The sequence below is a fragment of the Equus quagga genome, chromosome 8, assembly GCF_021613505.1.
Source record: "Equus quagga isolate Etosha38 chromosome 8, UCLA_HA_Equagga_1.0, whole genome shotgun sequence".
NCBI classification, from domain to species: domain Eukaryota; kingdom Metazoa; phylum Chordata; class Mammalia; order Perissodactyla; family Equidae; genus Equus; species Equus quagga.
In genome coordinates this window covers 8,087,786-8,157,588 of record NC_060274.1, presented here as the reverse complement: position 1 = coordinate 8,157,588, position 69,803 = coordinate 8,087,786, and the positions used below count along the sequence as shown (strand labels likewise).

The 69,803-nt window shown below is 49.9% G+C and overlaps 2 protein-coding genes across 2 annotated transcripts in view; both read left to right on the top strand.

The window, feature by feature from the left end:
- IGF2R (insulin like growth factor 2 receptor) overlaps positions 1 to 25,597 on the top strand; it is a 115,552-nt gene extending 89,955 nt beyond the window's left edge. The window contains exons 33-48 of the mRNA XM_046669771.1: positions 375 to 494; positions 823 to 1,079; positions 1,367 to 1,585; positions 3,097 to 3,246; positions 5,642 to 5,803; positions 7,001 to 7,208; positions 7,562 to 7,708; positions 8,766 to 9,000; positions 9,815 to 9,951; positions 12,230 to 12,344; positions 13,303 to 13,449; positions 14,111 to 14,298; positions 19,107 to 19,293; positions 21,711 to 21,863; positions 22,993 to 23,062; positions 23,810 to 25,597. Of these exons, the coding sequence (XP_046525727.1) occupies positions 375 to 494; positions 823 to 1,079; positions 1,367 to 1,585; positions 3,097 to 3,246; positions 5,642 to 5,803; positions 7,001 to 7,208; positions 7,562 to 7,708; positions 8,766 to 9,000; positions 9,815 to 9,951; positions 12,230 to 12,344; positions 13,303 to 13,449; positions 14,111 to 14,298; positions 19,107 to 19,293; positions 21,711 to 21,863; positions 22,993 to 23,062; positions 23,810 to 24,226 (2,912 nt within the window). The 3' untranslated portion in view covers positions 24,227 to 25,597. The remainder of the gene's footprint in view (positions 1 to 374; positions 495 to 822; positions 1,080 to 1,366; positions 1,586 to 3,096; positions 3,247 to 5,641; positions 5,804 to 7,000; positions 7,209 to 7,561; positions 7,709 to 8,765; positions 9,001 to 9,814; positions 9,952 to 12,229; positions 12,345 to 13,302; positions 13,450 to 14,110; positions 14,299 to 19,106; positions 19,294 to 21,710; positions 21,864 to 22,992; positions 23,063 to 23,809) is intronic.
- A 10,301-nt stretch (positions 25,598 to 35,898) lies between these two features.
- Positions 35,899 to 67,732, top strand: LOC124244227 (solute carrier family 22 member 1-like). The gene is made up of 12 exons (XM_046670685.1): positions 35,899 to 36,190; positions 36,271 to 36,760; positions 41,915 to 42,018; positions 43,861 to 44,015; positions 46,750 to 46,918; positions 48,214 to 48,328; positions 48,537 to 48,643; positions 52,139 to 52,353; positions 55,914 to 56,022; positions 62,710 to 62,822; positions 64,407 to 64,506; positions 67,354 to 67,732. The coding sequence occupies exons 2-12, from the start codon at positions 36,350 to 36,352 to the stop codon at positions 67,418 to 67,420; spliced, it is 1,665 nt and encodes a 554-aa protein (XP_046526641.1). The 5' UTR covers positions 35,899 to 36,190; positions 36,271 to 36,349; the 3' UTR covers positions 67,421 to 67,732.
- Positions 67,733 to 69,803: the final 2,071 nt, after the last annotated feature.

Genomic DNA, 69,803 nt, shown 5'->3' with positions numbered 1-69,803 from the left:
TCAGTGTGCTTGTTACCTTCCGGGTTCACGTGGGGGCCGCTGGGAGACTTGAATCTCTGCACTGGGGAATGGGTCCTCCCGCTTCCCTCTGGAGTCCTGGTGGCCGCTGTGGCCCAGCCCCTGGAGGAGGAGGACGCTACGAGCCACTGTCTTCTGGGGAGAGGGGGGCCATCTCATAAATTTGGGGACTGATGGGCTCATGATACGGACAAGCTGGGTCTGGTCAGGAGCGTTTTTAGGGCCGCGTCAGTGACTCGTGGTGAGACGTCAGAAGTCCCGGCAGCAGCGGGCTCTGTGTGCGAGTGCGTTGGCGATGGGCCTCCTGAGTCTGCGTTCCTGGAGTCACCGTGTCCCCTTGCCCTCTCCCCTTTCAGGACACCTGTTTGACCTGACCTCTTTAAGTGGCAGAGCTGGGTTCACGGCGGCCTACAGCGAGAAGGGTCTCGTCTACATCAGCGTCTGCGGGGAGAATGAAAACTGCTCGCCTGGTGTGGGTAAGGGCTGCCCCTCCTCCCTGCCGTCTGCCTGTCTGTCCCTGGGGTCGCCCCTCAGCCTCCGCCTTCCTGTGGCGGGAGAGATGAGCAGAAGGGAAGACCAGACAGCTTTATCTCCTGCAACAGCCAGCTAACGGCGTAGGGGGGCGATACTTGGCCGCGTGCTGAGATATTAGATGTGTGACCTTTGCTCAAACCACGTGGGATGCTCAAAATTATGTGTTAGCTGTGAATCTGAAAGTCTGGATTTATAGAAAGTTCTCATCGGAAAATTGGTCATTTGAATCCATAATCGTGTTTTTTCCTCCCTGCTTCCCGTTTGGTGCAGGGGCCTGCTTCGGGCAGACCAGGATCAGTGTGGGCAAGGCAAACAAGAGGCTGACCTACGTGGATCAGGTCCTGCAGCTGATGTATGAGGACGGATCCCCCTGTCCTTCCAAATCCAGTCTGACCTACAAGAGTGTGATCAGCTTTGTGTGTAGGCCCGAGGCCAGGCCCACCAACAGGCCCATGCTCATCTCCCTCGATAAGCAGACATGCACGCTCTTCTTTTCCTGGCACACGCCTCTGGCCTGCGAGCAGGTGGTGAGTCTGGGGCTGGGCGCGTGTGGCATTTGAAAAACCCAAAGCCCAGGTGCACCCAGGTTCCATCACCCGTTTTATTGACATTCACCTGGCCCCCAGCGAATACCCAGCATATCTCACCCCCTCCTGATGGTGCCAGCAATCAAAGTGCCCAATGTTATGTGACCGAACATTTGGGGACATTAATCCACCCTTAGTGCTTTTTTATTTGCTCAGCTTTTAAATTCTTGTGCGTGACTGAATGGTGATTAATGGTAGACTCCAATGACGTCTTTCCTATTGAATAGACGGAGTGTTCCGTGAGGAATGGAAGCTCCATTATTGACTTGTCTCCCCTCATCCACCGCACTGGGGGTTACGAAGCCTATGACGAGAGTGAGGATGACGACTCCGACACCAACCCGGACTTCTACATCAATATCTGCCAGCCGCTAAATCCTATGCATGGGGTGGCTTGTCCTGCCGGAGCCGCTGTGTGCAAAGTTCCCGTCGACGGTTCCCCCATCGTAAGTGTGGGAAATCCAAGGGCAGTTTTTGCAAGATTTTTAATAACTTTCCTATTGTTGCTTTCAACAGAGAGTCACTCAAGCCGAGAGAATGGAGAAATGAGCAGGCTACGTGTTCTGGGTTCAGTAGGGGGAGAGCCATGTAAGGATCTGTGCATTGAGCCATTGGCTGATAATAGTGGCCAGACGGCCTTTGAGCTGTGGGAGAAAATGTGAACACGTGTGCAGATATGCTGTTGTATCGTTTTGGAAGTCTCGAGGTCAAAATATTTTTCTGTAAAGTGGCAAGAAAGAACACTGGCAGAGCTTGGTGCCTTCGTTTGAAACGCATGTCTTGTGGAATTAAAATGCTCATGAGGTGTAAGCACTTTCTTTGGTGAATGAGTTATAATTCAGGGTAGTAGCTCAATATTCTGCCTTGAAAGTTTGGTTTTATACAAGTATTTTTTTACCCTAGATTTGGATCTTTAAAAAATTGTTTTCCCGGGGCTGGCCTGGTGGTGTAGCCGTTAAGTTCACATGTTCCGCTTCAATGACCTGGGGTGGGCAGGTTTGGATCCTGGGCGTGGACCTGCACACCACTCATCAAGCCATGCTGTGGCAGCATCCACATAGAAAATAGAGGAAGACTGGCACAGGTGTTAGCTCAGGGCCAGTCTTCCTGAAAAAAAAAAAAAAATTGTTTTCATGAGTTATCTTCATGTTTTGTCAAATCATTGATATGTTTTATTATTTGAAATGCATCTCAAAAGTGGTCTGTTTTTATATTTCTATCTGTATGTTTTAAATAGTGGTATCTAAGTATCTAGATGTCCTTTTAAAAGATGGACAGTATATGTGGCATTGAGAAACGGTGGGAGTGGGTGGGTAAATTGGCCATGGTATGAATTTGACAAAGGCATGGCCACGTGAGAAATGAGGGGCCCCGCATAAACCAAGTCCTTGTTGGAAGCACTTCGTATCATCCTTTCCAACAGTGCAGGTTGGGATCCTGGATGTGAGTCACTGGCTGGGAGGTCTGAGCTGCTGTATTTTCCTGCCTGGCTACCCATCTTCAGATTTTAGAAATTGTAGTAAGTTCTCTCATTGGACAGGGTATTGTGTCATCGCAGCCTGAAGATGCCCCACTGTGGTGAACGAAGAGCATTGCAGCTTCATTCCCCACACACATTCATCACATGTATATGTGCCATCCCTGACCGTTCGTCTGTCAGTCATGTGTTGATTTACTCAAAAGGTTTTGATTGAGTCGCCAGAGCTTGTGAGGGGCTGTGCTAAGCAATAAAGGTGATGGTGAGAGACGGAGCCCTGTGCCCATCCTGAGGACGTACTGCGGGGCACTGCTGTGTAAACGGGCCGTGTCAGGACTTCTCTTAACCCAGTTTCTAACTTAGAGGCTCCTCATTTTCAACATGGACGAGATCATTTGTGCACTTCTGCGTTAGCTCTTACTCCACTAACCCGGGAGCAGTTAACTTCCTGACCTACTGTTTGCTTTTTTCTTTGTCTAGGATATTGGCCGAGTCACAGGACCTCCAATCCTCAATCCCATAGCTAATGAAGTTTACTTGAACTTTGAAAGTAGTACTCCTTGCTTAGCGGACAAGCATTTCAACTACACCTCGCTCATCGCGTTTCACTGTAAGAGAGGTGTGAGCATGGTAAGTGTGCCGTCTGTTTACAGTCTAGGGACTGCATTATGGATTAGGGAGCCGGCGGCTGGAACACCGTAAAGCGTGTTTCAGGTCTAAGGATGCCGCGTGCAAAATGTCCACGTTGGCTCATACGGTCTGTCAGTGGTGCATCTGAATAGCTTAAAACCAGTGACTTCTCAATGAATAAGCCCATCGTGAGCTAACGGCATATTTGCACATAGAGGCTTGCTGTGATTTAAAAACATGAAAAACTTGAGTTCAGCTTTGTCTACCAACGTATAAAAGTGTCATAACTTTCTTTCTTTTTAACTGTAACATTGCTGATTTTAATCTTATTGGGAAGTCAGACTTTTGCAGCTATAATCATTCAAGACATAAGCAAACTTCAGAAGTTAGCAAACACAGAAAGACCTCTGAAATCAAAATAGCCACAACAAATCATCCGTTTTATGTCTGAGGAGGTTCTTGACTTCTGTTTTACGAGCATTTTAAAAATAATACTGGCTTCCATTGTAATGAGTACTGTTTTGTCCTAAAGAGTTTTTGCATGCTTTTTCTCTTGACCCCTCTCTGTGAACTGGAGATAAATTGGTAGATTATGGCCCCCATTTCGCAGTGACTCAGAACGGCTGGATGACATGCCTGACGTCACACAGCTCTGCCCCTGCCTGCTGCTCAGAGGGAGGGTTCTTTGCTCCAGGCAGCCTGGCTCCACAACCCCTTATTTATGCTTCTGAAATCCATAAAGCTCTGAAAATTTACAGACCTTTGACGTGAATGCACTGACGTTATTTATGGTCTGTGTTTGTCCCGCCTAATGGGAATATTCATACATCTTGCTGCAGAAATATTAATGTGCTTGATTACAGGACTGTGTGTGCGTGTGTGTGTGTGTGTGTGTGTGTGTGTTTTAGTAGAAGTATATACCCCAAATTGCCTCTTAAAATCCTGACGATGATGAATTCTAAGACTCATCTGGCCCTGTGAGTTCAGATAATGGATTATGGTTCTGTAATGTGTCTTGTAATTTCAGTAAGATGACTTTCTCATGTCTTGTCCTGTAGCAGGTTTGTGAGGGAAAGGAAGCCGTGGCTGCCAGGTGTGGGTGTGTTGACAGTGGCAGGATGTGGCCTGGGAGCAGCCTGACAAGGAGGGGCAGTACAGATTGAGAGCGGGGGAGAATACCAAACCATTGCCTTCTCGGGTCCCCTCCATAAAGAGGCCCACAGCACATCGATGTCCTTGGGCTTGTCCCTGTTCACGAATTGTTGGGCTAGAGATAATTCTGAGTTATCAAGGCAAGGCGGAGCTGTGGTCAGTCAGCTCCTGTATCTCTTTTTCTGCGTGTCTGCACGTTGGTGTGGGTGTGTCGATACCTGCATCTACAGGCACCCACGCTATACAGCAGCATGGCTTAATCTGTACACAGCCTTCCATTTTCACTAGTGTTCCATTCTTGAAAGGGGATTGATCTTTTAAAGGTCCAACTCCTAAGAGCAACACTTGGTTATTTCACACCACCAGGTAAAGAGCGTGTGGCTGCTTATCTATAAAACTGCTAGGGGTTTTCAGCTGGGGTGTCCGCTGGACTCGCCAGTTCTCAGAGAGTTGCCCCTCGAGAGTGATTGGCATTTATTTGTTTTCAGAAACGAGGGCTCTCACGCTGCATGTGGATTCCAGTTTTGGAAAAATCTTAAAGAGATTTTCTTTCCCTGTGGTTTTTATCTTTAGTGGAAATAGTTTTTCCACTTGAGTTCTAGAAAAAAAAGATTCTCAGTAGCCACTAAAAATGAAATTCCCAACCAGCTGCCTCATCTGTTTATGTGGCCATTCTTGGGTGAGGGAAGGAATAAATGCATTGATGCCGGATACTTGGCCTGTGGAATGTCTGGCTGTGTGGTGTCTCGCTCTTCTCGTAAATACCCTCAGTTTCTAGAGATGGTGGAGTGGAGACGCTACCTGTGAGCGTACTGGAGCACTTGCCTCCCTCCTTTGCAATGAGGGGGTCTGATTTTCACACACTTCTCTGTCCTGACATTTACAAACTCTCCCTTTCTTCCTTTGAGCTGGTAGCACGGAGCATTGAGACTGTCTCTCTCTTTCAGTACGGGTGACGGCCTGGAGTCAGCGCAGGGTCCAGGGGTGTGGGCAGTGCTGTGAGGGCAATATTGGCCCCTTGCAGCTGGTGATGACCCTCTTTTGGAGAGAGGCCACTGTGGGTCCCCCAGAGCACTTGGCAGTCCACGCGGCTGTGGCCGCAGACCCCCTTCCCGGGTGCAGCGACGGTGCTCGCAACCCCAGTGGCAGATGTCTCTGGTGCTTGCCGGGGTTGAGGAGCAGGGCGAGGATGCCGTACCCAACCCACGTGGGTTTTCAAGACTTGTGCTCTTCTTCCAAACAGGGGACACCTAAGCTGCTGAGGACCAGTGACTGCGACTTTGTGTTTGAGTGGGAGACCCCGCTTGTCTGTCCTGACGAGGTGAAAACAGAGGGCTGCTCCCTGACGGACGAGCAGTTGTACTACAGCTTCAACTTGTCCAGCCTTTCCAAAAGCACCTTCAAGGTAATGCCGCTCGCCGGGAGCCTGGCTGCGGTGGCCTGGATTCTCATAGCCACTTGTGTTTTAGCTAACATGACATCTGTGACCACTGGAGGATGTGTGGTCACTGACAGTGCATGAAGGGGTGGCGTTCTTAGTGCCTGTCCTGGGTACACAGGGTCAGCGTCTTGGAGGCAGGTTCTGGACACAGTTGATACTCGAGTTGTCCCTCATGGTTCAGAGTGTTTCGTCCCTTAGGGCTTTGTGAGGATTAAATGACCCGATGAGGTCAGCAGGGGGACCCTTCGTATTGCCAATGGAGAATAGGCGGTGGCTTGGGGACGTGTATGTGACCATGTACCCATAAAGGACAAGGCCACATCTAATGTGGCTGGCAGAGACCACGTGGAATTCCCCTTTGTCTCTAGCCTGGCTTTAGGATAAAGAGGCAGCTATTTTGCTGACCACAGAGGCAGTGGGTGGAGGGAGCTAGGCATTCCCCCTGACTTGAGACGCATTTGGTCCTATCTTGCTCTCCCGGCCTGCATCTCATGGACTGTTCGCTGTGTCAGTGAGGCTGTGGCCAGCTTGAGTCACTGGTGGTTGGGGAACCCTAGACCTCTAAGCCTGTGATCTAGATGTTACTGAGTCATGTGGCTATGGACCATGCCCACACAATCCCAGCCCCTCCCTGGGGACAGCAGCCGGTGAGTGGTGAGCTCTGAATCATGTGCCCGGATGCCAGCGCCCTGGATCCTGTAACAGAGACCTTGCCCGGGCACAGGCCCTCCTGACGGGTCACAGCAGGTGTGAGCCTGCAGAGGGTGGGGCAGGCAAGGAGGGACGGTGCACGTTCGATTATGGAGCATCCACTCTGTGCTCATTAACTTGGTCCTGACCTCTCCTCAGAAGGGGACAAGCCCTCTGAGGTCTCCCAGCTGGCTCCCTACCCCAGGCCCGGCTGCAGGGGATGGCCAGCACTGCATGCTGCCGCTGAGAGGGGGCAGGAGGGGGAAGGAGGCTGGGCCTGGGGGTGGAGGGAGGACAGGGCAGTGCCCTCCTGAGGAGCACCAGGCCTGGAGGGAAGGGAGGTGAGCGCCCAGGCTCCACACACAGCATGCAGGCACAGCCCCCCTTTCCTGCTGGAGCCCCCTTCCCTACCCCCATGGCTCTCTCCACCTGGAGCCCCAGTCACAGCCATTCGCGGTGCTGTCTGTCCAGGTGACTCGAGACTCGCGCACCTACAGCGTGGGGGTGTGCACCGCGGCGGCGGGCCTGGATGAAGGAGGCTGCAAGGATGGAGGCGTCTGTCTGCTCTCCGGGAGCAAGGGAGCATCTTTTGGACGGCTGGCGTCCATGAGGCTGGATTACAGGCACCAGGATGAAGCTGTCATTTTAAGTTACGCCAATGGAGATAATTGCCCTCCAGGTAAGTGTTTGCGCGGGGTGAGTTTTGCATTCCTAGTAAATATGAAATTAGATGTGACAGTGGGAGGAAACTGAGGAATGAAGCTCCAAATCCTGTGAGTGCTGAGACCCTGGATCAGACCACGGGACATTACATCCTGACAGCCCCAACCGTGCGTGTTCAGGCCTTGGAACACACACTGGCCTGTAAACTGCTTGTCACATTGTGGCTGGGAGGCCTGGTGGTCCCAAAGGTGGTTTAGGGTGACCACTTCCATAGGGGATCCTCGTTGGGCGATCCTAAGTGATCACGCCCAGCAAGCGCAGCCAAGGTGGTGTTGGCAATCTGGGTTACGCAGATCGTCTTCTTTCCAGAAACTGATGAAGGTGACCCCTGTGTGTTCCCCTTCATATTCAACGGGAAGAGCTATGAGGAATGTGTCGTGGAGAGCAGGGCGAAGCTTTGGTGCTCTACAACTGCCAACTACGACAGGGATCACGAATGGGGATTTTGCAGACACTGTAAGTAGGAGAGCACTGTATCTGGGCACAGACCGGTGCAGCAGACCAGCATACTCTCGAGGCTTGTTTCACATCAAGCTCAGATCTTAGTGGTGCTCCACATTAATGGCAATAATTCTGTTGCATGTAGTTTTTTATTTTCAGGGCTATTTTCCACTAAGAAATTATGTTTTTTAATTGCTCGGGGGGCTGTATCACGTAATTACATATACAGACCGCAGCGGAGCTGGGTTGAGATGCAGATGCTGGGTAGTCCCCTGGGTCCACTCACTAGCTCGAGGGGCTTGTGTCCGCGTACCAGTTTTTGGCACCGGTGATCAGATTCATGCCTCAGCAAAATTGCTCCCTGTCCTGGGTCTGCAGGGTGGCAAGTGAGTCATCAGGAGTAGCAGTGGGCTCACTCGTTGACTTCCTGCTCTGGGGCCGGCACGGGGCAGGGGCTGGGGATCTCATGGTGAGCCAGACTTAGCACCCTTGCTCCTGCGGTGCTTAGAGACCAGTGCTGTGAGCAGATCCTACTAAAGTGTGTTGCACGGACTGTTGTGAGCTCCCAAGGAGGGAGAGATGAGATAAATGCATGAAACGTTATTTAGTTCTTGCAAGCGATCAGGGAACAAAATGATGTATATTAAGGAACTACAGATGCTGAATTTACAAGGGACTACTGTAGTTTTGTTTTGAGGCTTATTGTGAGTGGACCTTTCTCCTGGTCTGTTGGATGACACATGTGTTTTTAGGTAATTGTAGGTATCTTATTGCTACTCTCTTTATTTTTTGTTATCATTGGTACATTAATCAGATAGTGAACATCTGTCTATGAGGATTGAGCTGGTGCCACGGGGTTAAGAAGTGCAGTGAGAGACACTGCGCACTGAGGGAACTTGGTCTATTTAGGGTTAACATTTGTGTGAATGAAACCAAACGCACGCTCCAGCAGGGGAGTGGCCAGTGATGGGCAGAGTCAGGAAGAGCTAAGCGTAGGGAGTGGAGAGAGGAGTTGAAGAAAACTGTGAGATGCAGGCTGTGGTCTGACAAATTTTCTATGTGTCGCGCCCAGCAAACAGCCACCGGACGTCCACGATCATCTTTAAGTGCGATGAAGATGCTGGTATCGGCAGGCCGCAGGTCTTCACTGAAGTTCGTGGCTGCGAGGTGACATTTGAGTGGAAAACAAAAGTTGTCTGCCCTCCGAAGAAGATGGAGTGCAAGTTCATCCAGAAGCACAAAACCTACGACCTCCGGCTGCTGTCCTCCCTCACCGGGTCCTGGCTCTTCGTCCACGAGGGAGCCTCGTGAGTACCCTTCGCCACTCGCTTACGCTGTCTTACTCTGAGTGCGTGGGAACTTGACATTCTGGATGGTAGTGGCCCATCGCAGTCCACCTCTGATTCTAAGGGCAGGACTGCCATGTGAATCTGATGCTCACGCTGGCTTGAATGCCTCTGTGCTCTTGGGGGCAGCCCGGAGGAGTCACCCTGGGGCACGGTAGGCAGTTTGGAGGCAGATGTGAGCAGAAGTGGAGCTTCAGAACCAAAAGAAGCTGGTAATCAGCTGTTGGCCTATCGAATGAGTCTTGTTTTGATTTATATTGGTGAGGGGCAGCCGTCCATTGCTGGGTTTACGGGAGGGATGTTAATTTTCTCAGCTCTTCGGTATGAGCTCCTTAGGCGGTGCTGTCCCGAGGTTCGTTAATTGTACCGACTGCTCTGGGGGTAGAGTGCGCGCTTCCTGCCAGGTGCGTGTCATCCTTCAGTCCTCACTGCAGAGGGAGCGTGGACTTGGGGCATGTAAGTAACCTTGAGTAAGATGAATGGCTCGCCAGGATTTGAGCCATTGCCTGGCCCAATCAGAAGCCCTCTTCTAAACTACATGGCATCTCAGGATTTACCCCGAGTGCCCAGTTGACGCTCTTCTTCCACAATCATCCACTCTTTGGCCTTTCTTTCTGTGCAAATCTGTCCCTTGCTGCATCCAGAGGTGCTGTGGATTCCTCGGTCCTCAGAACGATTACTTCTTCTGAGAGTAACGAAAAGAGCTGCCCCCGAGTGTGTGAGGCTGGAGACTGACCTGGCCGCCCCCTCCCCCATCCCTTTGTGTCTTTCACAGGTACTATATCAATCTGTGTCAGAAAATATACAAGGGGCCCCTCGAGTGCTCCGACAGAGCCAGCGTTTGCAAAAAGAGCGCATCTGGTGAGGTCCAGGTGTTGGGGCTCGTCCACACGCAGAGGCTGGACGTCATAGGTAAGGTTTGGGTCCCTGTCATGGGGTTGCAGGTGCCACGTCTGGGTTGGGACGGTGAGGGTGTCCTTGTGTGACCGGGAGGGGTCAGCACAGGCTGGTTGAACTTCCAGATACTGTTCCCGTGACTGTTTCTCAGGCGTTTGGGCAACTCCTGGAACGTTAGAATGGCACTACTTCGTGTTCTCTGGGATGATAGGTCCTGGCGTGTGTGCAGAGGGTTCCGCTCTCGGGAATGTGCTTCCACCCAGGAGGCAGGCAGAGTGTCGAGGCTTCCTCTGAGTCCTTGCTCGAGCTGTGGGTTGAGTTCCTGAGTCTGCATGTGCATATGCAAGCTTTTATTCAGGAAAGCCGAACCCTCACAGGAGGACTTGGTGGAGATAATTCGGAAGTCCCTTTATGTAATGTCTTAACAATTTGGAAAATAATAATGAAACTTTTTTAATACTCTTAATAGGAAATTCATCTTGCAGTTGCTCGTTGAGTGAAAGAGTCTACCTTTCATTATTTAAAGGAGGAAGACAGGGCTTTCTTATTTGGGGAACAATTGGGGAAAAATGTCCACCTTTGCCTGTTAGACTAGAGTGTGGTCCCCGAGTGGTCCTGATTAAACCACAAGGCAACTTAACCTGTTGAAATGGAGAAGGGGGATCCTGAGGGAACCACAGTCCCCCTTGACAAAAATCAAACCAGATTCTGCACGTGGGTCATGGGGGAGAGTCGCCCCACGGGCAGGAGTGGCCGGACCTCCCAGCCCACGGTTCGCTCTCCTTTGGAGATTGAGTTGCTGCCTTCTCCACGTGGCGCACAAAGGGCTGGAGGGTTGGGTAGCTTTCTCCCCTGCAGTCTCGTGGGTGTATGTGGATATTTGATCAGTCTTTCCCTCAGTTTCTCACAGCCAACCGAGAAGGACTAGGATGTCTGAGCCATCACTGGAAGTTTAGCAGTAATCTCCCGGTCCCCAGCACCCCAGGTGGGATCTTACTCTTGCGCCCCAACAGGACAGCCATCTAAGGCCAGCCTCAGTGGCCCCACGTTCATCTGGGGGATGCAGCTGTATAGGAGTGGAGAGATGGGCTTTTCCCCCCAGGAACGACCATTTACTAGCAGCTGTGCTCTATAGATGTGTAATCCTCAGCAGCTTCGTGGGTGGGTGTTAGAGTCCATTTCACAGATGGAGCAACTGAGGTATGGAGGGTTGTGTATTACTCGGCGAGTCTGGGGTGTCCATGTTCTTGAGACCTACACTTGTTTGGTTGCATACCCCAGCAGTTTAAGAATTTCTCTTGAAAGCTGTGGAACTCTTCCAGAATTTTACACAGAAGGACAATGTTTAAAACAGATTCCCCCGGCGCAGCTTTGCATTGGGGGGAGGGGTCCTGGGCCTCACCGCTCACCTGTGCTGAGCCGTCCCCCTCCGTTGGCTGCGTCCCGTGGAGAACATTTGGGAAGCACCTGCCACAGGCACACGTGTGTGAGAGTCGGGCTAGACCTGCCCTGTGTCCCTAGTGCCGTCACCTGTCCGCCGAGCCAGGCTGGTCTCAGGCCACCCCTAGGACAGCTCCGGGCAGCCCCTCTCAGTAGCTTGGCCCTGGCACAAGAGTTGACCTGGTTGCCACGCTGGCCCCCGTGAGACTTGCCACTGAAAGCGTGTGCTCGCTTTTCTCCTAGGTCGTGCAGGTTGGGGGTCTCAGCTGTTCCTTTTACCACATCATTTTCGGAAGCAGGAAGAGCTTGACGTGGAGCCAGAAGACCCCAGAAAACCAGAGTTGTTCTGGCTCCCGGCTTTCGCTTTGCAGGGTGGAGGTCTAGCACCTGTTACTACTGGGAGGCTCTGATTGGGGGACGTGACAGGGAAGCACCTAAAGTGACACAGAAATTGTATGAAAGCGGAGTAGGGGTGGTGGCTGCCGGGAACCAAGGTCCTGCTGTGGGCACACGTTGTGCGGGCACCCTCCGTACACCGTACCCCTCTGGCGCCTGCACACTTCGGGTGGGATGCCTGTGGCCCACGTGAGGAGGCCAAGCCTCCGAGGTCAGCAGCGCAGAGTCATGAGCGCAGGGCTGGCGTTGGAACTCAGGTCTTGCTCTTGCACTGTAGGTAGCCGTGCGGGCCGGGAGGCGGCTGCTGAGCTCGGTGGTGCTGATCACCCTGGCGGGACGTCTTCACAGAGCCAAACATTTTTTCTGGCCTGGTCTTTAAAGAGATTTTGACTTCCAACCTTGAAGCTTTTTATCATGCACCAGGAATAACATCAGTTCACTCATTTGTGTGTTTCAGATGACAGAGTTATCGTAACTTACTCAAAAGGCCATCGGTGTGGTGAGAATAAGACTGCATCCGCCGTCATAGAGTTGACCTGCGCGAAGACGGTGGGCAGACCTTCGTTCAAGGGGTGAGAGCACTGGGGTCTCGGGGGCACTGTGAAGAGAGTGCTGGGGACTCTTCAGAATTTCCCCCCGTGGTTTGCACTTGTGGGTTGGGGACTGTGTGTGCAGGGAGAGGATGTTTGGGTTGTCGGAATAGGCAGGGGACTGGCTGCTGAGATAGGGCCTGGGATGGGGTCGGGGCTGCCACTTGTCCTAAAGTGTACAGGGCTGTTCTGCACAAGGAGGGGTTCCCTGGATAAAGGGCTGGGGCACGAAACTCTGTCGAGCTGTCTGTCACTGGCCTCTCTCTTCGAATGACACGTAGAACCACAGGGACATTGATGGTGCCAGTCAAGGCCAGCTGTGGAAGCGGCCTGTCTGGGAGCCACCAGCACGATGCTCTTGGATTATGCTAGAACTCTCTGGACACCGCCACATCCAGGGGTGCTCAGGGCAGTTGGGCTAACAGAGGGAGGGTGCGAGCTGTTGTGAACAGACCAAGTCCTTCCAGAAGCCGGGCTTGGAAAAGGGGAGACCCAGGAATTGTCTCCAAAGGATTTTAATCAATTTGTGAGTCTAAAAATTCAATTGTAAAGTAAAAGTTCATAGATCTAGGAGCAAATTTTTCCAGCTCTTAGGTGTTGCACAGTTTCTAAATTTTAAGAAAACCTGTATTAGACGCGTGCCTACTTTGTCACATTGCGGATGTGCTAGATGGCCACCTTCTCTGTTAGGCTGCTGAGAAAAGTAAAATAGCCACCCTAGCCCAGAGCTGCCTGCCCATCATGAGGGGTGGGGAGGGCTCGGCGGTGGGGACTCCTGTGGGGACGGAGGGCTCTCGGGGAGGCCTCGGAACCGGAACCGGCTGGACCCCTGAACCGGTGAGCATCTTCAGGGCGCCTAAGGCTCCCTGTTGCAGTCCCGAGTCTGGTGGGCGTGACCACCGTCCCAGCGTGACTGCCACCCCGTCTGGCCTCCTTATAGGTTCGACATCGAGAGCTGCACCTACTCCTTCCGCTGGGACTCGCGGGCTGCGTGCGCCGTGAAGCCCCAGGAGGTACAGGTGGTGAACGGGACCATCACCAACCCTGTAAACGGCAAGAGCTTTAGCCTCGGAGATATTTATTTTAAGTAAGTGCAAAATTTTCCTTTGAGAACTGAAACATATTCAGAATTAAGCCGGCACTTCAGACCTTTCCCTGGCAGGGAGCGATGCAAGATAAATAGGCCCGTGTGTCTTAGTTACTGTTTCTAGGGAGCTGGCGTATTTTCCTTAAACGGAGGGAAAGCATGACTCAACTGTTAAGTTTTAACACCAAAGATGGTGAATTCTCTTGAGTGTAAAAATAAAGTTGCCCCCCCCCCCCCCCCCCCCCCTTCATGATAAGCCCAGGGATCGAAGCTGAAACCTTCTGAAACACTTTTTGATCAGGAATCTTCTGGGCTTACCAGTTTGTGGGGGAAAAAGTCAGTTTCTCAGCAGTGTCACCGGGGCAGTTCTTGGGGTCCAGTAGCTGTGCCGGGCAGGCTGAGGTGGGCCCGGTGCTGGACACCGAGGTTGAGAAAGGCGCCCTGCAGCTCAACATATAGAGTGGCGGGGGTAGGAGGATGATGGGGGCAGAAGTCGGTGCTCCTAGAATCTCTGTGGGGTTGTGGAAGTGCCACGTGGGCTGGGAAGGCAGGAGGGAGGCGGCGTCCGGTGGCCCTGCAGGTGTCCCCAGGACTCTGGGTCCGGAATAAATGGCTCTCTTGAAGACCTGCCAGAGTCCCTCAGTCTTTTCTGTCTCTTCAGGCTCTTCAGTGCCTCTGGGGACATGAGAACGAATGGGGACAAGTACCTTTATGAAATCCAGCTTTCCTCCATCACAAGCTCCGCGAATCCGGCGTGCTCTGGCGCCAACATATGCCAGGTTAAACCGAACGACCAGCACTTCAGTAGGAAAGTCGGCACTTCTGATAAAACCAAATACTACGTTCAAGGTAATTGCTCTCCGTTAATGTTCCATGTTTCACTTCCTCAGAGAAAGAGCTTTAAAATTTTTGTGGGCAGCCCCCTTCTGTTGAAATCTCAGATAAATTTTAGAACAAAAGCCCTCATCGGGCTCTGTGTCCTGAATGGACTGGACCGTGTGTGTAAGACCTGAGCATTTCACTGCAGGTGAATTTTACCTCAGTTAACAAATGAGACGCCAATCCTGGTCTAAACCAGAGGTGGTGAGGTGGGGCAGATCCTTTGATCTGCTTTCAGTCGTATTTGAAACTTCAGGTATCACTATAGAAGGGTGAGCGATCTCATATTTGTCAGAATGATGAAAAGAAGAGAGAGAGAGTGACCTGGCCTCAGTGTTAGACATGGCTGTGGGCGAAGCACCATACTGCACTGATGGAGGCCGTGTCCTTTACTCCGCCGTGTTGACCTTGAAAGATATTTCCAGGAGGCAGCTCATGTGTTTTGGTTTCAACAACTAGCCTTTCATTGTATACCTTTTCATGATTTGATTTTTGTATTTTTATGGAGGTTATGCTAGTTTACAGCATTGTGAAATTTCACTTGTACAGCATTATTTGTCAGTCACCTTACAGGTGCGCCACTTCACCCTTTGTGCCCACCCTCCACCCCCCCGTCCCCCTGGTAACCACTAAATAGTTCTCTTTGTGCATGTGTTTGTTTCTCTTCCACATATGAGTGGAATCACACAGAGTTTGTCTTTCTCTCTCTGGCTTATTTCACTTAACATAATTCCCTTGAGGTCCATCCATGTTCTTGTGAAAGGGACGATTTTGTCATGTTTTTTTTATGGCTGAGCAGTATTCCATTGTATAAATATACCACATCTTCTCTATCCAGTCATCAGTCGATGGGCACTCAGGTTGCTTCCACATCTTGGCTATTGCGAATAATGCTGCAGTGAACACAGGGGTGCATAAGTCTCTTTGAATTGCTGATTTCAAGTTCTTTGGACAGATACCCAGTAGTGGGATAGCTGGATCATATGGTATTTCTATTTTTAATTTTTTGAGAAATCTCCATACTGTTTTCCATAGTGGCTGCACCAGTTTGCATTCCCACCAGCAGTGTATGAGGGTTCCTTTTTCTCCACAACCTCTCCAACATTTGTTATTTTTTGTTTTGGTTATTTTAGTCATTCTGACGGGTACAAGGTGATATCTTATTGTAGTTTTCATTTGCATTTCCCTGATGATCAGTGATGATGAGCATCTTTTCATGTGCCTATTGGCCAGCCACATAGCTTCTTTGGAGAAATGTCTGTTCATATCCCCTGCCCATTTTTTGATGGGATTGTTTGATTTTTTTGTTGAGTTGTGTGAGTTCTTTATATATTATGGAGAGTAACGTTTTGTCAGATATACGATTTGCAAATATTTTTTCCCAGTTGGTGGGTTGTCTTTTTGTTTCAATCCTGTTTTCCCTTGCCTTGTAGAAGCTCTTTAATCTGATGAAGTCCCACTTGTTTATTCTTTCTATTGTTCCCCTTGTCTGAGAAGAAAAAGATGCTTTTAAAAAAGACCAATGTCAAAGAGTGTACTGACTATATTTTCTTCTGGAAGTCTTATGGTTTCAGGTCTTACTTTCAAGTCTTTGATTCATTTTGAGTTTATTTTTGTGAATGGTGTAAGAGAATGGTCTGCTTTCATTCTTTTGCATGTGTCTGTCCAGTTTTCCCAACACCATTTGTTGAAGAGACTTTCCTTTCTCCTTTGTATGTTCTCAGCTCCTTTGTCGAAGATTAGCTGTCCATAGATGTGTGGTTTTATTTCTGGGCTTTCAATTCTATTCCATTGATCTGTATGTCTTTTTTTTGTGCCAGTACCATGCTGTTTTGATTACTGTAGCTCTGTAGTATATTTTGAAGTCAGGGATTGTGATGCCTCCAGCTTTGTTCTTTTTTCTCAGGATTGCTTTAGCAATTCAGAGTCTTTTGTTGCCCCATATAAATTTTAGGATTCTTTGTGCTATTTCTGTGAAGAATGTCATTGAGATTCTGATTAGGATTGCATTGAATCTGTAGATTGCTTTAGGTAGTATGGACATTTTAACTATGTTTATTCTTCCAGTTCATGTGCATGGAATGTCTTTATGTTGTCATCAGTTTCTTTCAGGAAAGTCTTGTAGTTTTAACTGGATAGATCTTTTACCTCCTTGGTTAAATTTATTCCTAGATGTTTTATTCTTTGTGTTGCAATTGTGAATGGGATTGTGTTCTTGAGTTCTCTGTTAGTATGATATTAGAGTATAGAAATGCAACTGATTTATGTAAGTTGGTTTTCTACCCTGCAACTTTGCTGTAATTGTTGATTATTTCGAGTAGCTTTCTGATGGGTTTTTTTAGGGTTTTCTATATATATGATCATGTTGCCTGCAAACCGGGAGTTTCACGTCTTCATTGCTTGTTGGAATTCCTTTTCTTTCTTTTACTTGCCTAATTACTCTGGCTGAAACCTCCAGTACTATGTTGAATAAGAGTGGCGAGAGTGGGCACCCTTGTTTTGTCCCTGTTCTCAGAGGGATGGCTTTCAGTTTTTCCCCATTGAGTATGATGTTGGCTGTGAGTTTGTTATATATGGCCTTTATTATGTTAAGGTACTTTCCTTCTACACCCATTTTCTTGGGTACAGCATCTTTATCATAAATGGATGTTGGATCTTGCCTGATTTGATTTTTGAATCAGGTGAACAGATTAACTTTTTAAAAAGTTAAATGCATTTTAAAAACCAGCTAACTCTGATGTGAAGGGCTGCTGAGAGATTCTAGGAGGAGGAGAAACCGCTGCTGCCCACGTCGTGGTGGCTGGAGAAGTGTGTTTCCGTGCTCACGTGCTGACCGGTCACTGCAGTTAGCAGTGCCTAACGGCCGGCAGGGAGACCCGCCAGGCCAGCCTGACTCACTGTCGTGATTCCACGTCGTGGACTAGGGTCCCCGTGGTTCTTCATTCTTTGCCAGTAATTCTCAGTTGGCTGCTGGAATCTTGTATTGGCTGGCTTGGGCCCTCTCTTGCTGTGCTGTCTTCGGAGGCTGGCCCTGTAGTAAGTGGTTGGTAAATGCTTGTCGACTGATTGTAAGACGGCTCTAAAAGCCTTCAAGCCTCCCTGTTATGCAGAGAAGGAAAGTCTGAGCTCTTTTGAACTCAGCCTGGAAGATTTCAACAGATCCATGTACCAATACAGTCTCAGGAGCGACTGGCCCTACAAACGCACCAGGATCCGGCCATCACGTTATCACACCTGCTTTCCCTGTGCGTTCCTTGTGCTGGAATGCCGTGGCCAGCCCTGCCTTCCCCATCCCTCAAACCCGAGCCCCAGTGTCCCCTTCTTGGCAAAGCCCACCTCTCCTCATCCCCAGGGTCACTGCCCTCTCATGTGGCTGCTGCGGTGATCAGGTCATCTAGTTGCTAAAGGAAGACCCCTCACATTCATAAGGTCCTTGCCTAGCAGGCCTCCTGCAGCCCCCGAGTGTCAGAGTGTGCACCTTCGTGTGCATTTATTTATTCACAGTTAATAAAATCCCTTTCAGACGTTTTCACTTTCTTCATTCACCAGTGCTAGAAAGTGGGTTTAATTTTCACATTTCATGAGGAAATGCAGTTTAAATTTCTTCCTGTCTTTTCCCTCATTTGAGAAGATAGGAAGAGGAAACCGCAGAGCCCTGTCTCTAGCTGAGACAGGGAGCAGCCGTCTCGGCTCCCTCACCAGCACGTCGCTTTGCAGCCACACACCAGCCTTGTGGGACAGTCCGTTCAGGTCATGCCTCTGCCAGTTCCACGTGAGGACACTGAGGCCTTCCCGAGCCCAGCCTGCATCTCAGGGCTCCCCTCTTTGTGGATGCGTCCACCTCACTCACTGAACTCCCTGGCGCTCCAGCAGTGGCTGACTGTGAGGAGCTTGAGCCATCTACCAAGTTTGGAGGAGGCAGCGTCCACACCAGGCTCCCTCACTTCTGAAACCAGCTGCAGGTTTGGGGGGCTCCCATCACCACCCTCAGGTTCAGTAATTCACTAGAAGAAGCTATTACAGTCATGTTACAGTTTATCACAGTGAAAGGATGTAGACTACAATCAGCCAAGGGAGGAAGCACATAGGACGGAGTCCAGGAGGGTCCCAGATGCTTCTGTTGTTCTCTCCCCATGGAATCAGGATGCGTTAGGTTCCCAGCATCGATGTGTGACAACATGAATGGAGTATCACCAGCCAGGGCAGCTCACCTGCACCTCAGCGTCCAGGGGTTTTGTTAGGGTTCCATTGTGTAGGCATGGTTGGTTGGTTTGTTGATCAGTTGGCTGGTTGGTTGGTCAATCAATTGGCTCGTTGATTGGGTGGTTGATTGGCTGGTTGATCAGTTTGCTGGTTGATTGGTTGATCAATTGGCTGGTTGATTGGCTGGTTGGTTGGTTGGTTGATCACTTGGCTGGTTGGTTGAGTGGTTGATTGGCTGGTTGGTTGGTTGATCAGTTGGTTGGTTAGTTGCCCACAAGGTTGATCTCAATTTCCAGGTGGGTTGATACCGTGTGGCCAGCCCCCACTCCAAATCATATTGTTGGCTTTGGGCAGGGTTCAAGTCTTTCTCACATGCTGAATTAGGGCAGGGGCTCCACAACGTGTGTCCAGCGGGCTGTGAAGAAGAGCACACATGGATGTTTGATGAAGCACTGTTACACCTGATTTTAAGTCTGTGTGGACTTTTCACAGACTATGAAAAGTTTAGCTCCGCCTGTTACTGAAACATTAATGGTAATGGTGCTCTGGTTGTGTGCACGCCTTCCATTTGACAGATGGCGATCTAGATGTGGTGTTTGCCTCATCCTCTAAGTGTGGGAAAGATAAGACAAAGTCTGTCTCTTCCACCATCTTCTTCCACTGCGACCCTCTGGTGAAGGACGGGATCCCTGAATTCAGTCACGAGACTGCCGACTGCCAGTACCTCTTCTCCTGGTACACCTCTGCCGTGTGTCCTCTGAGGTAAGTGCGGTAGCCTGGCTTTGGCACAAGCTTGCTGTCGGTCACTTTCCTCTTTGGATGAGCACTTACCAACTGTACCCCCACCTCCTTTCTCAAAGCTTAAGTCAAGTATAAGTTTGTGTATGTGCTTTTCCCCCAGTGTTTTATTGTGGTGTATTCACATGTGCACAAAAAATAGAGAAAGAGATGGAGGTAAACCCCACACAGCCAGCACCTGACTTCAGTGATTGTTGACATCCTGCCTTTCTTGGTCCACACCAGCATCAGCAACACCAACACCCGCCACTCCCAATAGCATCGGCCGTCTGCCCTCGTATGCACCGTGGGCCCTGAATGCCTCTCACACTTTGCTTCCACGTCTGTCCCCAGCCAGTGTTCCCCCTCGTTGGCTCCTGCAGGCAGGGGCTGTGTCTCATCTTTGTATTCCCAGCACATCTTTTCTTTGTTTTCTAGTACAAATTATTACATGGTAAACTTCACTTTAACTTGAGTAAAGTATTTTCTGCGTTGGGATAAATGAAAACCTTGTTCTTCAGATCTTGGAAATCACTGTCGGCCAGGTATTCATGGGAAATGGGGAATACACTTCTGCTCTGAGGCTCCCTGGCAAGGGAAGGGCGACGGCAGCCTCCCTGTGGCCTCAGAGAACCTGTCTCTTCTCGTGTCCCACAGCCTTTGTTCTTGGCCCGGCTATGCTTTCAGGTTGAGAGAACCTCGTCCAGAACAGAATGTTATAAATTGCTTTCCTCTTGGATTTATTTTCTTCCTGTTTCATCCGGGCCATCATCTTAAGAAGTTTCTCATTGTCCTGAGACTTGAAGATCATGAGAAACATGAGTTCTTGCCATGTACTTGTTTCCTGCGTCTCCTAAAAAAGGGATCCCGTAGTCAGCAGAAAACAGTGGTAGAGACAATGGGGTAGATTCCAGATCGCATCTTTTAGATCTTAAATCAGTTTTCTCTTTGACTTTCTATGGGTGCTAGACCAGCCGAAAAAAAAAAAAGAAAGAGTCAGCTTTGTCCTAAATTTTCCAGGAACATGGGCGTAAGGCAATTCTCAACAAATTTCTAAACATTGGTGCCATGTAGATGACATACGTGATGCAATTAAGAACCAGTAGAAGAAATTAGCTGAAAAATAGAAAAACCTTTGGCAACTAAAACGTACTTAATTCTTGGTTTCTAGAAGAAACCAAAAGTAGAAATCAGAACACACTTAGAACTGGATGATGGTGTGAACATCTCTCACGTCAACACTGGGGTGCGTCTGACGTGTTCCTGAGGGGCCTGACTTTGAGGACAGAGTCTTCGGGCAGAGTCTGTCGTGTGGTGATGTCCCCACCTGAACAGATAGTGACAAATGCGTCCAGGCTGAAACTGAATGCTGAGTTCTTCCTGACGTTTTGGAGCCAGATTATTTGGCTTAAGCTGAATTTTGACCACAGCAGTTACCCCTATGTGGTCAAGCCATTGGGTGCCCTCTGACCCAATTATTTGAAGTAAGTACTTCTGTGAATTGATAGCCAGTATCCTCGGCGTCCTCCTGCATTACGTGTGTGGCTGTTGACTTTCCCTGTCACACCCTGAGCAATCCAGACGTTTCCGCCCGCTGCCTTGTCAGGGTGTGGGAAATTTCTGCTACGTGCATCTGTCACTGTCGATGCGGGGGCCCAGACTGACTGAGGGGCAGAGTAAGTGTGGTCATTACACAAACATCTAATTCTCTGAGCAGAAAGGGAAGTCAGTCGAGGTGTTACTAATTTGTATTAGTTATTTTCATTACTTTCCTTGAGTGTTTAATGTCATGGAAATTTAGTTGCTTTTTCCCGTACATGAATGGGAATTGTGGCGTCTTACTGATTGAATAGCTGCTGTGTTTGTCACTTGCCCTGCCTCCTGGGACCTCACAGGCCTGGATAGACACTGGCTTGACAGGGTGTCCTTTGGGTGTCCCCTCAACCCCGGGAAGCATTGAGGCCATGGCCCAAGGTGGCGTGTTGGGAAGGAGGAGCTGTATCCGGGCTGTGGTCACTGTTTCTTCCAGAGAAGAGAGCTCTGGGCCTGGGAGATGAGTTCGGCCAGCTTGTCCCTTGGGGTCTTTGCTGCACGAGCCCCTCTGTGCCCGGAGAGCCCTTATGTGGGATAAGCAAGGACAGGGGAGGCTGTGTTGCTTGAAGCTCGGCTTTTCTCCTTTCCTTACTAACAGTCCTTGTAGCCTAGGGCAGCGTCTTCTGGTCCGTTTTCCAACCCTCCTGCCTCAGCTCGTTATCAGAAGAGCTTGTCCAGTGCTCTTCCCCACGTCCGATGGATCTTGTGTTATCATGGGGAGTTTGCAGAGTCAAGAGCCACCCTGAGTTGGGACTTACTGGGGCCGTCGCTGGGGTGGCGTGGTGCTGAGTGATGTGTCTTCTTTCCAGGGTGGGCTTCGACAGCGAGAGTGCCGGAGTGGACGAGCCGGAGCACAAGGGGCTGTCGGAGAGGAGCCAGGCCGTCGGTGCGGTGCTGAGCCTGCTGCTGGTGGCACTCACTGGCTGTCTGCTGACCCTGCTGCTCTATAAAAAAGAAAGACGGTGAGGACGGACGTGAGCGCCGCGCGGCCCGTGGTTCAAAATCGAAACCTGGGCTTGTTTTTCTTTTTTAGTTTTTGAGCCCAACAGCAGCCAAAATCCTGAAGTTCTAAGTTAAAACTCTTGGGAGATGTCCCCAAGTTGTGTTTTGTAAATGTCTGCGTTTCTGTGAAAAGATGTCCTCACTGGCTGGAGCCATGGAACTGTCCCCGGGGCGTGAGTCAGGTCTGACACTCATGTCACACGGCGGATGCTCTGTGGGCTCTCCGCCTGGCCCGCCCACTTCCAGGACATTGGTCTCTGGATAAGTCCAAAGATGGACAGAAGGTTAAACCCCCCCTCCCCTGGGCAGACTTCCTCTGATGAGCTGAAGATCAGATCTTTCTGATCTGTCCTTTCCCCCTCCCCCCTCCTCCCATCATAAAAGTGAGCATTGCTTAGGCACCTACTGTGTGCCAGGGATGACACCATCCCCTTGGCTCCCCTTTGCTGGGTGAAAAGGCTTGTCACTCATCATGTGTGGCTGTCCAGTGGATTTGCATGTCATGCATGAATGAGACCCAGAGCCTGAGCGCCCTGTGAGTGGTGGCCTGGGGGCAGAGGAGCATGCCAGCTGTGGTGCTCCCTGCAGCCTGTCTTGTCTACCAGGAGAGCCATAACCGAGCAAGAGAGAGAGGGGTCGAGAAGTACTGAGTGCAACCGTCCCCCATGTGGGGAGGCCATCAGTGGGATGCAGAAATGGGGCAGGTCCGGGTGTGCGCCAACCTTGAGTTAGTCACACAGCACATGTAATCTCAGCACAGCCTTGGGGCAGTGGGAACACACATCACATCCACACCAGAAAAAGCAGATGCACAAATGTTCAATGACTTGCTCTAGCCTTTGCTAAACCACTCAGAGGCGGAGCAGGATTTGAATCTGCTTCTGTCTGATTCCAAGGTGTCCTTCCCGCTGCACTGGTTCATAACCGTGCTGTGGCGGGTTGAGTGTGCCCATGCCCTGGGGGGCTGTTCTGGTCGGGGCTGCAGCCTTCTCGGTTGGCCGCTCAAGGTGCCGGAGCTGGGGAGCGGCTGACCTGGTGGGACCCCGGCCCTGCTGGTTCCACCGAGGAATAACTGTGCTGTCCTTCCAGGGAGACGGTCCTGAGCAAGCTCACCAATTGCTGTCGGAGAGGAGCGGACGTGTCCTACAAGTACTCGAAGGTAATTCTGGCCTCCCCTGCCCAGCGTGGAGCTCCTGCGTGCTGCAGCGTCTGTCGGTGATGGTGAGGAGGACGCCATCGCGGGCGATGTGAAACAGAAAAGGGACAGACGTCGCCCACTGCTTTAACGTCAACACACTTTTTGTCCTTTTTTCCTTCATGTTTTTCTCATTGTGGTAGCGGCTGATTTCCTTAGAGTGTTTAATATTTAGGTTGCTCTGACTATTTTGGCTGTTCTAAAAAAAATAGGATCACAAAAATTTTTGTGCATCTGGCATTTGGATGATTTCCTTCAGACAAATTTCCAAAGAGGCATTATCTGGGCCAAAGGGCGTAAATATGCTCATGGCTCTTTGTACGTACTGTCGAACGGCTTTCTAGAAGGTTTGCCTCAGACTCATCCACCCATCCTTCGTGTGGCTCCTCTTACGCACCCCACGTCCCCTTCCCGCCACCCGAGGGTACCTGGCTCTTGATGAGAAGCCAGAGGAGCCCCATCTCTGAGCACTCTGACTCATCGCTGGCCTGCTTTCCTGTCACCTGTGACACTGTCTGCCTTGCTTGGGTCTTAGCAGGAGCCAGCAGTTGCCAGCCCTGCCTTCCTCTCCCTGGTTAGGGACTTGGGAATGTGGTGGCTGTGATGGGCAGGGAAGGCAGCCCCCGATGGGGTGGGTCTTGGAAGGAAGGTCATAGAGGAGCAGAACGGGGTCTCTGATGGGCTCCACGGCCTCTGCTCTGTCCCTGGCAGGTGAACAAGGAGGAGGAGGCGGATGAGCACGAAACCGAGTGGCTGATGGAAGAGATCCAGGTGCCGCCCCCGAGGCCCGGCAAGGAAGGGCAGGAGAATGGCCACATCACCACCAAGTCCGTGAAAGCCGAAGCCCTCAGCCCCCTGCACGGGGACGACCAGGACAGCGAGGATGAGGTCATGACCATCCCGGAGGTGAAAGTCCACTCGAGCAGAGGGCCTGGGGCAGAGAGCGGGCAGCCGCTGAGAAGCCCTCCGAGGAAGGCGCTCTGGGAGAGAGCGGAGGACAGGGTGGGGCTGGTGAGCGGGGAGAAGGCCAGGCGAGGGAGGCCCAGGAATGCACCGCAGAAGGCCGGGACCCCCGGCGGCCTGGTGTCCTTCCATGACGACAGCGATGAGGACCTCCTACACATCTGACTCCCGGTGCCTACAGGGGGCCGCGGGTCGTGCACAACCGGGCACCTCCAACCAAATAAGACTTCAGCTCAATGATGCTTCTATCGTTTTTGCCTTTAACAAAAACTGTTTCAAAAGGGAAGAGTTTTTGTGACGGGGGAGAGGGGGAGGTCAGGGGCCGCTCGTCCATGATTGTTCATGTCATTGGGATGAGGCTTTGCTCCAGTGGCCAAAGGCGGCGCGGGGGCCCCCGTGTCGTCCCCAGTCCTCATTTCAAAGCACGGCTGCCGCGCGCTTCATAACACGCGCCGGGGCCAGACGCATCTCCGAACAGGGGGCTGTATTTGAGAAAAACCCTTGCTGCTTTAGGCCCTGTAGGGTGTTTGACCATTATATTTTAGCATTTAATTCTCTCCTCCTATTTATTGACTTTGACAATTACTCAGGTTTGCGAAAAAGGAAAAAACAGAACCCCAACAGTCTCTTCCTGCCGGCGGGGGTTTGTGTCCTGGTTCAGCCCTTGTCAGAAGGGGAAGCCGTCCGTGGCGGCTGGTTTCACGTGAGATCTTGAGCTGGTCCATGACGCAGCCTCTCACTTACAGTGCTCCATTCTCTTCTCCTCTCTGCTTCCTGTTTTTTAAGGGAACACGCATGTGCACACACACACGTGCAGGGTCCCCGAGTGCCTAGGCTTGGAGGCATCGCCTGTTTTATGCCTTTAGTCAGTAACGGCTGCAGCTTCTTGCATGACGTCGTCCATCCTAGGCGCACAGAGCACACTTATCAGTATTTCTTTCGCCAGCTGGTGAATTTAGCCAACTCACCCAAAGATTGATTTTTGTGCGTGTGTATGAGAATGGAGTTGAGATGTCAGAGAAAATAACTTTTTTCCAGATTTGGGGTATAGGTCTCACCTCTTCAGGTTCTCATGATACCACCTTTACTGTGCTTATTTTTTTAAGAAAAAAAGTGTTTATCAACCATTTGACCTATAAGAAGCCTTAATTTGCACAGTGCGTAACTCACGGAGATGGGCCAGAATCTCGCCCCTAAAGTTGCACTTGGATTCCCGCCCTGGGGGCACCAAGGTCAGCCTCTCAGTGCTGCGGGACCGGGGGCGGCACCACTGGCCTTCCCCGGCTGCTGGCTCCTTCCTTGAAGTGTTTGCTGAATGACTTTTCTCATATTATGTAATTGTACATAGACTCAGTGGTATTCAGATACTGAAAAGCAAACCGCCCTACAGAATTCCTTGGTTTGTACTCGGTTTGGCTGGCTTATATGATTTCAACATGAGTGTATTTTTTAAAATTGATTTCTTTCCTCATTTTTTCAATCAAATTTACTGTAATATAAAGTATTCAACAATTTCAATAAAAGATAAATTATTAACTGAGTGTTCCTGCTTTTTCCACTCGATGGTGAAGAGCCACCGAGCGGATTGCCAGTCTGCCCGTGGTCTGTCCTTCCTGTGAAGTCACGGAGATGTTTGGGTTCCAGTTGCCGTGTCTCAGCTGACGCCTCACGAGCAGCCCTTGCCTTTCCTCTCTGAGTCTGTCCCGTACGTACGTAGAAGTCCAGGCCCCCTTGCCTTCTCTCGGCTTCATCTCCATCTGATTTCTTCCCTCTTTCCCAGAAAGCAGACCTCGGGGTGTTCCGTTTACCAGAACGGCCACCATGGAGTGCAGATTCCGAGGACCCCAGAAAGCGTGATGGTAGGCAGCCCAGCCTAACGTGGGGGTGTTCCCTCTTGCACAAATTGTCTGCCTTCTGAAATTACTGATGGAGACGAGAGCATCCTAGATGTTAACGTGGAAGCAGATGAAGCAGAAAGGGATGCACCGTCAGAACCAGACTCTGGGAGTCAACATCCTTCCCTTCTCTCGTTCTCTAATTACCAACCGGATTGATTTTTTTAGGACTTTACGACATTTTTCCTGAGACACTCCCTCTGGGGTCTTACAAAGGTCTGCGTTATGACCCTAAGCCTCTGGTCCTCGGGTGTTGTGTCCGTGGGCTGTTCTCCAAGCTGCCCCCTTCCCGCCCAGCCCTTCCCCCTCGATCAGGAAGGGCCGTTAAACAGGGACTCGCTGGCCCTGTTGGTGAACTGATGGCAGGAAATTCTCCGTCTGCCCCGGGCTGCCTGCCTGTGTGCACAGCGCATGGCCGGCCGCAGAGGGCAGGGAAGTGACCCTGGCGTGTGCGAGGGCATTAGCCTTGACTCTTGAGAGTAATGGATTATCTAGATAATCTGGATAATCTCCACCCCTGAACCACTGAAAATGGAGTAGCCATCCTTGTCAGCTGAGTCTCTAGGTAGTTGTAGGAAAACTCGCCCTGACAGCAAATAGGAATTAGAATCTTTTCAGAGAAATGATTTTATCAGTAAGAGTACAACCCTGATGTTTTGTTTCCTTTTAAGCAAATTTTCTGTGCCCTTTTTGGGAGACTGTCCATTGAATGGTGGAGAAGTGGAGCAGGTGGGGGGCCTGAGGATGATGTGGGTAAACCTGTGCCAAGGAAATCCGTGATAAAGAGGAAACCTGGCTCTCCCAAAAGCATTTAAAACCAGTTCTTCACCAACCGCTAAAATAATGTGTTGCACGTAACAAGTCCTTCAGGAAGGTTGACAGCCACCTGGGCATTTAAAAAAATACTTTGTAATAGTTGGATCCTTCGTACGAGACAAAGACTAATGGGCATGTAGGTCTTACGTCTCTTCTTGGGGATCAGGTCACATGGGGTTAGAGAGCATTTTGTGGGCAGGTGGTATGGACGAGGTTAGATTTAAATAAACCCACTAGCTTCTGAAGGATGCTTGTGACTCGGCCATGTGTGCGCAGCGTGATTTCTTGCTTCTCCAGCTGTCCTCCGCTGACGGGGGCTTAGCCTCATGCCTCAAGCTAAACCTACTGTGTGCTGGGAGGATGCAGTAAATGGCATCTCTGCAGGAAGTGTGAGCCGGGCTGCTGTGGGCACTGGGCTGGGGGGTCTGCAGCACCTGTCCGAGCTCGGGTAGGCCAAAGGATCTGCGTTCTGGGCCAAGAGGTGGTGCTGTGCAGGCCCAGAGGCAAGATAGCCATGTGGAGTTTGGGAACAGAGTGGCCAGGGGGATGGGAGACAGAGGCTGAAGCAGGCCTGGAGTTTGAAGCATCTCATGAGAGTCCCGGGAAGAAGTGTGCACTTGCGCTGATGGCATCTGAGAGCCGTGGAAGGGCTGGGTTTGCTCTGAGCACCATGACGTGGAAGAAAGAAATGTAGACGCTTGAACACGCAGAGAGCAGGGCAGGGCTGGGCGGTGGCCTTGCCGTGCAGACCCTGGAAGCCCCAGCCTCTCAGCCCAGAAGGAAGTTCTGTCCTGGAGGAAATACAAGGTGTTCTCCCTAAAGATAGAGGGAAAGGCCAAAGTTGGGCTCTGGATTGTTAGTTCCTCATATTTCTTTAGCTCTGATTCTATTTTGTGTTTTGACCAGTTTGCAAATCAAATTCAATCAAAAATAATTTATAATGTTATTTTGATACAGTGTTCAAGGAAAACAGGATTGAATGAATGGTCCCCTCGGTTGTCACCCCTGGACCCGGTGAAATGTGGAGCTGCCACCTGTGCCCATAGCCACGTTGGGGGTCAGCTGGTGTCTGCCCTCAGCCCTGTCCTGGAGCAGATGGTCTTGGAGCTGGCCTTGTGTTGACAGACTAAGGAAGTGATGGTGGATAGGTGGGGACGTACCCAGAGTCGGTGCAGGCCCCCGAAAGCCCTGGAGGGCTGGGTCCCAGACAAACCTTGTGACCCTTGGCTTCAGGTTTATTTCTTTTTTTCAGATTTTGAGGTGATCAGAATATACAAAAAATTTGATCGAACGGGACAAAGAACTTTTCTCCCCTGGACCATTTGAGACTGATTTGCCCTCTTGATGCCTCACCATCCCCGGACACTGTATGATGTCATCCCACACGAGCACAGTGCAGCCACCCAAACCAGAGCACGAACGTGGGTCCATTACTGCCAGCTGAGCCTCAGGTCCCGTTCAGGTGTTGCCAGTTGTCATAGCAATGCCCCTTTCAGTAAAAGGACCCCATTCAGAATCATATATTGCATTCGGTTGCCATGTCTCTTTAGTTCCTTCAATCTGGAAAGTTCCTCAGTCTTTCTTCGACTTTCACGACCTTGACATGTGAGGTCACACTCCTCACCCCGCTTAGTCTCTGACACCCCCAACAGGCCACCCTCTCTGTATGGGGATGCCCCCTTACCCACCCCACCACTGACCAGCTTCTCTGCCCATCATGATCCGTTCCAGTTGCCTTTCCCAGGATTTACTGAAAATGATGCAGAAAATCAATTTGCTTTCTGGTCTATTCGTCCATTCAAAAAGGTGGTCCTGAATGTCTGTTTTAGGCCAGGTGCCGTGAGAGACACTGGCAACAGGAAGAGAAATACCACCATCCTTAGGTGGAGCTCTGGCTCAAGGAGTATGATACAGGGTGGCGTGCTCACCCCAGAGGTGTGGGGCCTCAGGGTGACAGCTTACATTCCTATGCCTACTATCCCTACTGTGCCAGGCATTTGATAGATATTAACCCATCTGGTCCTCATGGCAACCCTCTGGGCTGGATACTACTGTTACCCTATTTTACAGATTGGGAAAGTGAGGCCCTGAGGGTTAAGTAGTCAGTCTGCCGTCACGCAGCTGGTAAGTGACAGAGCTGGAATTGGAACCAGGATATTCTGGCTCAGGGTTCTGAGCTCTTAACCGCCCCTCTGTACTAGCCCCTCAGAAGCAGAGGGTCATCGTGGGCCAGTTCAGCAGAAGGTCATAGCGGGAAGAGTGGTGGGAAATGAGGCTGGAGGGGGTGGGCGGGTTAGGCTATAAAGTGAGCACTCAGGTTCTGGGTTCAGGCCTGAGTGCTGGCTGTGCAGCTGTGTAACTTCTGCAGGCAGGTTACCTGCCTCGGATTTGTGAAGGAGGCGGGCGGTTGGGGGGGGGGGGGCAGGTCCTTGCTCCACTGGGTCATTGTGAAGATGAAGAGGTGACAGCTGGCACCTGGTACCAGCTCAGTGTGTGTCAGCCATTGTTCTCGGCAGGGGAGGAGGGGCAGAGCAGGCAGCTGGAGAGGAATGTCTTAGTCCACTGGGGCTGCCGTCCAGATTCCGCAGACTGGGGGCTTAAACTCCAGACATTTATTTTCTCATGGTCCTGGAGGCTGGTGGTCTGAGAACAAGCTGCCGGCAGGTGTGGTTTCTCCTGAGGCCTCTCTCCTTGGCTTGCAGACGGCTGCCTTCTCTCTGTGTCTTCACGGGCTCACCCCTCAGTGCGTGTCTTGTCGTAATCGCCTCCATATAAGGACACCAGTTGGCTGGGTTTATCCCTACCCTACTGACATCATTTTAACTTAATGACCTCTTTAAAGATGCTGTCTCCAAATGAGATCCCATTCTGAGGTATTGGGGTTAGGGCTTCAGCATCTGAATTTGAGGAGGAGGGGGACACGGTTCAGCCCAGAACAGGGGTAGAAACGCTGTCCCCAGGCACTGCTATGCGCCCAGGAGGTGGAGGACAGAGATGCTTTTAGGCTGAGCTCCTAGGGACCCCTGATCATCCCTAGGGACACCCCCTGCATGCATTGTGCACACGCACACGCACACACACAGTGCTTGCACGTATGTAAAAATGGATTCATTCATAAATTGAAGGATTGTTTATTGAATGCCTTCTATCTGCTGGGCACAGTGGAGCTTGGGGGTCGTGAGCAAGATAGAGCATTTCTAAGGCCCGTGGTCCTGAGTCTCTTCTCTTAACTGTCCTTTCCATTTTGGATTTTCATCCTTGACCAGCCCGGGAAATGCATTTAATCCGAGATGGGGAATTAGTGCCCACCCAGGAGGACAGTGGTCATCTCTTCCCCTGTGGTGGTCACAGGAGCTGCTGATTTGCTTTGAACTCTCACCCAGAGCTAGAGCCTGAGCTCTCAGTCCTTCATCGGCCCAGGAGGTCCACCCATCACCTGCTTTGGTATGGCCCACGAGCTAAGACCAGGCTTTGCATTTTTAAACGGCTGAAAAAAATTAAAAGAAGAATAACATTACACAACACATGAAAATCAGATGGAATTAAAATTTCGGGGTCCCTAAATGAAGCTGTATTGGACGCTCATTCGCTTATATCTCAGCTAGTGCTGCTTTCGCACCAGGGTGCAGAGTAGAGCAGTTGGGACAGAGGCCATGTGGCCCACAAAGACAGCAAAGCCTGAAACACTTACCACCTGGCCCTTTGCAGGAAAGCTCACTACCCGAGCTCTTACCTAATTCCCACAAGCACGCCACGAGGGAGGAGCTGTTGCTGACCCATTTTGCAGTCGAGAGCGATGCGTACAGCTCAGTACTGAGGGAGGCAGGATTTGAAAGGGTTCGCCGACCCCAAAGTCCCTCACGCATGTGTCTTCCCCTTGCTTTTTGGGCATTGCCGGGATCACAGCAGCTTCCAGACCTGTCCCCTGTCCGTTAAGGGCAAGCCCATCCTTGCAGACGCTCAGGCCAAAAGCCCCAGAGTCTCTGGACCCCTCTCTGGCTTTCACACTCCACCCAGCCTGCCAGCAAATCTCTTCATCTCTACCTTCAAATGACATCCAGAGTTTGCTTCTTTCCACCCCCGCTGCCGCCGCCTGGCCCCAGCCACCTGCACCCCGTCCACCTGTGCCCTGGCCACCTGTGCCCGGCCTGTGCTGCCCCAGCCTCCTGGTAGCCCTGTGCCTTTGCTGCCTGTGCCAGTTCTCAACAGCGGCTCAGTCCTTTCAAATCCAAGCCACATCACGCTGCTCCCGGCTGACTGTCCCCAGTGGCTCCCCGGCCTTCAGAGCAAAGCCCCATCCTGGCAGGGCCTGCAGGGCCTTTTGACCAGGCCCATTGTCCCTCTGATCTCTATCCTTTTGTCCCCTTCGCTGGCTCTCTGGCAGCCACACTGGCCACCTTGCTGGTCCTATGCCATTCATAGCAGGCCCCGCTCTTGCTGTTCCCACCATCCAGAACACTCTTCCTCCAGTTAACTGCAGGACTGCCCCCCTGCCTCCTTCAGGGCTCAAGGTCACCTCCAAGAGGCCCTCCCTGACCACTCACTTTAAGATCCCAGCCCCCACCTTCCTATCTCCCTTCCCTGCTTAATAATTTCTCCATGGCACCTGCCGCCGGTTAACATCCAGGTTATGTATCTATGTTCTGATTATAGATCTCCCCTCTGAGATGCTTGTTTCTTTGCCCACAGCTGCATTCTCAATGCCAGGAGCAGAGCCTGGCAGACAGTAGGCTCTACATATTTGTGCAATGAATGAGGGAGTGGGTTGGGTTCTTTATGGGGACAGGATGGATGGGTAGTTGAGAGCCAGGCAGGTTTGTTTTTTTTGGGCGAGGCATCGACATGGGCATCTTGAGGACATGAGCCCAGGCTGCCCAGATGCTAGAACGTTCCCACCCAAATGGGATTAGAACTGAGAACTGGAGACCCAGGTGATGACTCCGGGTTCTCCCTGCCCTCTGTGGCATGCTGAGTGAGCCCGTGCTCCCGGGGACCTCCAGCCGCAGTGGCGCCCTCTGTGAGCACGGGGCCCTCGGAGCTCTGGCGGTGGGAGGGGAAGTAGGAATTAATGCATCACTTCCTTTCACATGTGTGCTGGGACCGACGGGGACGAGAAGATTGCCATGGGCAAGCGAAACAGACTCATGCCAATGTCTGGACAGGGAAGAAAGAGGGAGGGGCCCCTCTGCCTGGTCCTCTGTCGGAGGCCTGGGAGGGAGCATCCTGCCCATCCACCTTCTGTGTCATTGCAGTTTGGATGTGGGGAAAGCAGAAGCATCAGAGCAGGTTCTTGAAATTGAGGAGGAGCCTGGGGCATGGGGCCCCTAAGAAAGGCCGCACCTTGATGACCCTGCTGAGAGCCTTGCCATGGGCTCCCACGCACTCTCCACACTTCTAGGGGCTTCCACGCTTCTCAGTGTCGTAGTTCATCACTTGTCCTCTGACGGCCTTAACAGAAAGGTCCCGTCTTGGGGAAGGTGCTGGCGGTTAGGGGCTGTGGGGAGAGGTCTACCCCACCACAGCGGTCCCCTCCTGATGGCACAGAGAGGGAAATAGCACACCTTCAGGCCTGGCGAGGAGGCCAGCAGCCCAGGACAGCCACGGGGCCTGAGCCCAGCCTGGGGAGGAGGGACACCCAGCAGCAGGAGCAACTGCTACCTCGGACCCGGGATGGCTGGGTGGGTGGCAGGCAAGTCTCTTGGCCCATGGCCCTTCTGGCAGGGAGTGGGTGGCCCTGACGTGCTGAACGTCACTTTGCCTGAGGTTGACCTGGACCCTCCTGCAGCACCCGGAGAGCACCAGTGGCCAAGGTTTCACATGCAAATCTGGGGTTGCCCCTGAAGCCGTCTCTTCCTTCTCTATTTTCCTAGAAGAGAGCCCAGCGCCTGCTCCTGCTCCCATGGCTGGTTCGACCCCCACATCTCCTCGTTGGCCTCAAGAGGTACCAAGGCCTGGGATGGACCATCCTAGAGCAAATGAAACATATCTGCGTGAAATCTGTGTTTAACCGGCCACTGGGGGAGTTGAATTGCTACACAGGGAGTTCTGGAAAATGGGTCACTAGCAATGGGGCTTTCAGGGAAGTAATTTCTTGAGAAGTGGAGAGAGCTGCATGACAGTGGACGAGGGGCTGAGCTCTCCGGGCTTGGCTTCTCATCTCTAACACAAGGGTAACTCACGCATTCTTGCAAGGATCACGTTAGACAATGAATAGGGTGCTCAGCGAGGCGCCTGACCCTTAATCCTAGACGCTCGGCAGGACGGTGGCACTGGGCCTTTCCCAGCTGTCCTCTGTCACAGTCCTCAGTCGCTTCTCTCCTTTGCAACTTTGGTCACCTGGGATGTCCCCACTGCCCCTACGTGGAACCAGGGGCTGGGAGATGGGGGAAGGGAGTGACACTGGGTGAGGTTAGGGCCTGCCTGATCTCTGGTCTGAGCAAAAGGAAGAGTGCTTAGCCCACTGAGGATTGAGGAAGCACAGCTCCTGCCCAGAGCTGGGGTGGCTGCTTTTTCCATGGAAAGAGTGAGCGGTGGGTGTCAGGCCTGGCCTGGCCTGGAATGACTGCTTTGGGGGGTGGGGATGGGGAGGGCCCTGCTCTCTCCCCAGGATGTGTTGAAAGCATGACCTTCGAACTCTGGCTGCTTCCCAAGCAGAGGACTCATGTCACAGGATCCAGAACGTTTGGGGCCGCCCGTGCTGGAAAAACTCAGTGGCCTCCCTCCTGTGAGTCTCCCTTCTTCGCTCCTGGTCACCAAATGTGTGGGCTTTTCCCCCACACCAAGTGATTCTCCGTGACACCTGCTGGGTGTCATCCAGTTTAGCTCAGCTCTGACACTATCCACCTGGAGATAGCGCCAGATCCCCCAGGTTAAGGGCTCGGGCCCATGAGACTGCCCCCCACTGCAAATGCCAATCACAAGTGGTAGGTCCCTAGGTTACCCCAATTCTGTCTGACTTGGCTACAAACTGGGGGTTCCCAGGACCTCTCCCCATTGGATTCGATCATTTGCTAGAACAGCTCACAGCACTCAGGGAAACACTTACTTACGTTGACCAGTATGTTACAGGATGTAACGAAGGACACATCAACAGTCAGATGAAGGGATATACAGGGCGAGGTCTGGGAGGGTCCCCAGTGCAGGGGATTCTGTCCGTGTGGAGCTGGGTTGTGTTACCCTCCCAGTACATGGTGTCTTCACCACCTGAAGCTCCCTGAACCCCATACTATTGGGATGTTTAGGGGGGCTTCGTCACGTGGGCATCGTTGGTCATTAACTCCATTTCCAGCCCCTCCCCCTTCTCAAGAGAAGGGAGGTCAGAGCAGAAAATCCCAAGCTTCTCATCACGGCTCGGTCTTTCCCATGACCAGCCCTCACCCAGGAGCCATCGAGGAGCCCACCCGGAGTCGCCTCATGAGAACAAAAGACACTCCTATCACCCAGGACATTACGAGGGTCTCAGGAGCTCCGTGCCAGAAACCAGGGGCAACCACGGGTGCTGAGGGTGCTGAGGACCTGCTTTTGGGGTGGTTTGCCCCTGGCCCTCTTCCTTCCTTCCCTCCCTCGCAGCCCGAGTCCCCACACTTTCCGAAAAGAGGATGCGTCGAGGGGGGCTTGCCGAGCTGCAGTCTCCCTAGGCAGGCAGGCCGTGCTTCCCCCCAACCAGCAGGTGCTCCCCCGGGCTTGTGGCTGGCTCCCAGTGCCCATGGAGCAGAGATGAGAGTCCCAGCATCAAAAGGGCCGCCTTGGCACCCTGTGCGTCTGTTTATCTCCTGTGTGCACATGGAAGAACTGCCCTTAGTGTCACGAGTTCTCCCAGGGCTGACATGGGGTGGGGGTGGTGTGGGCAGAGTGTTTCTGCCTGCTGGCACTTTGATGTCATGTATCAGTGACTCTGGCCAGCGCCCCTGGGGTCCCACCCCTGTGCCGAGGCGGCCCCCTTGGCCCAGATTCCCGGGGATTCAGTTTGCTCCACAAGCAGCTAGGAGCCTGTCCGGGGAGATAATGACGACGGGTGATGTCCCACATGGGTCCTGGAAATCCTAGGGGTTGTACGCTGGGGTGAGGATGTAGAGAAATGGGACATCTGAGAGAGCTCGGGTCTCTCAGCAGCCCAGTAAGACCCACGCACCCCAGGCCGAGGGGACTGGTTAACTGGAAAACCAGAGGTATTTTTCCAGTTCAGTCCTTGACTCCGGGCCGCTGACTGCAAAGCGGGGCTGTTAGTACTTAGGTCCTGGCTCTGCTGCCTACTTTTTGGGTGGCTTTGGGCAAGTGGTCTCATTCTCAGTTCGATTTCCTCATGGTGAGATGTGGGAACAAGATGGGAGAGTCAGTCTGTGTTTCTGGGGTGGAGGCCAGAGGACCCGATTGCCAGCTCCCAGCTCTGTCTCATGGGAGCAGGCTTTGGCCTCCGTATTTCCCTGGAGAGGGCAGGGTGACCCAGGATGGAGGTCTGGAGCCTGGAGGGACCCAGCTGCCACAGGCCGCCCATCCCCCACCCCCAGGACAGCCATGGGGCGGGCATGTGGGCTGAGAGGCCTCAGAGGTCACATTGGCACAGAGGTCCCAGAGAGAGTGTAGAGAGAAGTCACAGGCCTTGTGACAGGGCTGCCCCCAGGCCCACGCATGGGAGGGCTGCGCTGGCCCCTTCAGGCCTTTCATGGCCCTGCTGCTCCCAGGAGCCTGTGCTGTTGCTCCTGTCTATTGCCGTGTGGCCACATCATCACTAACTCAGCTGTGTAAAGCTGGACACACTTGTCTCCCAGCTTCAGATGGGCGGGAGGGCGGCCGCAGAGGAGCTGGATCCTATGCAGTGGAGGCTTGTCTGGGGACAGGTCCGCTTTGAACTCACGTGGTCCCTGCCGTTGTAGGACTGAGGGTCTCAGCCTCTTGCTGGCTGCCAGTCAGGGGTGCCCTCAGTCCCTTGCCATGTGGGCCTCCCCCACAGGGCCACTTGCTTCATCAAATCCAGCAAGGGGGAGAGGGAGTCCCAGCAGCCGGCCATTGCAACCTAATGTGATGGAATCACGTGAGTGGCATTGCCACATCGGCTGTAATCCATTGGGGACAAGCCAGTCTCAGGTCCCCTGTGTGCTCAAGGGTGCCAACACCAGGAAGCAGTGGGACACGGGGCCGACTAGTGAAAGGACTGTGAGTTCCAGGGTTTCAGCAACCCTGTAGCTGTGCCTAGGAATCGGTTTGCTGTCTTTTCTTTATCTGGATTATGAAAAGAAGTTTTAAATAGATAATCTCTTAGGAAGTACCTTAAAGAGACCGCTAGGAGGTTTCATGGTGCCCACTTGCTCTTTCCTCTCGCTCTGATTCCAGAGAATTAGGACCTCAGCCGAGTTGATTTCCTTCCCAGCCAAGCAAACAATTAGCTGGTCATCTTCCTGCCCTGAAACCGGCACGGAGGGTAAAAGATTATTTCTGCTTGGTCGGCTTCCAGGTAATCGTGGTTGGACAGTAACTTGATTTCAAACCATCCCATTGCAGAGAAGCCACATGAAACACTGACCCAGGCCACTGCAGCCCGGAGCGGTCTGCTCAGAGTGATGAGCGTGCGGACCCAGCCATGCCCACCGTGGACGACGTGCTGGAGAAGGTTGGGGAGTTTGGCTGGTTTCAGAAGCAGGCCTTCCTAACCCTGTGCCTGGTCTCGGCTGCCTTTGCCCCCATCTACGTGGGCATCGTCTTCCTGGCCTTCACCCCGGACCACCGCTGCCTGAGCCCTGGGGTGGCTGAGCTGAGCCGGCGATGCAGCTGGAGCTTGGCCGAGGAGCTGAACTACACGGTGCCAGGACCGGGGCCGGCGGGCGAGCCCTTCCCTGGCCAGTGCCGCCTCTACGAGGTGGACTGGAACCAGAGCGCCCTCAGCTGTGAGGACCCGCTGGCTGGCCTGGCCGCCAACAGGAGCCACCTGCCTCTGGGCCCCTGTCGGCATGGCTGGCTGTATGACACGCCGGGCTCCTCCATCGTGACCGAGGTAAGTGAGCACGGCCCTGTGTTTGGGGGAACATGTGGGTTTCAAGGGCTGGGAGGAAATTTACAACAAATCCTCTGAGATTCAGTGTCATATTAGGAAAAAAGGCTGGGGGAGTTATATTTCCTGAGCACTTAGCACACGTCCTGGACATTCTGCATTCTTCCCTTGTTCAATCCTCCACAAACTCTGGGTGTTGGAGGAGGAAGCTGAGAGTCAGAGACACCATCGCAAGCCAGGCTGAACCAGGTTGGCTCATGGGTCTATGGGGCTGGGTCTTCTTCCTGACCCACTAGCTTCTCCAAGAGCCTACAGAATTCGCTTGGGGTCCAGCTTCCCCACCGTTAGAATTGTGGGTCTCCCTCCCTTCACTCAAGAGCCATGGACATGTGACAGCTCAACAGTGGCCGCTGAGGAGGGGAGGGCAGCCTGGCTTTGAAGTCAGACTGTTTGAATCCTAGCCATGTCCTGGATGAGCTAAGCATCCCTGAGTACTTTACTCAGTCTCTCTGAGCCTTAGTTTCCTCATCAGTAAACCAGCGAGGATGAAGACCTGCCTCATAGGATTGTGAAATTCAGTGCAGAACTGTGAAAGCCGCTGACCACACATGAGCTGAGTTACATGGGGCGGTCCTGTTGGTGGCTTTGGGGTAGGGTGGTGGTGTCAAAGTGCCTTGCTTGGATAGATCAATGGTTTATTTGAGCATTTTGCTTTGAGAATATTGTAGTAACAAGACACCAGATTTTCTTCCTTCATGGACCCTTTTGAAAGTGTCACACTGTGATGGGGTGGGTGCTTGGAAATCGGTATTGAGGTCAACTGGGAAAGCCACGGGCCCCAACCTGTGCAGAGGCCCTCTGTTAGCAAAGCTTGGTTTTGCTGAGGGCACTGAAACGAGAGACAACTTAGTGGTTTCAGTGTCCACACGTGTGGGGCTGTTACAGGAGGAAAGCCCTGGGTCCTCTCCTTCTGCCCCATGAGCATGCTCTCTGGGGGAGAGGGGACAGAGCAGTGAGTTGGGTGTGACTTGCTTTATGTGCCATTGCACGGACATCTGTTCTCCAAGGGGTCCTCCAAAGACAGATAATCAATCAGAGGACTCGCCTCCCAGGGGTACTGATCTGATGGGAATCCGCAAGCTGACCAAGATGGAGAATTGTTTGTTCTCTGTGACTGAGACATACCCAGCTTGTAAAGGATCCGAAGCAATCATTCATCCATTTGCTCTTCCATCCGTTCATTCAGTAAACATGTTCTGACCTCTTGCTCTGTTCTAGAACTGGGCTTGCTGCCAGGAGAGAGACAGAGAAGGAAGCTACAAGGTTCCTTCAAGGGGTTTGCGGTCTCCAGGGAGTGAGAGGGGAAAGGGGCGTGAGAATAAGACTAGCACCCAAAACCACATGTGGGCAAATGCAGGGGGGCCAGTGGACTCTCAGGAGGGGATCTGAGCTGTTGAGCTGAGCAGGGCCTCTTCTGGAGGGAGGTGGCATTGGAAAGGAGCATGGGGTGGTATTTTGAGCCACAAAGACGGGGAACAGGTTGAGGAGGGGACACTGGAACCAAAGCGCGGGGAGAGGGGGTGTGTGCTAGCTCAGGGAGCAATGAGTTGTTAAACTGATTCAAATTCGGGGTCCTATAGAGAAGTCGTGGGCGAGAAGAGTGGTCATGTCTCACCTTTGGGCCAGAGCACAGAGTCCTTATGGAAGGTCACCACATAAGAAGCAGGACACCCAGTCAAATTTGAATTTCAGATAAATGATGAACAATTTTTTAGGATAATTATGTCCCAGCTAGTGCACAATATTTGATACTGCTAGCTGAGGCTGAGAATACAAATATTGCACAGGACACCCTTATACTAAAAAAAAAAAATGTCGTTGCTCTGAAAATCAATTCAACTGGACATCCTGTAGTTTGTTTGTTTTTTGCTAAATCTGGCAACCTTACCTTTGTGCCAAACGAGGGAGTTTGGTCTTCTTTAGACAGAAGAGTAGGATGGTCCTAGCTGGGCCCTGGGGATGGTCGGATTCCGGGTGGTGGTGGTGGGCTGGGGGCTTCCCCAGAGTCAGGGAGAGCTTGAGGAGGCTGAGAAATGAGCCCCAGTGAGAAATGTCAACCACCATGGTTGTCACAGGAGCAAAAGGAAGAACGGATTTAAGAGACACAGCCCTAGCACTGGTTGAGGAGAAGGAGGGACCCAGTTTGCCTGAGGGTCCTGGCTTGGGGGGATGGGGGAACAGAGCTGCTGAAAACTGAGGCTGGAACACAGGAGAAGTAGCTGTTGGGGCAGGTGGAGGAGCTGGCAAGGTGGCGGCCTGGGAGGGGGCAGCAGACATTGAGGGGAGGGGACAGATGCAAGAGACTGGCTCGCTGGGTAATAAGGAGTGACTTCCAGGTGACCCAAGATCTAAGCATGGATGAGTTGAAAGACTCCTGGAACCATGATTCACAGAGAGAGCGAGGAAGAGGTGGTTGTAGGAGAAGGGGTTCATTTGGGGCCATGCTGAGTTCAAAGGGCGGTGGGATTCAGTGGCCATGTTGAAGGTGGTCAGACACATGGGGCCTCTGGCGCAGGAGAAATTGGCTCCTGGAAGGCGTGGGCTCCATTTTAATTCTCCCTTCCGATTGCTTCATAACCGCCTTTGCCTCCACTCCGCATCCCACACCGAAGCTTCTTTGGGGGGAATTCACCTTAGTTAGCCATTTCTGCAGACGTAATCTTTAACTTCGCCTTGCCTTGGACATTGGAACTTGCTAAAGGGAGGCTGATAAGCCAACGTGTTTGGACACCCAGCTTCACTCCCCTCCGAGCCAGGGGCTGGGGTCGGGGGTCCGCTGGGGGAGGAATGTGCGTGTCCCCTGACTTTTGACTCCCCCTGTTAGGACGCCTTGTCTTCTCAGCAGCTGCTTTGGCCACAGCCCTGGACTGGGCCAGGGGGCCACTGTCTTCCCCTGACTGTGAGCATGAAAGTTCTCAGATGGAGGTGAGGGAGAGGTGCTTATGTTCCCGAACTGGCCCGATCCTGGCGTCACCCAGACTCTGATCCGTGACCTGCTGAGACGGCATCCACAGGAATCTGTGTGCTCATGAGGACTCCGGGTGATTCTGGTGACCAGGCGAGCTTGGTGAACACGGCCTGAGACACAAACCGTGGCCCCGGGGAAATCCCGGAAGGGTCAGTGAATACGCCTGGGAGACCCCTTCCATGGGGTGGGCTGGGGGCAGGGATCGGGCGTGAGTTTGGGGAGCGCAGCGGCCATGGCAGTTTCCAAGCCTAGGCCACCCTAGACAGAGATCCTCAGCGTGGCTCTGTGGGCAGAGATCTCAGAGGGAGGCCGTGTCAGCGGGTGAGGCCACATGCCCCTCCCTCTAGCTCTGGCTTCACACAGCCTCAGGGCGAGAGGGCATCCAGGGTGTCCCAGGAAGGGTGGCAGGGACATCCCCAGGGATGCTGATTGCAAAGGTTAGAACAAAAGTCAGAAAAACAGTGCCCTGCGGCTTTAGGGAAACCTAATATCACCGAACATCATCTTTGGCTACGTGGGCGGCGGCTGCAGAGAGACAGTTGGGCAGTTGGACACCCAGACCCTGGGACAGCCAGATAACACCAGGAGTGTCTGTCCCACGTGTCCTCAGAGCAGGCAGGGGTAATCAAACAGCCACAGGAGAAGCTCCAGGGGGAGCTTTCAGCTGCATTTTAAAGGGAACAAACCTTGGATTGGTAGAGAGAGTGGGAGGGATCCTGAGTGGCAGCTTGTCGTGCCTCCCAGAGCTGAGCTGCTCGCTGGGGCAGACAGCAGGGTCCGGGCACAAGACATAATAGGACAGGTCACTCTTAGTTTCTAAAAGTCAGGTGGTACCATGCAGTTTCACCATAGTTTATTTTGAAGTGTGCTCATGTCACGAAAGGAACAGTCAGTCAGATGGAACAGCAGGCTGGCCGAGCGCAGAAACCCTGGGCTCTTAATGACTGACCCCCTAGGGCAGGGACAAGGTCAGGGCTCAGACTGGCAGCTTTAGAGATTTGAGGGTGGTGGGTAATAAAACTTCCATTTTAAAAGTCAGATGATTTCTTGTTTACTCAAACCGTTTTCACACAATATCTCCCCTTTGTTGCTCATGGTCTGTTTCAGACTGGGAAACCGAGGCCCACAGTTGCTAAGTGACTTCCCTGCTGTCACAGCCCACAGTGTCATCTGGTAGGGTGGGGCATGAATCCAAAGGAAAGAGGGCGGTGCAGGGGGACGGGGGAAGGGAGGAAGGGATGAAGTGACCCAGGACACCACCCAGAAGGGGCTGTGCCAGGCCTGGGGAGGGGTAAGGGTCCAGCCATGGCCCTCCAGACCCGCTTGTCTCTCTGGAGCTCCATCCTTCCCTCTGTCCTCTCTGAGCCCTGAAGAGGAAGGGGCGATACTCCTGCCTTCGGGCCTCCTGCCAGCATCACCTGTGTTTGTGCCTGGTACCGGGGACTTCCCCTAAACCCCAAACCTAACAAAGCCCGTCTCCAGACAGACAGCTCCTGCCTTCACCTCTGTCTCTCTCCTGCTCCATCCTCCCCTCTCCTGGCTCTCGGCACTTCAGATCCTCTGAGTCCCCCGCTGTCCCCGGGTCCCACCCGCACACGGTCCTAGAGTTCCTGCGGCTCCCAAGAAGCCCCATCTTCTCTCCTCTGTGTCTTTGCTCAGCTCTTCTCGCATTGGCCACACGCAGCTCCATCAGTAGAGACAGAATTTATAGGATTAAATATAGAATTAATGTGGACGTAATTAAAGGCTTTGGACCCATTCTGGAAAACATCTTCTATTTATTTGGCTCCATTTCTGTTTTTAGAAAATTACTTTGCTGTGTTTCTTCTTAGTAAACTTATCCTTTGACCCCGTTGTCTTTGATAACCCGCTATCCATGACACAGCCTCTTCGGTGAATGTGCAGTGAGGGGAGAGCAAAGATTCTAGGCATATCATGACGTTCACTGAGATTCACCAGAAACCGTGAATTTGTCTCATGGGAATGTGGTGAGAGAGAATGATGTGAGACACGCAGGATGCCACATTTCATGTGATGCATTCACTTAGTCCAAAGAGAGGATGGAAGGTGCTGTTGGACTGACAAATGCTCTTGTGTTTCTGGCCCCTCCAACCACGATGTGACCACAGTTTAACCTGGTGTGCGATGACTCCTGGAAGGTGGACCTCTTTCAGTCCTGTGTGAACGTGGGCTTCTTCCTGGGCTCCCTGGGTGTCGGCTACATTGCAGACAGGTACGTAAAGGCCAATCCAATGAACAGAGTGTCAACTGCATGAGGAGAATGAATTTTAGGGGACAGTGGTGGACGAACATGGCCTGTTGGAAGCTCTTGCAGAAGTTGATGGGGCCAGGACATGCAGCCAGTGCTCTGGACAACTGTGGGGCAGCAAGACTGGGAAAGGTGGGGATTTAAGAGAGATTTCAGAGGTTGAAACTGCATGCAGACTGTAGGGTTGGAGTAGGGGGCTGAGGAAAAGGGGGAGAAAGCCAAGATTTGTGCTTGGAGCAGATGGGTGGGGGCAGGGCCATTTTTGAGATGGGACAGAGTGGGTTAGGAACAGGCTTTGCTACGGCTCTTTGTTGGAGGAAGGAAGTGGGAAGCAATCAAGAGTTCTATCTCAGAGGTGTTACCATCAGAGATGTGTTCAGAGCAGCCTGTGACACACAGAAGAGACGTCAAGTAGACAGTCAATATTTGAGTTGTGCTCAGAAGAGAGCTTTGGGATCCGTCCCCAGTAAGGTACTTACAGCTATAAACCATGTTTGAGAGAAGCTGGATGAAGTCTATAGAGAGAACTTCCACGTGTAGAGGGCGGGAGGGAAGGGGTTGCTGGCAGGGGAGGTGATTTAGAAGAAATAGCCGTGAGACAGAAGGACAGTTATTCTACCGGGACAGTGTGATGCTATAGAAAAAGAGAGAGGAGACTGGCCCAAGCAGGAGGAGTGGTCAAAATCTGTGGACATGGTGGCCATGAATGCCCATGCCAAGGAAGGTGTCAATAGAAGGTTAAAGAAAAACGAGAGATGAGGAATTGGAGTTTGCGTGTGTGGACAACTCTTTAAAATGAGTTGGGGGTGAAGGACAGCTGGAAATGGGAACATACTGGAGAGATGGAGGGTCAGGATGAGGACTACCTCAGCGTGGAAGGAGTGAGGGACCATGAGGGCATCGGTGGGGGGCTGGCCCGAGCACAGAGGGTGGAGGGCCTTTGGTAGAAGTCGCAAGGGAAAGAGGGAGGAGATGGATGCTGATGCTGTTAGATCTGAGCATTCTGGGGTAAGATGTGGGTTCCTGACAAGAAGTTTCTATATTGAGTAAAGGATGAGTAAGTTTGTTGGCTGGTGTGGGGTGGTTCTGGGAAAGGGGTGGAAGTTTGAGGCCAGAAGACATGGAGTAGAGAAATGACATGTTGGACAGGCAGACATGTTGGAGTCTAGAAAGGAGGATGGCAGCAAAGCAGAGGGCTTGCTGGACCAGGGAGAGATCCTGTGTGTGGGGCGAGGTCACTAGGACTGAATATGAGGGTGGTCCCTTGCTTCCTTGCCTTCCTACCAGAGAAGGTGGGATAAGATTTAAAATCTGGAGTCTATAAAACACAATAGTGGGATGAAGTTTTAGCAAATAATTTGCCCATTTCACTCATGAAAAAAGGAAAGGAAAAACAATTCTCAATAGTTATACTATTAGAACTGAATATTTTGCCAGAAAAGTTTTTATGACCACTGATAAGACTAACTATGTGCAGGAAGAAGCCCGGTTTCTGGGGCATCCTGTTAAATCCTGTTAATAATACAGTCTGTTAAATACAAAGATAACGAGAGGAGGCGAATGCTAGAACTGGGAGGGTCGTTGAGGGAGGCCACCCCTCCCTGGCTGAGCTGCCATGTTGCTGAGAGCGATCAGGATTCCTCTTTGGAGTGACTTAATCAACCTCACAAGACTGGACCTCGAGGAGAGGCAGTGATGTCCCACAGACACCCTGGTCCCTCAGGAAAGCAGTGACTTGTCCCCCATTCGGGACCCTTGCTAATCCTTAACCCCCCCACCTCACGTGCTGTCTCCTTGCCTCTGAAGGTTTGGCCGTAAACTGTGTCTCTTGGCCACCACCCTCATCAGTGCCATCTCGGGCGTCCTCACGGCCATCGCACCAGACTACATATCTCTCCTGCTCTTCCGCCTGCTGCAGGGGCTGGTCAGCAAGGGCAGCTGGATCGCTGGCTACACCTTGAGTAAGCATCCACTGACCTGAGGGTTTCATGGTTCTAAGGAGCCTCGGCCTCAGGTAGTGGGGTAGAATAGGATGGAGCCAAACGTGGAGGTGGAGTTTTTGAGAGAGATATGTTTGTGGGGTCTCGAGAAATTCTCATAATTCGAATTGTATCTGTTGTCTGTGGTGTCAGGATGGCTTCCTTTTCTTTCTTTGGCCTTTTTTGTCTGAGAGATGCTTAACCACTTAAATAGATCAATGTTTTCATATCAACTCATATATTTGGGAACCAACATCACACGTCCGTGTGTTCACAGCAGTGGGGGGAAGGAAGGCGGGAGTATTCTAACACTCTAAGTGTGAAAGAATGAGCATCTCCCCAGAGAAACACAACCAACTCAACTGGTTTGAACCACACTCCAGTTAGGAGAAAAGACATGAGAGGAAATAAATGAAGAGATAAACACCATGATTAAAAAAAAGTGAGGTGTAAACCAATGTGAGTAATTCTACATATCAACTCATTTTTTCTTTCAAATTTTGTATGAAAGGTAAGAATAGGAAATGAAAAATACTTTCTTGGAGGAAAGTAAAATAAAAGAGTTGTCTGTGCTTTCAGCACACCCAGCCCATGGGTGGGGCATGTCAGGCAGGAGCGAGGATAATTCACATTTATGCTTACTTGTGGAGAACAGAAAAGAAACAGCCTTGTCTTGGCATCTCTGAAACCTGTGTCATATGACTTGGCATTCTGCGAAATATCTGGCTAGGGTCAAGCGAAATCATTTCCTCCCTGAACCGTAAACATGTTGGTTAAGTTTAGTGAGTTCAACACATATTTATTGATAGCCTCACCATCTGTAGGGTAAATACGTGTTATTTGGCACAGAGTTAAAAGGATTAGCTTGGGGTCAAGTCCATGCCCCACACTGACAAACTGTGTGATCTTGGGCAAGTTCATAATCTCTCTGTGCCTCCGTATCCTCAAAGTGGGGATGACAGTGCCGTGAGGAGTAAATGAACTGTGCTCAGCATAGCTTAGAGCAATGTCAGCCCCCAAACCGGCCCTGCAGTGTTGCTGCTGCTGTGTGGTGGGCACCGGGGCAGGGCTGTAGGCACCACGATAGAAAGGCACTCTTCCTCCCTTCAAGGAGCTCAAAGGCTAGAAAGAAGGGGAGAGAGACGCCAAAGGGGGGATTATGTGTTGCAGTGACAGCTACGGTGACTTCCGTTCCCCGCACGGCTTCCCCACTTGCTTACATGTCATGCCCTCCCCAGCCCTCTGCTGGCGACTCCTTCTCAATCTCCTTTATAGGCTCCTCCTCTTTTCCCTGACCCCTCAACGTGGCAGGACCCACGACTTTGCCCTCCCCCATCCCAGAACCTGTTCCACCTTCGGCCTGCCCCCCACCCCCTAGGCTGCAAAGTGTGCTCAGTCCAGTTGCCCGGGCCAGTGTCTTGCAGTCAGCATGGCCTCCACTTTTCCTTGGGCCCCATCTCCATCCATCAGGGAGTCCACTGTCGGCTTGACTTTCAAAATACATCACAACCCCACCCATCTCACGCCTCTGCTGCATCCACTGTGGTCCAAGCCGCCACCATCACTTCATCTCCATGTTGATCTCCCTCCAGCACCCGCCGTCAGCAGCAGAGCAAGCCTTGAAACAGACACGGGCACAACTAGAAGGACCAGCAACTAGAATATACAACGATGTACTGGGGGGCTTTGGGGAGAAAAGGGAGAGAGGAAAAAAAAAGAGATTGGCAACAGATGTCAGAAAAAAAACCCAGACACATGCTCAGGCCACTCCTGGGGGCAGGGGCTGTTCATTTCAGGCAGTGAGGGTCAACGTGCTCCTCACGCCCTAGAAGGGGGGCCTTGCCCATTGTCCCACTGAACTCCACTCCCAGGCACCTTCTTTCTCACAAGACCCCTCTAGCCACATGATCCATCTCCTTACAGTTCCTCAACCACTCCTCAGGGCTACCACATGGCTGTTCCCTCTGCCTGGAACTCTTGTCCCCCATTACCTGCAGCTAACTCTTTCACCTCCCTTAGGTCTTTCTCACATTTCATCTATGAAGCCCACCCCACTGCTCTCTGAAAAACTGCAACCCCTCCACCCCCGACTCTCCTGATTCCGCTTATGCCGTTTAACTTTTGTTCCCGCCCAATGTGAATCCCTTTCTGACCTGGCATATAACCTGCTTCTTTGTTGTGTGTGTCATCTGCCATCTCCTACGAGAACATGAGGTCACAAGGGCAGGACTCTGCTGACTGAGTTCACGATGCTCCCAAACACCCAGAACCGTGCCAGGTCCCCGGCAGGCCCTTAAAGGCACCTGTGAAGTTTATGGGCACTCCTGGGGTCCTGGAGAATATTCTAGCCCAGTCTGAGCTTACTGGAGGAAGGCTCTGGAGGAGAGAGCACCATAGGCTGAGTCCTAAAGCATGAAAAGGAGAACTATAGACAGCAAGGGAGGGGACTAACGAAAAGGATGTCTAGAGAAAAGCCGGGACAAGACAGCAGGGTGGATGTGGGGGAGCCTTGAGTCGAGGGGTATCAGCCCAACCCGGGGAAGAAGGTAGGACTGAGCCTGCTTGTTCAGAGAAGGAGAAATAGAGGCCACACAGAGGGGAGGCTGGGGCACAGATGGTGGGCGCAAGGCTCAGGGGCTCATGAGGAGGAAAGAAAGGGACCGGGAATGTGGCAGCTGGCTTCATCCTCCGAATTGTGACGTGTCTTCTGTTTCAGTCACAGAATTTGTGGGCCCGGGCTACAGAAGAACGGTGGGGATCCTCTACCAGACGGCCTTCACGGTGGGGCTGGTGCTGCTTTCCGGGTTGGCCTACGTCATTCCCCAGTGGCGGTGGCTCCAGATGACCGTCTCCCTGCCCACCTTCCTCTTCATTCTCTACTACTGGTACTGCATTCGCCCCTCCCTGCTCTCCCGGAACCACTCGCAGTTAACCCAGGACTGCGTGCTGACCTTGGCCCATCTTCCAAATGGCCATGGTGGCCACGTGCACAGGCACAGGGCTGCTCCCAGCACCCAGGGTGCCATTTGGGGTCTTCTCATGTTACAGGGTGGCTCATCACACGGGGAGCTACGCTCCCACAGAGGCTCTGTAAATTTGCATCCCCCTGGAGAGAGGCATGCAATGCTATAAGTCAGACAAAACTCCATCCAGCCACAGAGTGGGCAATTGCTCTTTGTGGAATGAATGAATGAATGAATGAATGAATGAGTGAGTGGATGAAATGTTCTTGGGGAATGTGCACAGTAAGCCATTGTGAAACAAAACCAGGCCAGATGAGGTGTTAATCTTATCAGCTGTCAGTACTTGGCAGGCCCCGAAGGATAAGCCGCTGGACACATGAGTTTTTATTGTGAGAGAGGGAAGAGGGGGCGGCCAAGGGGGCTGTGGAGAGGGATGTCTCGTCCACGCACCTTTTGTCACCATTTGGCTGGTGGCAGATCTTATCTGTGGGTGGCACTGAAGCAGACCCGGTCTCTAATCGAAGGCCTCTGAGCAATGTACATTCACTGGCAGGAAGAGCTTGCTGTCTCCAGGCCAGGGTGAAACAAGGGGCTCTCCAGCATGAAAGGACCCCTGGCTGAGTCTCGATGGTTGGGCGGGGCGGCGAGGGGACTACACCTTTGTGTTTTCAGAAGACTTTATGTCAGAGATTCCCAACCTTTGAGTTGTAACCTCCTTGCCCCATTTGAAATCAACAGCCTGGTGTCTCTCTGACGTTAAAGGAAAGTGAATACAGTTTATTTTGTGTGGAAATATTTTGAGACTTGTTCAACAGCCCTTGTATGGAGTGGTGACATCCTGCTGCAACCCAAGGTTGGGGGGCATGTGGAGCATCTTTTGTGTGTGAGAAATTTCCCAGGGGGACAAGTCTGCCAGCTTTCGGGAGGGAAGGAGACCCCCGCTCTGCAGAGTGGAGGACACCGAGGAAGTGATAGTTCCCTCTTGGTCTGTAAGTCTCAGCAGGTGGCACTGAGAGTCTGGGTGACCCACAGGGCTCCTTTGTGGGCTGCCCGGGCCAGTACCCGGTGACCCCAGATCCTGGTCCACTAGCTACTTGAGGATCGCAGTTTCAGCGTGAGGAAGGTGGGTGGCCCTGAGCAACAGCATTGCTCCCATCAGGACTTAACATCAGACGAGCTCCGGGGAGATGCCAAATAGAGATGCTCTGTGTCCGCAGGTTGGTGCCCGAGTCTCCTCGCTGGCTGTTATCGCAAAAGAGAAACACTCAAGCGATAAAGATAATGGACCACATTGCCCAGAAGAATGGGAAACCGGCTCCTGCTGATCTAAAGGTGACAGGCTAGCGAGCAGTTTCTAGTGTCACTGAACTTTGGGTTGGGCTTATGATGTAGAAAATGCCTCTGGGGCTGCCTCGAGAGGCAGAATGGGGGGTGATGGGTGCAGAGTGCAGCCATGGCGATGGCCAACCTCAGTGTCGGGGGGTGGGGGTCGCTCTGTTTACGGCAGCTTGAAGGCTGTGGATGCTCTGATCCCTCTCAGATGCTGTCTCTCGAAGAAGATGTCACCGAAAAGCTGAGCCCTTCATTTGCAGACCTCTTCCGCACGCCGCATCTGAGGAAGCACACCTTCATCCTCATGTACCTGTGGTAAGGGGCCTCCCCAGACGGAGCCGGCGTGCTGGCTCGCGCGCTGGGGGTCAGACAGGGGGACAGTGCAGGCGGACAAAGAGAAGCGCGAAAAGGAATTTTCAGACGGTTTTCGAGCGGTCAAAGAGCTTCCAGAAAGACATCCTTATTTCTCCCCGGAGGACTGGGTAATGGAGAAAAGGCCTCATTTTAGGGAGAAGAGTTTGCTACACATGACAGGTCAACAGTAAGAGGATCGAAATATGATGAAGGGTTTCCAAGGCAGCGTCAAGCCCCATGCGTCTCGTCTTTTGGGAATGGCCACGTCTTGACTTCACGTCGGAAGGTAGATGAGGTCTCAGTGGCTCCTGGTGATTCCAGAGGAGGATCTCCTCCTCGCATCTTAGAATTTTCTAGAGCCTGCCCAAGAGTGTTTGTGCTTTCATCAACCACAGATTAGAAACTCATGTATGCACATGGATTCACCAGGTGCCCCTTGGCTACCCCAGGGGTCTGCCTCCCCTTCCCAGGTCGCTATCTTGAGAAGGCGTCCCTCACCCTATTTCCTCCGAAGACACTGCGCCAGCTGCCCAACATCAGGGCTTTCTCCTCGACATCGAGAGGGCTCTTCAGCTTCTCCCTGAGCTCTGGGCTCCCCCTTCCACTGCAGCCGCTCTGCACCGGTATTGTTTGCACCTCCGCGTAAGGTTTTCTTGGAATTAAGTGTTCGAATGAGTACGGCGGCACCTGGCACATGGCAGCTCCTCAATAAATATTTGCTGAAGGTTGAATGAATAACCACTGTTTCTCAGAATCCATCCCACATTCTTCAGATGCCAGCCAGGCTCGCCACGCCCTCTCCTTGCCTCACCAATCACCCCACCACCCCATGTTTCGGAGCTTGCCCCTGGGGTCCTGCACCCAGCCATGCGAGGGGGGCCAGAGCCTTTGCAAATGCCCAGTGCCTGGTACATTTCTATCAATACTCACTACTGAATTCAGCAACATCTCTTCTGAGTAGACGCCCACGACCGCTGCAGATGGAGAGAACTCCCCCCTCTCCATCCTCTAACGCACTTCTCCCAGTGGTGTTCGTTTTGTTTGGTGAGGAAGATTGGCCCTGAGCTAACATCTGTTGCTAATCTTCCTTTTTGTTTTTTTCTCCCCAAAGCCCCAGCACATAATTGTATATCCTAGTTGTAAGTCCTCATAGTTCTTCTGTGTGGGACACCACCACAACATGGCTGAGCAGCAGTGTGTAGGTCCACACCCAGGATCTGAACCGGCGAACACTAGGCCACCAAGGCAGAGTACGCAAACTTATCTGCTATGCCACCAGGCTGGCCCGAGGTGGTGTTCTTGACTCCCTGTTCTCTTCCACCCCTCCACCCAATCCTCTGGCAAATTCTGCTCTATCTGGAAGCTACATTCAGAAGCCACCATTTCTCATCACCTGCTCTCTTGGCTCCCTGTCTGAACATCAGAATCTCCAGCTCGTGCTATTGCAGCAGCCTCCTTGCTGGTCTGTCTGCTCCCCTCCTGACCCCTCTTAGGCTCTGCTCGTGAAGCATGCAAAGGATCCATTTAAAGCTTGGCAGGCCAGGTGACTCCCCTGTTCACAGCCTCCACTGGCCTCCTAATCCAGTCAGAAGAAAACCAAATCCCTTTCTGTGGTGTACAAACTCCTCACCCCATCTGGCCCCTGGACACCTTCTCCCACCTGCTTCCTTCTTTCCGTAACGCAGGAGGTGAGCCTGACACTTCCTGGCCGTGTGACTTGCATAAACCTTCGTGATCTCTCTGTGACTCAGTTTCTTCATCAGCAAATGGGGGTAATGAGACTCCCTATCTCCTAGGCGTGCTGGGAGAATTAACGAGATCATATGTGTAAAGAGCCTGGAGCCACAGGTCGTAGACACAGGAAACCATCAGCTCCCACCAGGTATTTTAACATGCACATGCAGTCCATAGGTCCTGCCAGAAGATGGCAGCCCTGCACCCTTGTTAAGTGTTTGATGGGAAAAGCAAGGTTCTGCATTCCTTTCTCTTAAACCCACATCTTTATCAGTAATACGTGACTGTTCTCATTCCAACTGGCTCAACGGCATGGAGGGGGCACCCGGCTTATCTAGACCCGCTGAGCTGCAGCCCACGCCTGCCTTTCTGTGCACTGGATCCTTTTGTCTGGTGGGGAATAATTTGGGACTAGAAACACAAGCATCCCGTTGCTTCCCCGGGGGGAAGCTTTGTCAAACGAGGGGGTATTTTAATGAGAAACCTCAGCTGCGGCCTCCGTTTTGGCACTGATGGGAAATGCTGGGATAAAACGGTGATTTCCTATCAACCCAAATCTCTTCTCCCAGTGTAAAGACCAGTATAATTGTAAAATGTCTCTAGTCTCCAAAATTATATAGTTTGGCCAAAAATGACACATGGGGGACTCCCTAAATTCGCCTTTGGGCGAGAGCGACTTAGCTGGTCCCCATCCGTCTGGGTGGCATCTTCCGTAAGGTTGCTGCTCTTGTCTTGAGATGGTGGATGTGGGGGTCGTGTGGGATACGGGGTGGAAGAGAGGAAACGAGCAGTGTTGTTGACGACAGCACGAGGGGGCGCAGGGAGCACCATGGGGAGCTGGAAAGACTTGACCTGTGTCTCTGCTCTGCTGAGCTCGGGATTCTTGACCTTGGAAAGATGATAGTGATGATGACAATAAAAACCCATGTTTACCGAGTGCTTACATGGAGGCAGGAACCACACTGAGCACTTGTGGGAGAGGGAAGAGGGCGGCAGAGGGGGCTGTGGAGAGAAATATCTCATCCGCACGCCTTTCGTCACCATTTCGCTGACGGCAAATATCTGTGGGTGGCACTGAAGCAGACCCGGTCTCTAATCACAGGCCTCTGAGTGATGCACATTCACCGGCAGGAAGAGCCTGCTGTCTCCAGGCCAGGGTGAAACAAGGGCTCTCCAGTGCGAAAGGACCCCTTGCTGAGTCTTGATGGTCAGATAGGGTGGGACTATGCCTGCGCATTTTCAGAAGACCTTATCCCATTTACTGATGAGGGAATTGAGGCACAGAGGGGTTAGTTAAGTTGCTTAAGGTCACCCAGCTCATACAGCAGTCTGATTCCTGAACCTGCTCACTGCCTTCTCCTGCCCATCCCCTTGTGGGCCCGCTGAAGCATCAGATGAGGTAGGGCACGTGTGGGGCTCAGCGCAGGGCCGGGTACCTAGGTCTGCAGTGAACAGCGGCAGCCATCATTTGGGATCTCTAGGAATTGTGGGTATATCCTGGAAGTTGCACTCTCACATAAACCGTGAAAGAAATTTCTTACCGAGTCACTCTAGGGCACTCTTCCCGATTTTTATCCCCCCTTCTGCTGTTGCCCCAGGACATTCTGGATCAAGTGACACCCATTTCTCTCTAGCTTGTGGGGCCCTTTGTCCTCCCCGCCTGAACCCTCACTCTCTCCTCCTCGGCGGAGCTGGCCTGTGACCCGGCTTCTCCTCGCATAGGTTCAGCAGCTCCGTCATCTACCAGGGCCTCATCATGCACGTGGGCGCCACCGGCGGGAACCTCCACCTGGATTTCTTGTACTCCGCGCTGATGGAGTTCCCGGCCGCCTTCATCATCCTCATCACTATCGACCGCGTCGGCCGCGTCTACCCGCTGGCCGTGTTCAATCTGATGGCAGGGACGGCCTGCTTCGTCATGGTTTTCATCTCACATGGTGAGTGGTGCATTTTCATCATCTTCCAGGTAATCAGTCGTGGGAAGAGTGTTTTGACTTGTTAATATGCCCCTGGAATGAGAAAAAAGACACAGCCAGGGTGTTCCCTTTGTCTACAGCTGTTTTCTCTCTTTAAATTTTAAATTCAGGTCTAACATACATACAGTGAGCAAATTATAAGTGTAGGAGCCAATGGATTTTTACATATGCATGTACCTGGGTACCAAGACTTAGATGAAGATACAGAACATTTTCAACATCTCAGAAGGTTCCCCATGGCCCCCTGACAATCCATTCCCACCCCCCCCCCCCCACCCCCCACCAAGGTCACCACTGCTCTGGTCTCTGTCACCATGGATTAATTTCGACTATGCTTCAACTTTGTGCAAATGGAACCACACAAATGCACTCTTTGTATGGCCTCCCTTCATCCACTCATCATTACGTCTCTGAGATTCATCCATGTTGCCACATGAGAGGGTAGTTCACACTTTTTCGTTGTGTCACATTCCCTTGTACGAATTCCACACTCTTGATCCATTCTACTGTTGGTTGACACTTGCGTGGTTTCCAGTGTCTGCCTTTTGGGATTAAAGCTGCAGAAAACATTCTGAGCAGTTCTTTTTGTGGACACTCATTTCCCTGGGGTACAAGTCTGAGAGCGCATTTACTGGGCCTGAGGGGCGGCATATCTTTAGGTTTAGTAGATTCAGCCAAACAGCTTTCCAAAATGGTTGGACCAATTTACACTCCTGCCTGTGGTGCGTGAGTGTTCTGATGGTTCTCATCCCCACCAACATGTGGTATTGCCAGTCTTTTTAATACCAGCCATTTAGGTGGATGTGTCCTTCGGTCCCTAATTCTTACAAGCCGAGATGAGCCAAAGCAGAATAATTTTAGTCAGTTTTAATTTGAGTCCATAAATAGCCCTTCATGTTTGTTACTTTTGGAAATGTCGTTAAATAAATACTGAGGTGGATTTGCTATTTTCTCAGTTTTTATTGCTTGTGCTCTGCACTTGCTGGTTTAATAAGTCATGTTGGCTTTGGTGCAGGGCATTGTGGGAAATGTCTCATAAAATCTGTGTTCTCAAGAACCAGGCTGCATAGATCAGGCTGGAAATAGAAACAGGTGGAAAAAGAAAGCTCAGTTTTCTTCTCTCTCTTTGTGTGGGGAGAGAACAAACAGATAGGAAAAGGGGCAGAGTGTATCTGAAATTGATTTTACCCATTTTCTTACCCATCTCCCTATTTCTGGAATCTTGGTAAGGTGTAATGAATGGGTGGATTTTTTTTTTTTTTTTTTTGCAGGGGAAGATTTGCCCTAAGCTAATCTCTGTTGCCAATCTTCCTCCTTTTTTCTCCCCCCACCCTCCGCCAAAACCCCAATACATAGTTATGTATAGTTGTAAGTTCTTCTGGTTCTTCTATGTGAACCGCTGCCACAGCATGGCTACTGACAGACGAGTGACGTGGTCCCCTGCCTGGGAACTGAACCTGGGCACTGAAGTGGAGTGCACAGAATTTTAAGTGCAAGGCCATCAGGGCTGGCTCTGGGCAGACTTATTGTTTTTAAAGTAACAACACTGAGTGCTGGGAAGGAGCCTGAGATCTGATACTGGTCAATTATCACCCGAGCAGGGCTCAGGCATCATGCCCTCTGGTCACCCCCCCCCCATCACGTGGGCAGAGCTCAGGCATCATCATGCCCTCTGGTCCCCCACCCATCACGTGGGCAGAGCTCAGGCATCATGCCCTCTGGTCACCCCCCCATCACGTGGGCAGAGCTCAGGCATCATGTCCTCTGCTCCCACCTTCACCTTCACCTGGGCAGAGCTCAGGCATCATGCCCTCTGGTCCCGCCCCAGGACCCTCCTCCCAGCTCCCACCCTCTCCACCTGCCTCTACTTGGCCCTTATCACATTAGGTGACAAGCATTCATTCCTTCCTCCAGGAAATCTTTCAAGTACCTTCTTTGTGGCCAGCATGTGTCCAGGCCCTAGGATCTCAGCAGTGAGCAAAGCTGAGACATTTCCTGCCTCATGGAGCTTACATTCTAGAGGGAGAAGAGAAGGGTGAAGGGGGATGGAGCGTTCATCCTGTGTGGTGGTCAGGGTGGCCTTAGGAGACCTGAATGACGGGGGAAGGAGGTCTGTAGACATCTGGGGAAAGAGCTTTCCAGGCAGGGAAGAGCAGTGTGAGGACCCTGAGGAGGATAGAGCTGGGCATTTGAGGAGCAGCAGGAATCCTAGTGACTGGCGTTGGGGGAGCAGGAGGGAGAGCAGTGAGGTCAGGAGTCGGCAGGGGACAACCTCAGATTTTATCCCGACTGTGGTGGGAAACCCCGGTGGCTTTGAGCAGGGAAGTGACACGAGCTGAGTGCTGTTCTAACGGTCCCTCTGGCTGCCTGAGGGGAGCCAGGGCATTTTTCTGAGGGAGATGCTCTTCAGGTCCAGTGGAGCATCTCTCCAGTTTAAAGACCCCAGAACTTGTGAGCAAGGCTCTCTGTCTAGGTATCTGAGTGAACTCTTCATCTGTTATCTTTTGGAAGCTGGTGGGAATGTCATCCTTATCTGAAGGCTCGGCTTGGGTTCCCACCAGGTAGAGAGCAGCACGAGGCTGGAGAGACTGTGTTGAACCTGGCAGGCGAGTTTGTCCCTGAGGCCACCGCATCCCCTCTCCTTCAAACCTCACTCTGGCAGAGTGAAATGGAGCATGTCCTTCATGAATAGCCAGGATCTGAGGACAAGGGTCAGGATGACATGTCTGTGACCCCAGAGGCTTTATTAGTGAGCTGGCATGTCCCAGGAGCCACCGCATTTTAGTGTCTGGGGTAATCCAGGTGGAGGGGATGACGGTGCCCCATTCTTCGATCAGTCCCAGTAGGGAGAGGGCTTTCTGGAGCTTCGTGTAATCAAGACCTCACAGCCGTCTGCTAGGATGAGACAAGGGTTTGCTCCCCTCATGCTCATTGTCTAAGACTGTAGTGAAAGATGTTCGGTTAAAAAAGTGTTTGGAAATGAACACTACATCGATGATGAGAAATCTGGTCCCTCGTTCCAGGACACTGCCTGAGGGAACTACCTTGATTGAGGACCTACTGTGTTTCAGGCGCTGTGTGGGCAAGACCACTACTGCACGATAATTAAGAAGCCCACATTTATGGAGTGGTCATGGTCGACATTTGACATACATTATCTCAAAACCTCACAAGGACCCATAAGCTGGGTATAATCATTCCCATTTTACAGTTGGGGAAACTGAGGCACAAAGAAAGAAACAGCTTGCCTAAGTCATGCGGCGGACAGGAGGCAGAGCCAAGATTCAGAAAGCATGCTCTTTCCTCTGCCCAAAGGAGCCTGACCACCTGTGTCACCCTCAAGTCCCCAAATCTCTCAGGACTCAGCTTACTTATCCCTGAAATGAAAGGCTTAGCTAAGACAATCCTCCTGGCCCTTCCAGATCTAAAGTCCGAGCTTCCTAATGTGGATGCTCGTGGGCGGTAACTCCAAGGGCACCGTCCTCACTTGCGTTCCACACGCTCTGTGTGTTTCCCTGCAGATCAACACTGGCTGAACATCGGGGTAGCATGCGTTGGCCGGATGGGTATCACCATCGTGTTCCAGATGGTGTGTCTGGTGAATGCAGAGCTGTACCCAACGTTCATCAGGTGAGTAGCACTGAGCCGGCTGTGCGCGGGCCAGGCTCACCGAGGACGAGCATTTCCACGACCGTCCCTCAAGGCGCCCCCAGGGCTGACCGGTTTGGTCGTTGAGATGGGAGTTGAGCATCCAAGAGAGGATCAGTGCCTAATTATAGTAGAGAAGGTGAAACGGGAAGGTCACTCTGCTCTGTACAGAGCATGCGGGAGAGAACGTGGGACAGGGGGAGGGAGGCTGATGAGTTGTGTGGACTTCAGCAGCTCCACTGACAGCCTGGGACACAACTTGCTTAAACAGCAGTTCGTACTTGTCTAGTGATAGACAAAGCATTTCCAGACACACATGCAGTTTAGCCCTTGAAATCATTATCCCTATTTGATATGTGAAGAAGCTGATGCTGAGAAAGAGAGAGATCTTCCAGGAGTGACACAGCTAGAAAGTGGCAGGGTGTCTTCCTGACCTTGAAGCAGGTGCTTTTCCCATGACGACACAATGCTTAGCAACAGGCCTATAAGACTTAGTGTTTAAAGTCAGGTTTTTTTGAGGTAGCATTTTCCTAGAGCACAATTCACTCCAAAACGCAGTTTGATGAGTTTTGATTATCTATGCATCCAATTAGCCACCCCCACATTCAATATGGAGGCGTTTCCATCGCCTCCTGACGTTTCCTCATCTCCCTTTGCAGGTCAATCTCTTCCCCTCCCCACCTCTAGCACCTGGCAGCCACTGATCTGCTTTCTGTCCCTATGGTCTTACTTTTCCAGAATGTTCTGTAAATGCAATAACATGGCCGGTAACTTTCTGCGTTTGGCCCCTTTCATTTAGCATAATGGGATCCATCCACGTTTCTGTGCGTATGAATACTTCATTCCTTCTAACGGCCGAACGTTATTCCAGAGTGTGGACGATGTACCACAATTTGCTTATCCTTTTCCCAGTTCATGGACATTTGGACTATTTCCGGTTTGGGGTGATTATGATACAGCTGCTGATAAATATTCACATACGGGTCTTTCATTTTTCTTGGGTAAAAAGTTGGGGGTGGGTCATATGGTAAGTGTGTGTTTAAGTTTATGAAAACGGTCAAAATGTTTTTCAAAGTGGCTGCACCATGTTATATTCCACCAGCCATGTGTGAGCGATCTGGTCGCTCTGCATCCTATCAGCACTTGGTATTGTCAGTTGAAAAAAATGTTCGAAGTCATTCTTGGAGGCCATGGTCTTGTTCTGGCTTTAATTTACATTTTCCAAATTACTAATAAGGTTGAGTGTCTTTGCGTGTACTCATTGCCATCTGTTTCTTAGAAGACTTAGTTTAAATGAAGATTATTTTTATTATAAAAGTAATTAACTACTTTCCTTAAAGTTTTAATTCTGACCTTTGTTAGAATTTGGCATATTTCCTTAAACTCCTCTTTTCCTCTGTATAAATTGTTTCTTCTCCCCATGTCATGAGACCAATGGTTTCTGAGAAATACTCCAGCTCCCCGGTCCCCTCTTACACCTGCACAGCTCTCTGAGACTCTCTGTAAGCCAGAAGACAAAAGGACAACTCTGATTCTCTCTTTTCTCTTTCCCACCTGTCCTTTATTAAAAGGCCTCGTCTTACACTCTCCTTTGTAAAAGGTTGTTGGACTGAGGACAAAGAGATGAAGGCAAATTAAAGAGAAAGTCTACCGTTGGTAGTCCTGAGCCCAGAGTCTGAACTAGCCAGGCCAAACAATTCCATTGTTACGGCCACCAGACACCAGGCCACTATGGGACTGATTCCAAATGCTAACTGTCAAAGGTCTGGAGTGCCTGGTCCTATGTGGAGGAAGGACAAGTAACCCATCCCCAAGGATCCCTTGCCATTTGTGCCAGAAGGCTGCTTGATAAGGATTCTCAGGAACTAGGAAGGGAGGCCAGATGTTCAGAAATAACTTTAAATTTGATCCCCACACACACAAAAGTAAGACAGTCATGAAAATTCTGGTATTTTCAATCTATGGAATCAAATCTAAATTGCCAAAAATAAAAAAAGAGGATTATTCTGTTACTTTATAAGCACTTCAAATTCAAACAGTTACTATTTAAACCATTTTTACCCTGCTTCTTCTTCTTCTTTCTTCTTTTTTTTTGGTGAGGAAGATTGGCCCTGAGCTAACATCTGTGGCCAATCTTCCTCTTTTTGTTTGAGGGAGATTGCCCCTGAGCTAACATCTGTGCCTATCTTCCTCTATTTTGTATGTGGGATGCCTCCACAGCATGGCTTGATGAGTGATGTCTAGGTTCATGCTCGGGATTCAAACCTGCAAATCCTGGGCCGCCAAAGTGGAGCATGTGAACTTAACCACTATGCCACCAGGCCGGCCCCTGACCCTGCTTCTTATTCACGGGATCCTTCTTCTATCTGTCTGCAGCACATATTGTGAGAAACATTCTTTTGGCATCAATATGCACTGCCTTGTATGGAACGGTGTCTTTCCATTTTTACCTTCTCACTGTATTACGAGCTCCTTCAAGGCAGGAACTACGTACTCTCCTCCTCTCCACCTCCTGCAGCTGTTCTGTTGGTGTGCTATCCAGGCACCGAGTGATTGTAGAATGACTGAACGAAGTACCACAGATCCGTGAGTTTAAAATAAAGGACCCAGTTCCCTACTTCTTCTAGCTTCTGTGTGCTTATCAAAATTTTTTCTTTTTTAAGACTTATTTTCGTAAAATAGTGAAAAATAGTGGTGTCTTTTCTTTCTCTTCTTGGAAATCACACCAAAGCTAGTAGAAAAATGAGAAGGAAAAAGAAAAAAACCTGCAAGTGCCGTCTTTGAAACTAGGATGACTCTGGGTGACAATATGTAAGAAGAAGCATTGTTGAATGCAATGAGGTCCAAGAGGGTCTAGAAGATTCCAGGGAGGCACACCTGTGGGAGCACATTTTAGATAAGGGCAACAGTTTTCCAAAGGAGGAAGCATATCTTGAAGGGTCTTACCACACTCTCTCGTCTGGAGTAAACAACATAGGTGCAGGGGCTGGAGGTGGCAGCTTCCTTCCCTGATATTGCATCATTGGAGGTGAAGCAGGGAGGGTGAGGCTGCGAGAGAACATTCTGGAAACTTTGAGATAGCAGTGTGCTGTGTGGCAGGGTAGAGGAAAGCGACCCTACATAGCAAGGAGTTCTGCACAGCCAAGCCCTGGAGACTGGGAATAAGAGAGATCACAGCATCTGGTCACATGCAACCCTGGTCAAAAAGAGAATTCTTACTAGCCTGGAACACGGTCTGGTCCTCCGCACCAATCCTTCTGAAATGGCTGATACAGGAAGAAACCACACTGTTAAATGGTGAATAATAAATAAAGAAGTAACCGGCCCAGGGGCTATGCAAATATATCAGGAAATGAAAGGGGAAAAGGAACAGGAAAATAGATTGGCAAATGAAGAATTCTCACCAGAAAACTACTGTCACAAAGCAGATGAAAAGCATAACCAAATATACTACAGGTAGCTGCAAAATATTAATGAAAATATAATGAATATTAATGAATTTATAGAGTCATCTCTATAAAATAAGAGTTTAAAGCAGAGATATAAGTTCTTAGGAGACTATGTGACAAGACAATAGAAGAAGTCAAAGCCAGCAAAGGAAATAAGTGATGAAGAAAAATGAAAACATTTGAGAAAGGAAAACAAATTTGAAAGCGATACACAAGAGGATTGACACAGTAAAGGCAGTCAAGACAGGACTAAGAATTGCAAAATAAAATTGAAATAAGCAAATACTTTAAAAGACTTTGGGGCTGGCCCCACGGCCAAGTGGCTAAGTTCGCATGCTCCAGTTTGGTGGCCCAGGGTTTCACTGGTTCAGATCCCGGGCATGGGCCTAGGACCACTCCTCAAGCCATGCTGAGGCAGCGTCCCACATAACAGAACTAGAATGACCTACAACTAGAATATACAGCTACGCACTGGGGGTGCTTTGAGGAGAAGAAAAAAGAAAAACAGGAAGATTGGCAACAGATGTTAGCTCAGGGCTAATCTTTAAGGGAAAAAAAAGTGTAAAAGGCTTAGAGGTTATGTGTGTGTGTGTGTGTGTGTGTGTGTATCCCAAAGAAGATAATTGAAATAACAAAACAAAAAGACTTTAAGAAACCTCTGGAAATAACACACTGCTTGAATCTATGCTTTGAAGTGGCACACTGTGTAACAGGAAAAGCTGACCCCGAATGAACAATATTAAAGAATATTCTAGTTAAGTGACTGTGCTTCAGAGATAAAGACTCATCAGGCACCCGGGCTGAAAGTGTAAGTCACACGTCTAAGGAGAAACTCAAATTGATGTCATTCAATGAAGACAGTGAAACAGCACCTGAGATGAGCTCAAGTGGAGAAAGCATAACCCAATGAATTTTATCCAGTCGAACCCTCACTCCTATGTAAAAACAGCAGCCAATCATTTAGACATATCTCAAAGAATGTGGTTCCTATGAACCTTTTCCAAAAATGCTCTTAGAGAAAAACCTTTCAGTAAACCCAGTAATAAATGGAGAAACGTGTCAGAATTGTTGATGATGATCACTGAAGGTGACATTAAAATGAATGTGATTTTGGCTACCGAACAGAATGTAAATATCATAAATCTGAATATAAAGAAATGCTATAACTAATGAAAACTGGAAAGGGAAGGGGGAGAGAATGTTGGAAGAAGTGTAATACAGTGATTTCCTCAATACGCTGTCTCCAGCTTGGAAAAAAAAAGTATCATTAAAACCTGATAAATTAAGTAGTGTTGTAGGTATATTTTAAGATATAAAGGCAAACACTAAAAATAATGATATAAGTAACTAAAATCAATGCATGGAGAGGAATGGTTTGAGTAGGAAGTATAAATATATTAATTTTATAATTGTTCATAATAAGAAGTTAGTACTGTCTAATAAGATAGAGTAAGTGTATAATATAAAGTTATAAAGGTAATCATTTGAATGAAAATACAAACCTTCCAAATTATTAGAAAAAAATACACATAACCAACACATATTGAAAGATAAAAGACAGTAGAAACAATAAGAAGTATGACATGAAAGCTAATGACAGAATTAAGTCCAAACATTTCTGACATTTAAATAAATGTAAAGAGGCTTGACCCTCACAGTAAATGTTTTATGCTTTGTGGACCACATACTGTCTCTGTTGCATATTCTTTTCTTTTTTTTTTAACTCTTTAAATATGTAAAAACCATTCTTAACTCAAAGGCAATAACAATGCTGGGTTTGGCCCATCAGCTATAGTTTGCTGACCCCTGACTGAAAACAAAAATAACATTGTGTTGTGGGATTTATAACTTATGTGGAAGTAAAATTGTGCAAAGTCTACGAGGAGAGAAAAGCAAGTGTACTATGGTCAGGTTCATATACAATCCATGAAGTGGTATAATACCATGTGAAAGTAGACTGTGCTGAGCTAAAGATGTGTACTGTACCTAAAGCAAACACTAAAAAATGAAACAAAGAGTTTTAGGTGTTAAACCAACAAAGAAGATAAAACAGAATCATTTAAAACGCTCAACTCATAAGCAGGCAGAAAAAGAGGAAAAGGGTAACAAAGAACAGATGGAACAAAAAGAAAACAAATAGCAAGATGATAGATTCCAACCCAACCATATCAGTAATCACAAGAAATATAAATGGTCTAAACACCCAGTTAAAGGGCAGAGATTGTCAGACTGGACAAAAAAGTGAGACCCAACTGTATGCTGTCTATAAGAAACTTACTTTAAATTTAAGGGCAGAGATAATTCAAAAGTAAAAGGATGGAAAAAGATGTTGTAAACAGAGATGGTATAAGACTGAAAGAATGGAAAAGGATATTCTGTGCGAACACTAATCAAAAGAAAGCTGGAGTGGCCTTATTCATATAAGACAGAGTAGATTTCAGAGCAAAGACTATTATTAGGGGTGAAAAGGGTCATTTCAAGTAGTTTCTCTATGTTTCCTATCTAACTTTTTTCATCCTCCATTCCTTAATACCCTCTCTCTACCATTCCCTTCTCTCCATGTAAAAGAAAAAACTCTATTCAGATCAACTAATTCTTCAATTCTCCAAACACCAACTAGGTGTCCTGTAATTGAATTCTGGCATTAACTACCTGGAATTAGTGCAGACCCCATAGGTCAAGGGTGCATTCCCACAAGACTGCCCCCACTTCAGAGACCAAGCGTAAGCCCCAAATTGTCCACCTGTACTTCTGACCAACTGGCTATAAATCAAGATTCCCATGACCTCCTCCTTGAGTTCAGTAATTTGCTATAATGGCTCACAGATCTCAAGGAAACACTTACTTACATTTACTGGTTTATTATAAAGGGTATAATAAAGGATATAAATGAATAGCCAGATGAAGACGTACATAGGATGAGGTCTGTAAGGGTCTGGAACACAGGAGTTTCTGTCCCTGTGGAGTTAAGGTGCGCCACCCTCCTGGCACGTAGGTGCGTTCACCAACTTGGAAGCTCTCTGAATCCCATAGTTTGGAATTTTTGTGGAGGCACCATTATGTAGGCATTATTGATTAAATCATCGGCCACTGGTGATTAACTCCATCTCCAGCCCTCTCCCCTCCCTTGAAGTTGGGGTGCACATTGTGTTTGCTCTGGGATCAGTTTGGAAAATTGAAGCATAAAATGTTGTCTTTTTTGTTCTCCACATTTTATCAGGAACCTTGGAGTGATGGTGTGTTCCTCCCTGTGTGATTTGGGTGGGATCATCACCCCTTTCCTGGTCTTCAGGCTGATGGAGGTTTGGCAAGGCTTGCCACTCATGTTGTTCGGTAAGACTCATGGGGCATTTATTGTTCCTTCTTTCCAGCCTGGCAGGAATACTCAGGAACTATTTGATGAGTGGATGATATCCCCCAGTGAGTTTACAGAAGGCGAGGATGGTGTCTGCTCTTCTGTTGTCTCTTTGCTCGCTCCATCACACTTCAAGGGAAAGATGAGATGCTATTCCTAGAAGGCGAGCCAGAGGTTTATGTCCTGTGGCTCCGAAGTCCAATAATTCATCCTACAGGACAGAATCTGAGAGACCTTTTGACCTGGCCTCCTGCTTTCTCATAAATTTGACTCCCAATTTTTGTGCATTTAATATGTAATTGCTAGAGGTTTGAAGATGCTAAATTATCATCCCTTGTCCGCTTCTGGATCTTAAGAATCCAGAACAGATGAGGCAGGAGACAAATGGGAATCAAAGTTTAGTATCAGCTTTGTTATTGATAAAGTTGGATTAGAGAAGAAGGATGCGACTCTGCCTTCTCTCCCCAAAGCTAGACCTTGGACCTCGAAGACCCTGCTTACCCACTTGGTGGAGGGAAAAACAGCTGCCCATGTGCAGAGAGCTGCCATGTCTGAGCCCAGGTGACTCCACCAGAGAGAGGGAGGAAGAGAGAGGGAGAAGGAGTGAGGAGAGAGGGAGAGGGAGGAAGAGAGGAAAATAGGGGGAGAGAAAAAAGGAGAGAGAGAGAGGGAGAGAGAGAGTGGGAGAGTAATGAGTGGCATACACTACCCACACATGTTATCTATGCTCCGTATCATATATATAGTAATATAATATTGATATGTAGTACCTATAACATATATTATATATAAAATGATATATATGTTGTTATATATTATAATAATATAATATCATATACAATAGTATATATAATATAAAAATTATACTATATAATATACTATATATGCTAAATAATATATGTGTAACATAGCAATATAACAGTATATATAATATATACTATATATAGTGTATATATATAATATATACTATATATAGTGTATATATATAATATATACTATATATAGTGTATATATATACTATATATACTATACTAAATAATATTAATATAATATTAATATATAGCAACAATATATATGATAATTTGTATATAGTAATTATAAAAGATATAAAATAATATAGTATATAATATAATCACATATATTATTTTGTTATATATTATACATTATAGTTTATACAGTAACTACAATATATATCATATATAAATTTATTGTTACTATATATGAATACTATATTAGATTCTGATAGTAATATAGTAGCGTGGTAATAGTCACAATCGAGTTTCGCATTGTCATCGAGATGCCTGAACCAGTAAACCCACTAACACTCCAGCAGCAGTTGCCTAGAACCGTATCCTCACACAGACGTACAAGGAAGGCAAGAGCCCCTTTCTTACTCTGGCATTTCCCGGGTGGTCCTTTGCTTTACTTTCCGGGGTGTCCCTGATCATTTCACCGTCCCGCCCGCGTGCATCTGGGCATCTCCTGGTTAGCCGCCGTCACCCCTGTAACCGTATTACTGGCTGTGCTCTAACGCCTTCCTGTGAACTCTGTCTCGTTTGAAGCGGCCTTGGGCCTGATTGCCGGGGGAATGGCGCTGCTTCTTCCTGAGACCAAGGGGGTGGCGTTGCCAGAGACCATCGAGGATGCGGAGAACCTCCGGAGGTGAGCTCCGTGGTGCTCAGGACCCAGGGAGCCCACGTTAGACCCGTCCTCTGGCATCATTAACATGCTCCATTTCCTTTATCTTAGCGGTTTAGGAGAGCTTTTCAGACATGGTGTGTCTCTTGTATTACTCCCGGAGCCTCTATAGAGAGAACACAGTGTACTAGCCACTGACTTCACAGGGAAAGAATGGGAGCAGGAACCCGCATTTTGGTTGACAGTCACTGTCCTTTTTCTTTTTTTTAAGATTTTATTTTTTTCCTTTTTCTCCCCAAAGCCCCCAGGTACATAGTTGTATATTCTTCGTTGTGGGTCCTTCTAGTTGTGACATGTGGGATGCTGCCTCAGCGTGGTTTGATGAGCAGTGCCATGTCCGCGCCCAGGATTCGAACCAACGACATACTGGGCCGCCTGTAGCGGAGCGCGCGAACTTAACCACTCGGCCACAGGGCCAGCCCCCACAGTCACTGTTCTAAACCGCGGACAGAGAACCATTTGTCTGTGATGCTGACTATACAGCACCAAGACCCCCTGCTCAGCCCAAGAGTTAAAAGCTCTGAGTTGGGAACTATTTTTAAATCAATCTCTGTCCTTTTAGTAATTGTTGGCTCAGGTTCCTTAGTGACCTTCTTCACAAAGAAGAATGACTTCAAACTTTCATTCTTGTGACAGGGACCAGGGCTTTAATGGAGTCTCAGGTTCTACTCCTTTTTTTTTTCCCCCTGAGGAAGATTTGCCCTGAGCTAACGTCTTGTGCCAATCTTTCTCTGTTTTGCATGTGGGTTGCCACCACAGCATGGCCACTGATGAATGGTGTAGGTCTGTGCCCAGGAACTGAACCTGGGCGGCCAAAGCAGAGTGCGCCAAACTTAACCACTAGCCACAGGGCCAGCCCCTCAGATTCTATGGTTAAAGCTATAGTAAAGGAAAAGAAGAAACAGTGCTTGCCGAGGTAATCGCTCAGGCCCCTGCATGGGCATGGGTCTATGGATTCCATGGTGAGGGCACATGTGTCCCTGAGAAGTAGAGAGAATGGTCTGTAGAGCCACAAAGACCTGGGTTCAAATACAGACATTGCCACCTCCTCAGCCACGTGACTTTGGGCACGTCATTGAACCCTACAGAAACTTAATTTCCTTGCCTGAAATATAGCCACAAGTAACACTTAATTTAGAGGGTTGCTGTGAAAATTCAAGGAACTAAAGTAGGTGACAGTGACTAATCAATTGGTCAGCACATAGTGGATATTCAATAAATCACAGATTTTCCCCAGTCTTCTTGCCTATTGTGTGATTTCCTCAGTGCTGCTCAAACTTACTCTCAAAGTTTGCAGAAGAATCACAATGGGAGCTTAATAAATGCAAATTCCTGGGCCTTCTAGGCTTTTGACTTAGTAAATGAATAGCTGAACCCAGGAATCTGGGCTTTTATAAGCTCCGCTGACGATGTCCATTCAGGCACTCTATAAGCCTCACTTCGGGAAATCCTGCATTTCTCAGGACTGATAAGGGACAAACACTCTATTTTAACTGTTAACACATTTTGCAGTTGCTGACAATATGCTTCTTTTCAGTCTCCAGTGGTAGAAATATACAGCTAATGTTGATTCCCTGATTTTCAAATGTTTCATTATCATTTGTTAATAGGCACTGTGTCATCTTTTACGACGTTTGGTTTGTCCCTTCACTCCATCATCATGACCTTTCTGCCCTGCCAGGGGAGGCTGGCTGCTCCTGCTCTGAGCCCCACGCCTCCCAGTACATCCTCTGTGCTCCATAATACTCCTCACAATTTGTAATAATCGCTTATTTCAGTACCTCTTTCTCCACTATACTAAGTCCATATGCAGTAGCCACAGTCTATTGCCAGAGGAGTCATTTCAATGACTTCTTCTCCCCTACTTTCCAGGGGAAAATGTGAGGGAATGGAAGTGATAGTAACACTAGCAAACATTTAAGGAGCGCTCACTGGGTGTCAACTTACCCAATCTTCTCGAAACCTCGTGAGGCAGCTACTACTGCTATCGTACCCATTCCACAGATGAAGGAAAAAATGACAGGTACCCCATATTCAAAATGGAGCATTGGATACAAAGTGATGGAGTTAGGCAACACCACCACAGATGGTCTACTTCGAAAGTTGGCAGACTCTTTCCTTAAGGGGCCAAACAGTAAATATTTCAGGCTTTGGGGCCATACTGTCTTTTACCACTGCTCAACTCAACAGCGTGACAACAGCCGTAGATAACACCTCAATCAATAGGTGTGGCTGGGTGCCAGTAGATCTTTATTTATGGACATTGAAGTTTGAATTTTATCTCATTTTCAAGTGTCAAGAAATAATATTTGGGGGCCAGCCCAGGGGCGCAGTGGTTAAGTTCAGTGGCCTGGGGTTCGCTGGTTCAGATCCCGGGTGTGGACCTACGCACCACTTGTCAAGTTGTGCAGTGGCAGGCATCCCACATATAAAATAGAGGAAGATGGGCACGGATGTTAGGTCAGGGCCAATTTTCCTCAGCAAAGAGAGGAGGATTGGCAGCAGATGTTAGCTCAGGACTAATCTTCCTCAAAAAAAAAGAAGACGAAATAATATTTTCATTTTGAGTTTTAAAACTATTTAAAAATGTAAGAAACCGTTCTTAGCTCACAGACCATAGGAAAACAGGCTGTGAGCCAGAACTGGCCGAGCGGCATGGTTTCCTGACTCCTTTTCTTCTTTGTCACTTGCCATCCTTGTTCTCTTTTTACTTCGAGACTTATTCCTGCGGACAACTTTGCAACGGTTTCTTCATTGAGACGTTGATGGTTTATTTTGGTTAACTTGAATTTTTATTTCTGGTTGCTACAGGAAAGCAAAGCCCAAAGAAAAAACGATTTACCTTCAGGTCCAAACATCGGAACTGCCGGGCACCTGAGAGAGATGGTTCGCTGGGGACAGAGCGGGAGAGATGAAGATGGAGTTGTCATCTGGAGAAATGTTCAGAAGCCCTTATTCCTCTGTCTTCTTCCTCACACTGGCCCCAAATCAATATCAATCTTAAAGAACATTAAATGTAATTTGTTTTATTTTATTTTCTTTCTTTTAAGCCCTGTCTATCTTTTATCTACTTACCCTTTCTGGTGAGAGCCGTTGGTGGTTTCCGGGTACTTAATTATCTAAAGTATGTTGAAGAGCCAATAGAATTTAAATATTGCAATAAAAGAGGCCTCCGTAATTGGTTTTCTAGAATAAGTATTGTTTTATTCACTCTCTGGAAAAAAAGGTCTTTGTATCTGTAGGTATCTACGTTGGCAAAAAGTAATTCAACATGTGGATTTTGGGTAGGACTCTTGGTTTTTAAATATGGTGACTCTTCCAGCAAACTGTAGCCCAATTGCATTTACATACGCATCATGGAGTAAAGCATGATCTTCATTTGAAGGCCAGAACCACCAAGACCCTGTTAGGGCACAAGATTCTGCCACTTACGTTCCAGGAATATTTTATTCCATTTCACTCTTGGTTGTGGTTCCCGCTGGTGATTCTAGAAGGTGGACTCACATGCCAACAATGAAATATATCCAAATTATCCGGCAAGTATATCCAAAAGAGTTCCGTTTACTACTAGTTATGTGCTTTTTGAACCCCTTTGTTACTGGAGTATGCAAAAAACTTTGTTTTAAAATTTCTTTACCTATGAGACAAAACCACAGACAACATATTAGCCAGCCTTCAGAGGACCTTGGAAAAAATGTTTCTAATGTGCAGCGGAGGCGTGATGAAAACATGTGGTTGTGTTATGCACGCTTCTAGCCTCATCTGGCTGAGCTAAACGATGGCCTCGGGGACTTGAGATCATGGTGTTCAGTCCTGAGCAGTCCTTTGGTCTCTCTTTGAGAATGGACACAGGCTACTGGGAAACCTGAAGCTTCACCCTTGGCAAAAAAAGGCCTTGTTTTCCTAATTCTATTTTTTTTTTCATTTCTCTTGAAGATTGGCCCTGAGTTAACCTCTGTTGCCAATCTTCCTCTTTTTTTTCCCTCCCCAAAGCCCCAGCACATAGTTGTATATCCCAGTTGTAGGTCCTTCTAGTTCTTCTATGTGGGACGCCACCACAGCATGGCCTGATGAGCAGTGTGTAGGTCTGCGCCCAGGATCCAAACCAGCAAACGCCGGGCCGCTGAAGCAGAGTGTGCAAACTTAACCACTCGGCCATGGGGCTGGCCCCCCAATTCTATTTTAAAACACATCCAGCTACATGGAGGGGACCAGTGTTTCATTTCAGCATCTGCAGAGCAAAGCTTTTACCTTGCTCTCGTGTACCTTCTGACCAAGACAATTGTACTCTTTACTGGTAACAAATATGTCAATTGCAGGCTCTGAATCATTTCTTTCAAATGTGTATTACAACTGTTCTCTCTCATCTTCATTAGACTCTTTTGGCAAAACTTCTGAGAAAGGCTTTAAGCAAAGAGGGGTCATCATTAAGAAGAAGAACAACAAACTGCCTAGTGTTCTTGATGCTCTGTAGACAAGTCTGAACAAACTGGACATGTGCTGTTCCTGGAGGAGAAAGCACAGCCAAGGTTTACTTAAAAAGCACAACCATTTGACTCAGGACAGTTTGTCAGTGAAGTACATGCATCTGCGGATCGAGGGTGACTGTTTGCCTGCTCCAGTTTTCAAGCGGAGCCTGCCTGAAGCAAGCGTATTTGAATGTTGCCTGATGTGTCAGGGCTCCTTTCCTTCCTGCCTTCCTTGCTGTGGCTACAATGAAGTCACAGTCAATCCAGATATCGTTGGGGTGGAGGGGAGTCCATCCGACAGTGCAAAGGCAGAAATAAGTTGGTCACAGAGACAGATGGTGTTTAAACACTTGGAAACCCAGGGTGGTGTGGCGCAGGCATCCACAGGGAAGGAGATCCTTAGGAGGGTGTGGCAGCGAGGAGCCCTATGGCTTGAAAATAGTTGCAATTTCACTCAATAGCTGAGGCTGCCTCTGATGTCGCTCTGCCCGGAGCCCATGGACCACCTCGTGTGTACTCCAGGCAGCTGGATTTTACTCTCTCATACATGATTTGTGAAAAAAAAATTTTAAGATTCCAAGAAGGTTGCTGTGGCTAGAACTAAGCACAAGAAAAGTTCAAATTTCAAGAAGAGTGGGGAAATGTTTTTGCCAAAGAGCTAGGACTCTCAGAGATGTCTAACGGGGCATTAAAAAGATGAAGATGCCTAAATATGGAGGGTTCACAATGGCAAGCAGGGACAATTTCAACATCATAAAAACAGTACTTATAGTCAATTGGAACAGGCTGATA

What these genes read in the sequence shown, in the direction of transcription:
- LOC124244227 (XM_046670685.1), top strand. Translation starts at nt 36,350, where the DNA reads ATGCCCACCGTGGACGACGTGCTGGAGAAGGTTGGGGAGTTTGGCTGG. An exon ending in CGGCTCCTGCTGATCTAAAG is followed by an intron (nt 48,329 to 48,536) that starts GTGACAGGCTAG and finishes GATCCCTCTCAG; the next exon opens with ATGCTGTCTCTCGAAGAAGA. An exon ending in CATGGTTTTCATCTCACATG is followed by an intron (nt 52,354 to 55,913) that starts GTGAGTGGTGCA and finishes GTTTCCCTGCAG; the next exon opens with ATCAACACTGGCTGAACATC.